This window comes from Rhododendron vialii, chromosome 6a, assembly GCF_030253575.1.
Source record: "Rhododendron vialii isolate Sample 1 chromosome 6a, ASM3025357v1".
NCBI lineage: Eukaryota > Viridiplantae > Streptophyta > Magnoliopsida > Ericales > Ericaceae > Rhododendron > Rhododendron vialii.
Genome location: NC_080562.1, coordinates 13,542,953 through 13,615,041, shown reverse-complemented (window position 1 = coordinate 13,615,041; position 72,089 = coordinate 13,542,953). Strand labels below are relative to the sequence as shown.

Below are 72,089 nucleotides of genomic sequence, written 5' to 3'. Positions count from 1 at the left end.
ATTTTTTGAGCTTTATTTGTTTAAATCTAAGCATGTTGAGGCTCTCAGGATGTTTTTGGGCTTTGCCCATAGGTGTTCGCGCTTGGCCCGTTTCAGGTGTTCGGGTCTCGGCCCTTTTTCCAATCTTTAGTTGGATTCCCTCCCCTCTTTCCACTTGATGTACTCTATCAAATTTCTTTAATAAATTTTTTCCGTTTCAAAAAAAAAAAAAGGAACCATGTGTGCACGAAGGAGGTGGAGTAAACTTCCTCCAATTCTGGAACACAGATTTACATAATATTATAACACAAACATGTTAAATAATATATCGTGCTGTTAAATAATTAACAAGTCCATTAAATCCAAGAACTAGAATTGAACTATCATGTTCTCTCATCTATAACATAACGCATAAATTAAACATATGAGGAAGCACACTCAAATTTATTGCCATAATCTTTCTTGATCCGAGAATTTTACCAATAATATCTGCAAACCCTAATAGAAAAGGTTTCTCTCTTGACCTCTTTTCTAGCAATTTAGTGTCTTAATTTGATGGTAGACTATGTGCTCTTTTATAGGTAAAATAAAGAGAGGACTTGTTTTCTAATAAAATGATTATTCTACTTTCAATTAAAGTACGATTCTAGGAAACGACTCCATCAATTTGACTAATCACATAATTTCTTAGGAAAAAAGATGACTCATAATCTCGTCAATATATAATTACCATATGTGCCGATTTTGTAATGTGCACCAATAATAGAAATACTCTTACATTCTCCCACTTGGACCATACGATACTTGTATCACGTTCAACGAAATTAACTTTAGGGGCGCATTAAACCACATCAACCATTATCATACTTTGGTTACTCTCATAATACCATTATTAAACAACTCACTAATGCAAGGCATAGCCTTTCTACATTTAATATACAACATAGTCCATTCCATATACTATAACACTAGCGAACTGCCTAACACGGTTAGTTAGTGAGAAGCATATATATTCAAAAGGTCCAACGATCATGTCTTTTAGAAAAGACTATTTTTATACTCTTTCATTCAATCTCATACATGTACGTACCTAGCATTATTGTATTGTAATGTGGCAAATTAAAGTAGTACTTCAATTTGGTGTAAAAAAATTAAAAAATTATATGTAAAATATATTTTTGGGGGATTTAAAAATGTACGGAAAACCGCAGGAAACATTTACTTTATTTGGATCCCATGGAAAAGAAGGGAAAATAATTTTTTCTTGTTTGATTTGAGAGGAAAAAAAAAGAAAATAACAAAACAAAGAAGAATTTTTCTCCCTATTTTCCTTTTCTTTTCTTTAAGGTTTTTTTTTTTTTTTTTTGATAATTTTCTCTGAGTTCGAAATAAGCCCTTAAATTGGGACGGAGGGGATATGAGTTTTGTACGTAGTAAACATGGGAGTGTGGTTGACTTTTCCAATCCAATAAGTCTACACTTACCAACCCTTTTCCCCGATTTCTTTCCCGACGCTGACGTGGCGGTGGCCCCCACGTCAGCAGGTACAAAAAAAAAAAGATTCCCGCTGAAATCCTAATTTTCCCCCAAACCAGACCATTTCCCTCAAACGAGAGTTGTTAATCCCATTCCGTACCGGCCGATACGTACTGGATTTGGGTGAAACCGGTACTTTGGATCTCTAATACTGTCTCGGCTACAATACCGGTTCCTACCAGCGAGTACCGAAAAATTCGGCCAATCTCGAACGAGATGGAGGGACCGGCTATTTCGTCCGATACCGTTTGGCATGACTCTGACTGGGATTTACAAACCCCTCTGGCCCTCTCATTCAAATCGCCACCAAAGAGAGAATAAGACGAAGGGAGGGAGGGAGGGAGGGAGAGAGAGATGTACAATATATTCATACATGGGTTTGCCGTGAGAGAGAGAGGAGAAGCAGCAGCAGCAGCAAAGGAGGGGAGGGAAGTGGGAACTGCTGGTAAAAAGTTACTCCTCTAAAAAGGTTGAAACCCTAAAATGGACAAGGACCAAACTACCCTTTTGTTTACTACAACTTACACGTGGAGCAAAAAGAGTGGGGAGATGAGTCAGTAAAGGATTTTGTTTCCTTTATATTTATGCGAGCTTAAAATTTCTTTTTTAAATAAATTATGAACTTTCAAATTTTGATATTTATGGAGCTTATATAATGAGAGTGTAATTTGTGTTGTCTAAATGAAAGTTTATGTTATAAAAAATGGGAAGACATGGGAAAAATATAAATTTATAACTATATATAGTGGTAATAGCGCTAAATCCGAAACGGTACCCGATATTTGACCGGTACCGGTACGTACCATACCAGTAGGAAAATCGGTACCCTGACCGGTACGGTATTCAGAACATTGCCCCAAACCCCCCGTCTGGAAAACCAACGAAGAGAGAGAAGAGGAGGAGGAGAAGGACCACCGGCGACACCCACCACCACTGGTGACTCCCACCACCACTGTCTACCACAACCACCATCGGCTGCACCTCCGGCGACCAACCCTTCGCGAAAATCGCGACACCACGAGCACCGACGACAAATCCCATCGCCAAGGTCTCTCGCTCTCTTTTTCATGCTTCTCTTCCTTTGTCTAATTTCTCTTTCCTGTATCGTCACACAAATCGAAATCCAATAGGGATTTGATACCCTCTCCACCCACATGGGTTTAGCTCATTTGCACAATAGGGGAAACCAGCCCAATTACCTAGGTATTAATCCGGTAATTATATAAACTTGGCATTTCAATTTCAGGTTTAAGGGAAAGAATGAAAACTTTATGTGATTGTGTAACTTGGTTGTGGTGGCACTTAATTTGCTTAATGATTCACCTCTGTATGCTTCCTTTGCAATTTTTAGTTCTTCCTAATTAGTTCTTGTCGGAGTTGGACAATTTTTGCTTTCTACTAATTTCTGTTTTTGGTATCATTGTCCTATAGTTTGATTTGAGAAATGCATGATTATTAATGTAATGCAAGGTTGGACAATTGCAGTTTGTTTTTGTTCCTATTAAACTGGTGGCCCCTGGACAATTGCATGATTATGGTGATGGGTGGTTTAATTCGATAATTGTGAAAACTATGTTGTAACATTGGTAAAATGAGTAGGGAACACAGCGGGAAAGTGTTCTTAGTTATTAGGTAAGTTTGGTTTCCATTTACTGTCTTAGTTCACAAGAAAATCATCCGAATCTTACTACAAATCTTTATTGATCTGTGCTTTTCATTTTATTTAGAAATTGAAACAACTTCGGAAAACGACAATGAAACATCCATATGGTGCTCGAGTGTTATGTTTTCCTATAAAAGTATTCTTTTTGATTGTTTCGTCATTATAGTTTCTCACTCAAATACACTGATTTGGCATATATCGTGATTGGTTGAACTACAGACTCAGCTAAGGGACTGAAAGACACAAGTTCACAGCATGAAGGGGCACTAAAGACAACTGCGCTACATGGAGAAAGTTCTGACCCCGAGGTAGACTTCGTAGACAGTTTTGTAGGTATTACAATGTTCAGTCAATTAATCTGCAGTCACTTTTTTATTAGCATTTGGCAAATCGTTGCGTCATTGTTCATAATGAATCAAATGACCATTGTCTTTTCAAGTATTAGAGGGCTAGACATTTCGGATTACAAATTATCCATCCCATGCCTTACTTTTGCTTTTCATGGGGCTGCAGAATGTATGTTTTTTTGGATATTCGATGAAGACTTTGACAGATGAAGATCTAAGATCCATGATAGCATCAACTCTTACTTGCCGCATTGATCATCAATAGGTCTTTCTACCAAACTAAGTGAAGGTGTGAACCAAGGAAGGATAACATACTACAAGTGGTGAAGAACCGAGGCAATGGTCAAGCAATTAAGTCCCAAGTTGTGCTCAGCATCATGGAGAATTGAAGATCCATTAGAATGGTCTGTACGCAACTCAAACAAAGATGCTAAATCATTTGGTGGCAAAGAAGAGTAGAATCCTTTGATAGCAAATAAAATGGAGATGTAATTACTAGGTCTATTTGTCCTACAATTGAAATACTGGAATGTAATCTATTTTTGTTTTGCAAATGAGGTTTAAACCATTAGAGAGGAGAATGTACTCTTATTTATTTGCACGTGAATGATAATTAATATGAGAATGACCCTACTTATTTATTTGACTTGTGAATGGTGATTTAGAATGGGAAATGCCCGGCGTGGGCTTGTGTGTAACTTGATGCTATTCTTGTTGTTATTCTAGTTGTATTGACTGAGACACGAGACATCGGGTTAGGACCAAAAATAGGGGAGACTCTGCCGAAATTTTTTCAAAACCTACCTTTGGTTAACCTAGGGAACCAAACTTACGTATTTCCATCAGACCATTGCAACTACATACTTTCAAATGCTAGGACCAAATTCAGAATAAATAATTTTAGGTTACATAAATAGATGATGTACACAAATTAAGTCAATATGGAAGAACTACATACTTTCAAAATTAGGACACAAAGTCTTGTCCGACACGCTTGCAATACGGATCAAGAGTTCCATTGCATACCAGAGATTCCATTTCATACAACATTAGCAAAATATATTTTAGATGATTACATGAAACAAAAACTGAAATGCATACATTATAAATTACTTTCCAACAAAATACAAGAAACTTTCTACATCAACAAGCAAGTCTTCTACTCTTTGCTGTTATCCTTTGCATTCAACATATCTGTAAAAGAGATTTTTCCTTCTTTCCAACCCTGCCCTTGGCTTTCCATTAAACTTGATTGCCCTCCTCCCCAAACTTGACTACTCACGATACTTGATTGTCCTCTCCAAACTTCACTATTGAATAAATTTGGCATGTTGTTTTGTGAAGTTGGGAAAAAGTTGCTAATAAATTGGTCAAAGCTTGCTCCGGTTCCGCCTTGTGCCATATTTGGGAGGATGGCTCCGCCTTGTGCCATACTTGGAGAAAATGGGAGGATAGCTCCGCCTTGTGCCATAGTTGGTTGCATATTATGAAGCATCATGTTGGGCCACATAAATTGCCCCATATAGCATGGGTAACTCTGGCAAAAAGTAATCAAGTTTAACATGAAACACAATAAAGGTATTATAGTACAAACTTAGCAAAAAGAAAAGTTTCTTACATTTACATTTCCAACACTCTCTTGTGTCCCAAACAATGACGGCCAAGTCATGCATCATTTTCACAACAAAATCAAAATTTTCACAACAAAATCAAAATTTTCATCAAAATTCCCATTGTTCATCACTACAAGTCTACACGAGTCCCACAAAAAACAGCCATCAAAGACATAAATGACATAGATCAAAGTTCTTCAAACACTTAACCAAAATGACAAAAAGTATAATCTCAAATCCAAGGACTGAAAAGCAGTTTTGTAAAGTCAGAAATTAAAAATTTGCAACAAAAAATCATCGATTTATCAATAAGGACCTTGATTTAGCGAATGTGAAATTATCAATATTCTGTCCAAAAGGACAACGGAATCCTAAAACAGTACTAATTCATTGAATTAGAAGAGAAGTTCAACAAGAATGATAACAAGCATTAAAAAAATGGAGACTTGTAGATGTACACAAATGGTGCTCGTGTGTCGGTGCTTGTGGTGTCGCAATTTTTGCGAAGGGTTGATCGCCGGTGGTGGAGCCGGTGGTCGTGGTGGTAGACGGTGGTGGTGGGTGTCGCCGATGGTCCTCCTCCTCCTCTTTCTCTCTGTTCGTTGGTTTTTCAGATGGGTGGGTTTGGGGCTTTGGGGGAAATGGTCCTGGGGGGGGGGGGGAGGAAATTAGAATTTCAGCGGGTTTTTTTTTCCTGGGCAGCTGCTGACGTGGGGCCCACCGCCACGTCAGCGTTGGGAAAGAAATCGGGGAAAAGGGTCAGTAAAAGTGTAGACTTATTGTTTCCAATTAATCGACAATGGCGATAACAGATGGACAGTCACCACCTCAAAAACCTAGATTCCAGCTGTATCTCTTCTCCTCTTCCTCATCTCTCTTCAACAGAGTCCCACATTGACGCTTAAATCTTCACTCTTCTTTTCCTCTCTCTAAAAAATTCACCGCACCATGGTCGTGCAATGGAGACAAGTGCTGTGTCTGTTGCCGCTAATCCCCATCGTCGTTCTGGTCATATTCGAGGACAGGGTTTCAATCCCGTCCTGCGCGGTTGTCCCCGCCTTGGGGCAACAATACGTGGAAGACGATCACCCGGACGATCTCAAGGTCATGATGGTTGCGAACCTGCTCCTTTTGGGCTCCGAAGCCGGCTACACCAACATCCTCTTCAGGGACTATTACTTGTCCAGGTTTTTCGCGGTATATGCTCTTTCAAATTATTTTTTTCCCTCCTAATACTCTGGGTCTTGGGTTTTGCAAATTCATGAATGTGGTACTTCCTTGCTTTTACAGTTAGTTATATAATTTCACCCACTTGTAAGTGCAAATGTTAAGAATTGAATCACTGTGCGTTTCAGCTATATTATTGAATCACTAGGCACAAATGTTAAATGGTATTTTAGTTGATGTATGCTAGGAGAGTGACTTGCCTTGAAATCCGCGAAAGTATGGGCTTTAGTCCTTAGTTTAGCAGAAACGCCCCCCCAAGAACAGGAAACAGTTATCGGAATCCATCTCATCTTGCTGATGAAGTATAAGAAAGGAACACTGTGCTTCGTTCATGCCCCATATGTCAAGTACCGGTTGGACAAGGAATGAAAGCTGAATACTGTATTGTCCGTTTCAGCATGACATGAACTTGAAAAAATATCCCCGCAGTATCGTGGCCGATGTATAAGACATTGGTTTGGGTGTGGGATTTGTGTCCAACAATCGTAACCACTTTAAAGACTTTACCACAAGTTTGTTGTATAAGTACAATAGATAAAGTGTTTCTAATACGTTCCCATGCCAATACCCAACTTTTGGATGCATTCACATTCGTAATTTTTGAGTTTAGGAAGGTCTACCGCTTGGACATAAAAACCTAATACTCCTACCCTAGACCACGTAACGTGGATTTACTTAGCCCACTGACTTACTGTAAATTGGGTTATTTAAGCACCAGCAAGTTATGCTCATTTGGCTGAAGTGGCTAAAATGGATAAGCTTTAAGAGAGTCCACATGCTGACATTTGGGGTACAGTTGCAACTGATACAACTCAGTCAAGATAGGAGTCCAATTCTGTTTCAATAAAACTGTGGTGAGTGTGATCAGAGTTTCTCGCTTTATCTAAACCTTAACTAGCACGTTCAGATGAGGTCAATGTATATTGCAATGGTTTGCCGATTGATTTTTACTGCCTAGACATTTCCATCTCATTTTTTGTTAGTTTTCCTAAAGAAACAATTATTTAGTTAATTATTGATGGCTACAAAATACAAATATGTTATATTCAAGTGTACTCTTGTTTCAGGAAGTCTGATTGCTTCTCTTATACGAGAAAGGAAAGATAGATTTCAACATGTCCCTAAGCACACTTGGATAGCTAGTTCAAATTTCAAGAGCGTAAGATTTGTAGTAGCATAATCTCCCTTGGATTGATTAGGTAGATAATCGTTATCCAACTGATATATTATCTGCAATTCTCCATCATATATTTTCGTTAAAGGTTATCTTGATCATCGCACTGACAAAGAATGGACCAATTAAGTATGCACACTGGGTATTAGTTCAACTAAAAGTTAATTGAGAAAACCATGAGGGAAAGAAACAGAAGGTTATCTTCAAAGCACAACTATCTGGCAGATGATCTCCTCAATCCATTGATCATCCGACCTAGGCGCTTGTTGTGTAGTATTTCAACTTCATAAGTTGATTGCTCATTGTAGGTACTTGTACCCGACATGGCTTGACTCACGATCACCTAGCAGATGACTTTGCATCATAAAGAAAGATCCTCCTCAGCACTTCATTGGCCTTAGTCCCTTATCGGTTAGCATCTCATTGCAGTGTTCTAATGGTGGCCTCGGCGGCTGCCTAGGCGCTACGCGGCGACCTGCTGCCACGATTACCCCCCTTAGGTGTTTCATTAGGCGGTCAGGGAGACTTGGCAGAGCTTTGCGGATCTCGGCGGCTAGGCAGAGCTAAGTGTTGGAATTTTTAAAAATTAAGGGGCTATGATGTAATTTTTGTATCATATATTACTTCCAGAGTTCCCAGTCTGCTTGATCGAAAGTCGAAACTCAAAAGCCCTAAAGCCAGTCGTCGCATTCTAGACTCCAGTTGAGAAGCCTTTCGTTGCCGTTCGACTCTGGTTCTCTCTCTCTCTCTCTCTCTCTCTCTCTCTCTCTCTCTCTCTCTCATGGCGTTTAAAAGTAGCAATGCTTTCGTTTACATGTGTTCTCATTTCTATTTTCTAAGTCTCTTTGTACTTGGATGAAATTGTTATTCTCTGTGGATGACACTATTTGATTGAGGAGCTCTTTAATTTAATTAAAAGAAATATTTAAAAAAATGCCAAATTGCTCGGCGGTGCTGATGCTTGGCGGTGGGTTGCCGCCCGATTAGCGTCGAGTGCCATTTAGAACACTACTCGTTGGCCCTCATTGCTTTGCTGGTCTCAGCATGACAACACCTCCCTTGTGTCAGCGCCCCGAGAGCCTCATCCTGATGCCTCATCAAGGCTTCATTCATCTCCAAGCCCGCACCCGGAGCTACATTGCTTACTTAGTTGAGAATAGGGCATAGGTCCATCCCCTGCATACCCCACGGTCTGTGCCTCGGCCATTTGGGACGCCCGACCAATCAAGGGCTTTGTGCGGAATCGCCAGGCACTTGCGAATTGTGGCTAGAGTAGAGAGCATCGTCAAACCACTCACCATTCAAGGTGCCCCTACTCTAACCAGTCTAGCTGGAAGTGGTTGCGAGATAGCAATCTCCATAGAGACAAAACCTTAAAAAGAACTCAACCCTCCCCCATGCATCAAACGCTCATCTCTCCCTCCCTCTCTCTCTCTCTGTTCTCTACTGAATTATTGAAACTATTGACTTAACTTTGGATTCAAAGCTAGACTCAAGAAGGTGAAAACCTGGTTTCACGTGGAGTCCTCACAGATTGGGGAAGTAGGCTCTGTGATGTGCTACAGTCTAGGAATCCGATTTATCCAAATAGGAGTCCAATATGTATCTCAAGAACTTGGACAACAACTTGGCGATGTACACATGGCAGCCTTCGGTACCAAAGCCTAAGAAGGGAAAAATCAAGCAGATGATTGGTCACTCTCGGGCCTGCGTGCCAAGTAGAAATTTGATTGATGAGTAAGCTTTCAAAAAACTGTATAGTCTCTGGATTTTAAGGGAAAAAGTTGATTAATGAGCCGTTGTGACGGTAGATCTCGACTGCTTGTTTTTTGTTCATCTGCTGTAGTTTTTGTTCTAATGTTTTAATCACTAGGAAATAAAACACAGAAAAGCAATTGATTTAAACAAGCAATCCTCAATTATTCAAAAAAAAAAAAAAGAGCAATCCATATCTATCGTTGCAACAACTCAATTATCCAAACTAGCAATTGATCTAAACAAGCAATCCTCAATTATCATCAATCAAAAAACAATCAAGATCTACAGTCACAACGGCTCATTAATCAACTTCCTGCCTCAAAATCTTTTAGAATAGCTTACTCACCAATCAAATTTCTTCTCGGCACGCAGGCCCAGAGTGACCAATTCATTGGCTTGTTTTTCCCTTTCGTACTGGACATTGCCCTGTGTACATCGCCAAGTTCTTGAGCAAATTGGAAATCTTTTGGCTGGATAAGTTGGATCCATAGACTGTAAAGAACCGCAACATGACCCCATCATTTTTAGCACTGTCCTTGCTCTCATTGGGCCCAAAACCCACTTCGTTGTCCTTGCAAATGTTGATATCATCCACGATCGATGCACCAATAGAGGTAGTATTCTCTATGGCACAAGCTACGGAGCCTACTGCCCCAACTATGTGGGGACTTCACGCGAAACTACGTTTCACCTTCTTGAACCCAGCTTTGAATCCAAAATTCATGAGTCAACCTTTTTCATAATTCAGTAAACGAATAATGCAAGAGAGATACCTCATCCTGGGGTCGCTGATAACTTTGTCTTCGCCGCGAATTTGACCAAGACGTCAGACCTATTCAACACCAACACCGAGGAGGAGAACCTTAAGAAGGACTTAACCCTCCCCCATGCATCAAAGGCTCATCTCTCTCTCTCTCTCTCTCTCTCTCTCTCTCTCTCTCTCTCTCTCTCTCTCTCTCTCTGTGAAGTGTCCTCACTCAGTTGGTCTTTCTCTCCAGTCTCCGCCTGTGGTGGTCCCGCGCCACCCTAGTGCCTACTATCTTCACCATCATCCTATTTTTTGGCATTATGGATCGCATTATCCACACTTGCGACAAAATATTGATTGAGAATTGGTATTCATATACCATAGTTTCTATTTTGCCTCTTTAGAATTGGTGTATCACGGAATCAGGTCAAAAAACTACTACAATAGATTTAATAGAGAGGAAAAAGGGCCAATCCATATGTAAGAATTGTCGGTCCAATGACAGTTGATGATTACACAATTATATTGTTTTTGAACTTGAATGATAGTAAAAACTGATCGGCGATTAGAATCATATACCAAGATAAAGATACAAAGATACTCAATTTAAAAAGTTTTTTGTGTATGACTAACACCATAGTTGTTGGAAAGCGGAGGGTTATTTGGTGTTTGTGTATTTTTGGAAGAGGGAAGAGTACTTGAGACAAGAGTGGGGAAGGAAACACTTGTATTCAACTTGAGCTCAAACTTTTTAGCATTGTACGAAATGACTAGAACCCATCCTTATTTATAGGACTCCATGGAAGGTTTTAGATATCTTTTTACAAAATGATATCTAGGTAGTTTCTCGATATTACACTTGTGAGTTTTACTTACAACAAATATCTAGATATTTCCCAACGATATTCTAGAACTCTTCTAGAACCAAGATATTTTTACTCCTCCAATAATATCTTCTATATGGGCTTCTTTATTGGGCTTGTCTTGGACTTTATTTTTCTTCGGCCAAAATACCAAATCAAGTTTATGCTCCAACAAGAGTGCCAGTTTTGAAGTTCACATGTTTCCACGCTTGCGGAATCTTTTCTTGTTTTGAGGCATTTTCCATCCTCGTCATTGTTCATGATCTGAGTAATTCTTTCATACACTTGGTGTCTTTTCTTATTTGTTGTATTTTTCATCTTTTTTTGATGTTCATGATTTGAACTATCATGTTACTTATATTTTGAACCAGAAATCATTTGAAATCTTGAAGCCTGATATGCTGCTCATATTAGGAGATGTTTCTGCTAGAGGATCAAAGTTGACAAGAAGTAAGTGGCCATCTGTCCTCCAGCAGTTTCGCAGGTTGTTAGGTCCTTTTCTTGGCCTTCCATTTCACGTTATTCTTGGGGATAGGGATATTGGAGACTGTAGTGATCTAAATGTTGTATCTGTTAATTGGATAGCTAGCAATTTGCCCGGATTGGACTCAGCCGGTTGTGGCGTGTTTGAAATTGGTAACATTAGCTTCGTCTCACTTAATGCTATGGCATTGCTCTGTGGCCACAACAGTTTACGTTTCAGCGTTGAAAAAGTAATAGAGAGAGAAAGCATAGATTTGCGAATGGACGGAGAACAGCAAACAGAAGTGTTAGATGGGTCTAGTGGATTCAGATTAAAGTCCGGAGACCTTGGGTGGAGAGAAAATGTCATTTCATCTGGGTCTGGTCCTGTGCTCCTACTTCACTTTCCGCTGCACTGTACAGAAAACTGCAATTTTTGGGGTACGAGTGCCGACTGTGGAACTTCTAAGCATTCATGCTCAAGTTCAACAGTACCAGAGTGTAGGTATGTGGAATATATCATCTCTCAATCCACCATACATGGTAGTTTCTTTAGTTAAGTCAAATAAACTGGCATGGGTGGTTACGGGTTATTAAGTAATGCAAAATTGCCTTCCACCTATCTATCTCCTCTTCCTAATACCTCTAGGGCCTGTTTGTGAGCAGATTAGTACTGATGATATATAGTCCAATAGTATATGTACTCTTAAACAAATAATGATCAAGTAATAGCACCACACCAGCTGAGGTATTGTAAATCCTTTGTGTGTGTGTGTGTGTGTGTGTGTGTGTGGGAATCCATTTCCTATGGATATTGAATCCTGACAGCAAAAGGTTTCAACTGAATGTAGGATATGTGGTTCCTTGGATTTATAGTCCAATCCGATGGTAAAATCCGGACTAACGAACAGGCCCTTAGGTCTGGATGATGAAAACAAGAAGAAGTTGAGGACTAAGATCATCCTTTCACTAATATTTCTCTTAAATGATTTCTAGAATAAAAAGGTTTCATTTGAGCTCGTTCAACTCGATTCATCAGGCAGTCTTTCATTCATGCCAATCATCTTACAATTAGGGTTGACCTTGGATCATTTATAGTGTTTGTGAATGATCTAGTGAGAGGAAAACCAAGTGTTTGTCCTTGTACTTCTAGATTTCAATTAGCTATCTTGTTAAATAATCTCCTTTTGCATGGAATGCTGATTCTTACTCAATATTGGACTTTGACAGGGGATCTGTTGGGGCTGGACCCTACGATTTATTGCACACTCTCTCTCCAAATGCAACCGAGTACATTTTTCAAGCACTTAAGCCAAGGTATTTTTGGTTTGCCTTTCACTTTCTGGAGGCACTAGTTGACCCATAGCTTGTGCATACTGAGGCTTCCTGTCTTCCCATCCATGTCATGTGTTACTTTTTGTTAATTATGTATTTAAAGGTTAGTTATCTTGCTGGATATACGTCTCTTTGATGTTTCTTTCCCTGTCCTTTTCCATCAAAAAGGAAAAGCCTGTGGCCGACGTACTAACAATGTAATTCTCTCATACATAGGATTTGTTCATTATCTTGTATGACTGCAACAGCATACACTGCTTCTTCTTCTTTTTTTCTGGGAAATGATACATTTATGATATGCCTTTATTTCAGTGTTTCCATTAGTTGCAACTTTTTTTTTTCCACTATGTAAAAGAGCATGCTAATTCCCTGTGACATTGTCGTTTCAAATAATTCTCTTCATGATAGAGTTTTGCATGAGTCCCGCAACTATTGGTGGAGCCTTGGAGACTATGAAGCACGGAAAGTATATGGGAGTCAAAGATACTCCTCTGATACTTGCAGCTACATATCCAAAGGATCCACAATATAAATATTGATTTTTTCTTGGGTTTTGAAGTATCAGATACTCTAAGTCACGTATCCGAACTTCTATGAAACTAGGATTGTGGCATTTCTTGGAGAAGTATAATTGTTAAGAGTAAAGAGAAGTATAGATTTCTAATGCTACTTAGTTATGAAGAGAGATATAGTGGAAAGGAAATAGTATCATTTATATGATAGTGTTTTATTAGTATCCTCATTATGCCATACATGTGTTCTATGAAATTTAATTTCAACAAGCAAACAAGTAAACTTCTATACAATAACATTGCGAGGAAAAATACCAAGGTTTCTCACGATTACTGTGATTATGCATCATATCCGTAGCCTGTATTGGTATCTAAGCTTAGCTTGGAGGGAATGATAAACTTACTATCATGCCTAGACTAGTTATAATTTTTTTTCCTTCTTGCAAAGACTGATTTTTACTTTGTCTGCAGGATGATTTTCAGTGCACATAGTCATAAATTCTGTGATCGAACTCACTTGGATGGGACCCGTGAGGTAACTGTTCCAGCCATGTCATGGGATGCTAGGAATGACCCTGCTTTTGTCGTTGCCACTTTCAAAAGGAATGGCAGGATTGCAATTGTCCGCCATTGCTCTCTTGCCAAGGAATCCAATGTACTAATTGCTTATTTGTCTCTTCTTCTTGTGTTTTCATCCACTATACTTCTCACGAAGTCATCACATGTAATATCTTCGGGAAGTTGATACTTACGACCTCCACACATTTTCATGTGAGTTGCGTATTAACTTTATGTGATTTCCTAACGTTTGTGCTTGAGCATCAACATCACTGATTTGCTCTGTTTGGTACATGGATTTGAAGCAAAACAAAAGCCAAAAAATTAAAAGAAATAACTGCAGGGAGGAACAAACGAGGAGAGGTGGGAGAAATTTTAGCTTTTTATATTAGTTATCATGTCTTTTCATGCTTATGGTTTTTTGTATGCCTTTTCTATAGCGAAGAGGATATGAAGGAAGCTCTGTATAGCTAAATTTGGCATTGTATTTGGAAGATCTAAAACTCAGCATCAAACTACAACAGCAATCGGATGCTTCCCATCTCTAAGAAGCGGGTGAGGATCCCCTTCAATCATAATCAAATCCACTTCATTTAACTCTACTGAGGTGCTGAACAAGGATTCCGCACAAAATTCATCCTTCCTCTTGCTTCTGACTTCAAACTCACACTAAGGAAATCATACGAACTGTTTCATCGGACGCCCATTTCTCAGCTTGGTTTGCCCTGCAGACAACCATACGAGAAGCTTACAATACATATACCCATGACTTTTAACTCCAACTGTCCAACAGCAGCTGAAAATTGTCTTCTCCCCGGTTTTTTCATACATTTTACTCCTGCATGTCAATATTGAGGTACATTTTAGTTTTGTATTTGAGTTACCATATCGCTTTAATGTCCTGTTTTGAAGTGGACCATTTTTTTGTTAAAAAAGAGAGCACCATTTTAGTTTCAATAATGATTGAAATTGAATTTTAGTGCTGCAGAGTCTATATCTGGTATTGTTCTCGTCATCTTTGTTTTTATCGCTTTTTTGCTTTTTCATGAAAATTGGAAATGCGAATATTTTTTGTGCTTCTGGATAAAGTGCTTTGGGGGTTTTTTTTTTTTTTTTTGTGGATGTAAAAAATTCCAAAATACTTTTATCAATGAGGCACATGACTGCTTTCTTTTAAAACTTTATAGCAATAAAGAAGTACGATTTTGGTAAGGATTTTAGAGAAACTTAACCTGTGTTATGGTCACCAGAGCTGATCTTTGCGAGGCAATCCCTATGATTTCTGCTGGATAACCAGCCCACAAGATACTCTGGTATTCGGATCCTCGAATGAAATATTTGATCCGGACTAAAAAAAAGTGAGCGGATTTATAATCTTATACAGTGAGTTAGCGAGGGGATGCATGATCCGACGGTTCGGAGGTGCACAACACGGTGCTCTGCATCTCACCGTACAGCACCAAACACGAAGTCTCTGAACTCCATGTTGAATTAAGTACTTATTCGTTGTGATTTAGCTACTGAGGATTTCAGAACCATTCGGTTCATCCATTACATATCCGTGGAATTGGAGTCTTCTGAAATGGATAAGTAGCTAATCTCATCTATCTATTTATATCTATCCATCCATCTATCTATCTATACTATATACTATAAGAATGTAGTTACCTAAAAAAAACTCTCTCCTACGTAAAATTTTCTCAATTTTTCCTCTTTTTATTCATTATTCCATATTATTTACAAAATGCAAAATATATACAGTAGTTTATTTTGTAAGTTCAATCAATAAGATAGCAAATATAAGAAACTATCTTCTTTTTTCCATCTTTGTTTTTTTTTTTTTTAATTGTTGTGGAATATTCCTAATTTTTTAGTGAGAAAATGGAGTACTAAATTTCAAGAGTTATACATGCCGATTTGTTGATGTACAAGACAACATGAAAAAGGTTCTCATGGTTTTTTTGTTTTTTCATTACCGTTCATCGAACAGGTAAGATGCTAGTTAAAAAGCTATATACATGTAATATGCAATGGATGCAAATAAATAATTTACACCGTTTTAAGAACTAGATGTCCGAGCCAACTTGAGCGCACTTCGACTAATTTTAGAATCCTGAAGCTAACAACAGGATAAACTCTTCAGTGACCTCAAGGTTTGAAATGTTTAGCCTCCGTGAAATTCGAACATATGACCTCATGAATGCCGACAATTATTACTTTCTCATTCCCACTTAGCCAAATCTCTTGGGGTCAAATAATTTACACTTGTTACTTACATATGAAGAGAAACCTACACATAACATATGAACTTCTTAGCTTGGACCCAACCACACCTAAAGATGGTGGTGCCCCAAGCCTTTCTCCACCACACATTGTTGTGAGATCCTCATATTTAGTCTCGGATCCCACAAAAATGTGTGGTTGATGAGAGACCTGAAGCACCACATAACGGTACCCATGGGCATTGAATAATTTTTTCATGAGCTGAGCTTGTAAAAGCCTAAAACTGGGCTTGGTCAGTCTGTGTTTGTTGTTGTTGGATTGTCCATTACGACCATCTGACTGATCATAACATGGGATTCAAGTACAAATCTTTATCTTCTCTCTTTCTTCAGGAAAAAAAAATTACCACAATTGCGGGTCTGCAGAATGAAGATTTAAGTATTAATTTCCGTTAGACTGGAAAAAAAAATAAAAAAGAAAGATAAAGAAGTATCAAGAGAATTGATTTTCACATTTTTTTTTTGATATCCACACTCTATTTTTTGTCTCTTAACAAAAAAAATACATATACTTTCAACACTAAAATCTAAAAACAAAAAAAAATACATACACTTTCAATACTAAAATCTAAAAAAAGAAGTGTGGATATCAAAAAAAGGAAGTGTAAAAATTAATTTCCAATTATCAATTGCATTCGTTAGTTATTAACGGAATCCCAAAAATATCTGGATGCTCATTCATTGAATGAGAATGAGGCAATGAGCAATTCAATAGCCTTTAAGGCATTTTTTCGGATAAAAAATAAAAGAAATGAAAAGAAAAGAGCAATTCAATAAGATGTTGTACTATTACTCATCGGTCTCGCAATTACTGTGTTGGATTACTCATGTAACTCATTGACTTCGGGTTGTTGCTGTGCAATCATGATGCGCACCTCCGAGCCGTCAGATGCACGATTCGACGGCTCGGATCTCATCTCGGCAATTAACGATCGAAAGCAGTTCATTATCGAAATGAGATCCGAACCATCGGATACATGATTCGACGGCACGAAGGTGCATAACACGGTACTGCGCACATCACTGCACAGCACCATCTCCAATTCGGAGTTCAGAATACAATATGACCCATTAAAGTGGTAGGTACCCAGCAAACCAACAGGACTCCTGCGGACCCGGCGGCTCTGCTGCCCGAGGGGCACAGGAGCCCCTACCCACACTCTACAAACGCTGCCGTTTTGATTAAATAAAACATCTCAACCACCAATTTGCAATCTTATGAAACAGAAACGTGATTATGAGAGTCTTAGAGACAAAATTTAATTATGTCTCTTTAGAATAATATGATCAGAATAGTACGATCTTCACACCCGTTCAAACAGATTAAAAATTGGACCACTTAATTTTTTAACTATATTTTTTAATATATAAACGGCCTAAAAAAATTAGTGCTCAAATTTTTACTCCGTTTGAATCAGTGCAAACGGTGCAAAGTTCTTGTTATTCTTATCATATTATTCTAAAGGGTCGTAATTCATTTTTATCTTTAGGGCTCTCATATTAAGTATATATTCTTTATTAGAACCCTATGGAGTATAAGTGTAATTATAAGAGCCCTAGAGATAAAAATAAATTACGACTCTTTAGAATAATATGATAAGAATAACAAGATCTTTGCACCGATTCAATCGGAGTGAAAATTTGAGCACTAATTTTTTGAGACCGTTTATATATTAAAAAATATGGTTAAAAAATTAAGTGGTCCAATTTTTAATCTGTTTGAACGGGTGTGAAGATCTTACTATTCTGATCATATTATTCTAAAGAGATATAGTCAAATTTTGTCTCTAAAACTCTCATAATCACGTTTCTGCTCCATAAGATTGCAAATTAGTGGTTAAAATTTTTTATTTAATCAAAACGACAGCGTTTGCAGAGTGGGGGCAGGGGCTCCTGTGCCCCTCGGGCAGCAGAGCCCCCGGATCCGACTCCTGCATCTCATAATATCTAGTGAAACTGAATAAAAGAAACAAAAAACATGAACAGAAAGTAAAGAGCACCTGAATACAATTAGGGTCGATTTAGATTGAAAAATGGAATAGTAACTTATTTCTCGTTTTTATTTGAAAAAAAATCGCATTTTTTTAGTTTTGCATCAAACTTTTGTGACTTATTGATTCGTCTCGGCGAGAGGAATTGAAAAAGTATAAAATTTTGATCGAAACTCATACTTTTTTTAAAAAAAAGACACAAATAAGTAAAAAGAAAAGTTGTATTTTTGACTTATTTTCGTCTTTATTCAAAAAATTATGAGTTTTGATCAAAAAAAATTTATTTTTCCAATTCTTCTCGTCGAATTAAATCAATAAGTCACAAAAGTTTGATGCAAAACAAATAAATACAAAAAAAATTAAATATAGACAAAATTAAATTGGGTAACTTTTCAATCCAAACTAGGCCTTACACAGAGAGGGAATAAGTTGGTGTGTGAAAGCAACTTCTATAGGAAAATGCTACTCGCCACTGAGAGCATCCATAATGGTAATAATCAATAATCAAATTTTGTCCAATCGCAAACAAGTTTCAATCACGTACTCAACTGCAACAAATTATTCGTCTCGATGAGACAATTCCAATGTGGGATGATTTTTTCACTGTGTTCGGTTGCTAGTTTAGTTTTAGTTTTAGTTTTGTTTCCAATCATTACCCTATATCTCCAATTATTAATTTCATTTCTCTATCTATCTCTCTCCAATCATTACCCCTCTCTCTAATCATTACCATATTTCTCTTTTCACTCACTACCAAAACTAAACTAAACTAAACTACCAACCAAACAAAATGAGTTTTGAGTTTGGTTATTGAGTTTTGATTATTGGTAAAAGTTGTTAAGTTTAATTATGGAATGGGTGGAATTTGATTATTTACTAAAAGACTTATAACTTTGCTTATTATAATGTAAGGTATTTTTTGAATATTGTTGTTAAATTTACTTATTCACACACATTTGTTTATTACAATAGAGATGCTCTAACATTTGTTGTCTTTCAATTCAAGCACATCGGTCAATGGACCGGATTCAATTTAAATTTAACAGAACTCAATCTCATTCCATTGAAAGTTTTGAACCCGCCTGAATTGAAATTTCACAAATCTGTTATGGTCAACCGAATCCAAAAAAATATATTAGATATCTGATCTGATCCCATTCATTTTTATCCTATTCAGTAATTAAGCATAAAAGCCCAAAATTTCATTACACGATATCTTGGAAATCACATATCGGATCACATACGTAAACCTATCGGATATATCCAATTCCTATCAGATATTCGATCAAATTTTGGTAGTCGGATCGTATTGAATGGCTTTGGATTCAAATTTAATCCGGTCCGTTGACATCCCTGAGTTCAAGAAATGGCATTGATGTTGGGGCTTCCAATCGAATTGGAAAGTATATCCCGTATATTATGGCCCGAGTCCTGCTAATGGTACCGATCATTAGCCAACCGAAATCGTACCGACAACTGCGCCAGGCCGTCTCCGGCAACCGAACGGTCAATCCGAGCTGTCCAAAAATTCTATAAAAAAAAAACCAAAAGGGCCCTCGTGAGAATTAATGGCATCCGATATATGTAGGGTGGTTGGATCAAACACCCTATTTTCCATGTATATATTATACCGTTCGATTGTCGGAGACGGCCCGGCGCGGCCGTCGGTACGATTTCGGTGGGGTTTTGGTCGGTACCATTAGACTTTCTGATTATGACCCTCTTTGGCATAATTTTTTCTGACTTTCTAACACGATTTTTTTGTTTGTTTTCTCTTAAGTTTTATTAGATTCGAATTAAATTCTTAGATCATATCATTCGTCTCAATGAAAGAAAATCAAAAAGTATAAATATATAGACTAAAGTTGAAAAAAAATCATACTATAAAATAGTAAAAAAAAAAACCTAAAAATAATCTATACGGGAACGAGTCAAAGCCACAATGAGAAAGTCAACCATCGGCTACATATGGTTATCTATCTAGATATTCAATTTGTTCCAAATTTTGATTGTAGCTTTAAATTTTGCTCCAGATTGTAGATTTTTCATCTTTAGCTTTAGCATATAAATATGTTTATTTTTATTTTTATTTTTATCAAAAGTGAGAAGATTGTATTGATAAATGCTCTGCGACATTTATAAAACGGAGATCATTACAAAGAACTTGAACAAAGCCAAACTAATCGTCTAACAAATACAAAACGAGTAAATCACAAGGTAATCGATATCTCTCAACCTAACCTAGACATGGCCTGATACAACGACACTTTTAAATTGCCTAACATCTAATTAGGAGTCTCAAACGAGAAAAAATGAAAAAGTTAAGGACAAAAGATACCAAATACCCAGACGATCAGATGCACTTCAACAAATTATGAACGCACCATTGAAACTCTCAAGAACTACAGATCTGCCAAGCCGCCACGAGTTGCCCTGCCAAAGACATCGTGTAGGGATAGAACGCTGAAGCATAGATATCGTTGTGAATCAACTTCAATCGAGAGAACCCAATCTGTAGACAAAATTTGTCCAAAGACGAAACTAATAATTCTCGTAAAATGAGAGACAAAACTCTCACATATCAGACGACAAGTCATTAATCTAGAGAGACGGAAGAAAGAAAGAAAGAGAAAAAAACAAAGAGAGTGAGAATAGTACCATGGCCTTCCCTCCCCCCGCCGCACATGGGTATGGAACCCACGGGGGGAGGGGAAGGGTGAAGACGAGTTGTGGTGGCTAAGGTGGAGAGAAAGGGAGATATAAATATGTTTATCACAACTCTGAAATTATGATTAAACTGCCATAAAATTTGGCACTGTTTACTGTAAAAAGATATTAAAAAATATAAGCTTTCTTAAAGCTTAAAAGTTTATAATCTGATTCAAAAAGCACCAAAAGCTACTCATACCCAACTTTGAGATTTTGAGAATATCATTTGTTTTTTTTTGCTATGCAAAATCTGTAGAATCCGAGACTATTATCTGAAATTCTTGATGAATACTGCTAACGAATTCTTAAAAGTTAGAATACAAAATTTACAAAATAATTTTTAATTTCGTAAACACGCACGAATCATAAATTCAGAAGAAATTTAGAAAAGAAATGATGTTTTCGGAAGGATAAAGACCGGAACCCTTCAAGTACATAGCATTTAACCAACTGGGGCTAGCTCAGTTGGCCAGAATTTATGCATCTCACTGGGAGGTTAGGAGTTCGAATGTAAAGACCCGGTATTTTTTAATAAATAATAATTATTATTATCAAAACAAAAATACTATTTTTGTTAATTTATTTAATGCGAAAAATTATTTATGTCGTCACACCAAAATTTTATTGTGCGCGCAAGTGCCCGATAAATTAATTCTTTATTGTGTGCGTATGTGTACACTGGATCATTTTATCCAAACCTTAACCCAACTAAATTCTAAACTAGAATCCTAACCAAACTATTACTAAACCCATACTCCACCCTCACCATCACCTCACATCTCCTTTTTCCCCAAAATCAGCCGAACCTCCACCCTCTCCTCTGCCATTTGCAGCAGCCCATTTATTTTCCCTACACTGCATACTCTTTTTCCCTACAAAAGTAAACCCCATTTCCTTTCCCATTTATTTTTGGCAGAAAACAAGAGACAGAGAGAGAATACATCACCTTATTTACAACCTTATCTCCTCCACCACCCTCTCGGCCTCCCATCCTCACCGCCCGACACCTTCTCCTTCCACCACCTCCGGCGCCACCAGCCCATCCCAGTCACGAAACCCACCTTTTAATCAAATCCTTTCGAGCTCTGAATCAGCCCCATTCTGGCTCCGAAACACAGCTTCGTTTTCTCTCCGAATGGGCCCGAAAAGTCTGCTCGTTCCGGCCCCGGTACTAGCTGCAAAACAGTCCGGAAAACAGCCACAAAAACAGCCGAGTTCTGCCGCTGCCGAAATCCCTCCGAAAATCGTATCACCGGACGAGAGGTAGTTCGGGACTCACCTCCCTAAGTATATATTGTGTTTCTATTATGATTTTTAGCGTTACGGTGTGATATTAATCGAATCCGACGTTGCCGGTCGAAGTCCGGCGGAAGCCCACTGATTTCCGTTGAAAACAGTACTGGAATTTGAAATGGAAAATAGAATAATTACAGTTTAACCCCTCGTGATTTAAGAGCTTATAAATCTAACTCTTAAATGGTAAAAGTTAATATTAAGGCCCCGAAGTTAATTAGTTTTCATTCCGATGCCGCCGGTCGAACCGGCCGAAACCCACTGTTTTTCCAGAAAATGGTAGCCACTGGATTTGAAAATTTCTTAGAATATTTGCTGTTTAGTCCCTCAAATAGATTAGCTCATAAATCTAACCCTTGAGTATTAAAGGCTAAGATTATAAGTCCCGAGGTGATTAAGAGTAAATCGTAGACTTTAGTTTCAAAAAAGAAAAGAGAAAATAAAAGGAATAACTTAATTTGTTTTAATCGCATAATTAGTGTTGTCGCACGATTAAATAGTTTTAGCATGTTGGTATGTTTAGTTGGATTATTGAATTGCATGATTAGATTTAACGTATGATAAATTATTCGCGTGTTTAGCCTCATCGCATGATTTGTTTTTATTGCGAATTTAATTGTTGTTATAGACCATGAGCATGTTTCGAAAAATGTTGAACTGTGTGAAATGTTGTTATACTGATAGATTGGACAAATAGGATTCTGGGATGGTTGCGATGTGCGGATTTATCATCTTAGACATTGAAATATGGTTAAAAGGAAAAATTGAATAAAGTGAGAGACTGTGATTGGGATTCTGGACAAGGAATCCGGGGATTTGAATTGTTGAAGGTTGATTGGTGGTGATCTGTTGAAAATATGGATTTACGAACCCTAGGTACGGCATGGTGGTGGTCGGCTCTCGGATGTTGGGACGGGACATAAGGGTGGCATTGTGCTTGCGTCACAACCCGGGCTAGACGGCGCTTGAGCGTTGCCGGTGAAGTTCAACCCGGGCTAGACGGCGCTTGAGCGTTGCCGGTGAAGTTTTATCCAAACTTATGGTTGCGGATGGGATACCCGGGTATATAACTTAGGTATCTTTCATTCGGATCTGGAAAAGGGGAGTCGGACCACACCAGTGTTTGTGCCAGAGGTTATGGGTAGGAACGGATCTGTGGATAAGATCCGAGATTTCACTTAGGTTGAAGAATAGTAATAAAATGATTAATTGTTCTCTCTTTATGTTATGTCAATGCACTTCAATTATATTTTCTTGCTGCTTGTAAGTTATGGGTTCGGGTGGGTTTTGGCTACTGAGTGTCATCGCTCATGGTACTATGTTGCCCTGGTAACTCAAATGCCAGGTACCGAAGATGGGACAGAAGTGTCGTACGATTCGATCGAGTTAAATCCTACTGAGGAAGAAGCTGAAAACCTTGGTTTCCGTGCGCATAGTCGCTCTGATTAATTTAAGTCTACTTTATTTTGGAAGCTTCTAAGTGTATTTGGATATTGTAATATTTTGATTTATTCGAAACGGTTGTAAAATAATGACATTTGCTTTTGAAATGGTGACGCAGTAAATCTATGAATTTCTTTTGTGGAAATAATCTTTTCAGTATTATTTTTAATGTCTCCGAATTTTCGGGGCGTTACAAATGGTATCAGAGCTCTAGGTTCAAACCCTCGGCCTTGGGTAGATTGGGTAGAACATTTTCCAATAGTGTTGTCCGGGGTAGTTATACGCTTAATCTACCTATTGTCTTAGCTACTATATGATATTTTATTTTATTATAAGAGAGCAAATAAATATGTTTTGTCGCCCGAAGCAACTCATCAAAGTACTGAAGTCAACAACTCCAAGAAAGAGATAGAAGAACTCGCCTTATTGTATATGTAAGCCAATCAACGCGGTCAAAAAGTTCTCTTTCGAAAACGATGTGGTAGGCCTTGACAATCGTGGGAGAAGCGATCGAGGTCGTCGAAGAGGCTACCTATGAAATTACGTACCTGTTGAAAGATGATTTTTCCTTCCTCGTCTAGGCTGCGATCAAAGATAAGTTGGAAAGGGTAGGGTTGTTGTGTGAACGTACCGTGAGAAAACTTAAGTCTTGCATGTTTGACTAGCAGTAAGGGCTAACTGTAGTAAGCATGCGTGTCTGGCCCATGTGGCACTCTATGCATAGATACTTTCAATAGTTTTTGTTCATTTTATGTGTGTTTAAAAAAAAAAGGGAGGGTTTTGTTTACAAAAAAAAAAAAAGATAAGGAAAAGGAATTATTTGCATGTCATTGTGTAGAAAAAAAAAATTCAATTTTTTTTATTCTTGCAATTTCAAAATCCTTTGCTACGAATCCGTAGTAGAAACCCTTTAACAACTTCGCATGAACACTACTGTCGACGCCGCCCACGTTATCAACATGTTAACTCCAACCTCGAGGTCAACGCAACACGAAGTTCAATGAGATATCGAGTAACATGGAGGTTATGCAACTTCTACAAGCGATTGCCAGATCGACTATTTTGACACCCCAACCTCCAGCGTCGTACACCCCTCGAGAAAGTAGATAGATCAACGAATAAAATCATGATGTTGTCAGAGATTCAAAATCATCACCCAGCTATATACTATGCAAACTACATCCAATGAAGGCACCATCATAGTTCAAACAGATCATGAAGAGCTCAAGGTCGTGAATATCTGAGAAAGCAACAACCATTCTCTTGCAATGAGGTTCTATTTTTTTTTTTAAGGGGGATAGACGAGCTATTAACGAATATTCATCTAAGTCACCATTCTCATTCAATCGATTGTATCCTAACTGTCTGCTACCTTCAATTTCTCTTGGCTCTTCTTAAAATCACCTTCATTATGGTTCTCCATTGTTAGAGCTGCAACTTCAACTAAAGCTCAAATCGTTGAACTCCTTGTCTATTCCAAGCACCTAACTCTCGTGACATTTTCTTTTGTGAGTTGGGTATTCCTAAAGATCATATTGTTCCAACCTTTCTTAATTTGATTTGAAGTCAACAAATTACTCAATTATGAGTATAACCTTTCTGATCCATTGAATACTGCATGTTTAGAGCAATTCTCGTTTATTTTGATCAGCGCACTATCAGCTATCCACAACCTTCAATTCTTTTGATATCACAATAAGTGTAAAGACCCGTAAATTTCCGTTATATGTTTTAATAATTTATAAATGAATAAGTGTTGGATTATTGAGAATATTAAAGTTGGGGGTCAAAGTGTGAGAAGTTAAAAGCCATGGGTGTTCGTGTGATTAGTGCATGTGTGTGCCGTGTATACCAGGAGAAATATTTTTCTTCTTTTTCCATTTTCATCTCTCGGCTCTCTCTCCATTTTTCCTCCAAGTCTCTCAAAAACTCATCCAATCACTCAAAACCCACAACAATCACTCTCAACTCCATCATCAATTTGCGTATTTGGGCTCGTATTGCGCTAAATAGAGCCCGATTTGGTGTATTGTTGCTTGATTTGGACTCCGGAAGTTAGGGTTTGCACAATCTTCTTGATTTCGATTTGGATACTTGAGGTAGGAAATTCTACCTCTCTTTATATGTTATTTGGGTTCTCTTATGTCTTATTTGAGTATTTTCATGCTTTGTTTGAGCTGGTATTGGTTGTTGTTTGGTCTGGATCAAAATCTGTTATCTGATGAAAAATCGCCAAATTCCGGATTCCTACCGGTAGGCCCGTTCTTTCTACCGGTAGAACATTGCTGTGTTGCCAGAAAATTAGCTTCCTACCGGTAGAACTTTTCTCCTACCGGTAGATTGTCTCAAATCTTCTTCGTGCATAAATGATGACCTTTCTGATCAGTTTTTGTACCGGTAGAACTTTATCCCTACCGGTAGAACCTCAGAAATTTCTTTTCATTTCCTACCGGTACCTTTTTTTTTCTACCGGTAGAAATCTTGGAAGGCAAATTGTTGTTCACATTGTTTCCGGATTATACCGGTAGTCCACAGTTCCCTACCGGTAGGCCACCTATCAATTGTCAAGGCCTGTTGTGCCGTTGTACTTCTTTTTCTTTCTCTTTACCTTTGACTATTCAATGGGCTAATGTAGTCTTATTATATTTATATATATATTCTTACACAATAAGAAATCATACGGCCAGGCTTGCCTTTATTTGTAAAGAAAAATGTATACATGTACATTGAAATTGTTCCAAAATTCGTAGAACGATGGAGGGTTGAATATAAGCTTTTGCACGACAATTATACGAACGATACGCTTGAACTTGTGAATGACGCGCGAACATTCAGGGCCCATCGACGGGTGGGTGCCTGGCAGGGGATATCAGGGTCCCATAATTAGCCTGGCAGGAGCTAATGCTCAAAATAATCACTCAAGGCCCAACCTTCAAGGTGGGTGCTTGGCAGGGGATATCGGGGTCCCAAAATTAGCCCGGCAGGAGCTTTGGCTCAGACACACAAACGACACGACATGTTGAGACATAAATCGAAAGGGTATGGTTTATGGGTTGAATAAAAGAAAAATTGGAGATTTTGGGACACTTGTTCATGAAAGTTGTGCTTCCTCCGTTGTCTTGTGATCTTTTATCATTTGTTCATTCGTCTCGCTCATTTGCATATAGAGTTTGCGTAGACTTTTCTACTGGGCTAGTGTAGCTCAAGCCTTATATTATTTTCAGGTGCTAACCCGGAACCCTAGCTTGCATTGCTTGGCGTGCTTGGAGTGTGGTCATTATTTTTGAAAGCTAACCGAAGGAGTTACTTATTCATCGTTGTAAATTTATTTTGAAAGATGTATTCGTAACTTAAATTGTAATTCTTTTGATTTGGAATATTGTAACCCTTAATCCTCTTTCGACATTTGATACTTATGTTGATTTGGGGCCGTTGAGCCTATATTGTAATATTTTGGAAACTTTGTGAATTTGGAAGCTTAACTAAGGAAATGAGAACACAGTGATCTTTTGGGTACCGTACGGATATTTGTGAGTATTTTTATTATGTAAATCATTTATAATTATGTTTAAAATCGAGGACGTGACAACTTGGTATCAGAGCATAGGTTTAGAACACCTAGAGACCGTGGGGAGACGTTTTGTCTCATGGGTTCAAAATGTCGCGCCTTCTAACATAACTTGTGCATGCTTGTGTGACTAACATTCATGTGATTACGTGGCATTGCATTTTTCATTATCGTAGAGTGGTGTAGAGCTATTAACCCGTGTTAGGAAGTTGAGGGCTTCGACCTCATAGTGATAATGTTGTGGTTAATGGTTTCTTTTCTTATATCGTGTAGCAAGATGCCTCCGAAGACCCGTGTCAGACGAGTTGGGGCTGGAACCCGGGGTGGTCGAGGCCGTGGTCGTGGCCGTGGGGTACCTCTTGAGGACGAGGTTAGTCAGCATGGGGAGAACCCAGGTGGGAACCCGGGGGCTGGGATCGGTCGAGGTGCAGGAGTACCTCAAGCTCAAAATCAGTTTGCTAGGGATCTCGTCGCAGCACTTACGGCTGCAAATCTTCTAAACCAAGCACCTAGGGAGAATGTTGAGGATCGAGCTATCGTGGCGATGCGAGAGTTTAGCCGTAGAAACCCTCCAGTGTTCGATGGAACCAGTAGCGACCCTTTGGTGGCTGACCATTGGCTAGCCCAAATCCGTAAGCTTTTTAGAGCTCTCAATATCACCGAAGATAACATTAGGGTAGGTATCGTGGCGGTGCAACTAGTTGGGGAGGCCGGTGAATGGTGGGAATCCGTTCTTGAAAGTAGGAAAGATGCAAGGAGAGCGGCAAGGACCGCGGCTCAAGTAGATGAGCCAGACATTGAGAATTTGACATGGGCTGAATTTGAGGCGTTATTTGAGGAGCGGTATTTTCCAGAAACTAGCCGTGACCAATTGAGGGACCAATTCGAAAAGTTAGAGCAAGGAAGCATGACCGTGTCGGAGTACGCACAAAAATTCCAATCTTTATCTCGCTTTGCGCCAGAGTTGGTGGCGACGGAAGAGAGGAAATGTAGACGCTTTGAGAAAGGACTGCACAACACCGTAAGGAGGATGGTAATGGTACAACGCAAAACAAAATACGCCGAGGTAGTTGAGTGTGCGAGGAGCATTGAGATACCGAAAGAGGCGCAACGTAATAGAGGGGTTTGGGAACCACGACAACCAACCGTGAACACGAGTTCTTCATCGGGGAGCTTTGGAAGCCAAGGGAGGAAAAGGGCAAGGGAACCATCTCAGACACCGCAGGGTAGTTCGTCGAACTTTAGGCCGCCTTCTTCTTTGGGGGCTCGGGGTGTTCTGTCTAAGCCTTTGCCTGTGTGTTTTAAGTGTAATCAACCTGGACACGTTCGTGCTCAGTGTCCACGCCTCGGGGAAACTTGTTATATTTGTGGTAAAACGGATCATTTCGCAAGGAGTTGTCCTCAAGGGTCGGGAGCGCGCAGTGAGTCAGGTTCTGTGCAGCAGCCGGGAACGGGGCGTAATGTGGGCCAGCCGTTTAGGGGTACTCAGAGGCAGCAGCAGCCTTACTTTCGTCAGACTACGTCAGCTCAGAGTTCCGGGGTTGATAAGGGAGCGAGTTCTTCCGCGCCTGCTCAGGGTTCTGGTCAGAGAGGGGGTTTTATGCAGGGTCAGGGTACCCAGGGGCGAGTTTTCAACATCACTTCTGCTATCCCACCTACCACTTCTCAGGTTCCGGAAACTTCTGTTGTGAGGGGTACTTTTCTTTTGTTCAACTCATTTGCTAAAGTACTCTTTGATTCTGGAGCATCGCATTCTTTCATTGCTGCATCATTTGTGTGTACTTTGGAATTGGAATCGGAAACTATTAGTCCTCCTTTGTTTGTCGAAACACCTCTAGGGGGTAGAACACCTCTTGACCGTATTTGTCGAGATTGTGAGTTGGTTATCCGTGATTGTCGTTTCATGTTCGACTTCATCGTTTTAGGAATGTCGGGGTTTGATCTTATCTTGGGGATGGATTGGCTATCCACGTTTCATGCTACTATCGATTGTCTCAAGCGTCGAGTTCGTATTTGTCCTCCCGAAGGTCCTTGCTTCGAATTCTTTGGGGAGCGTCGGGAACCATTGGAACCTTATTTATGTGGGCCTCGTGAGCTAGGGTCGGTTTATTCATTGTTGGCGAGTTTGACGTTAGATGAGGATGCCTTCATGCGTGGGGAGTTACCCTTAGTGGTTTGCGACTTTCCGGATGTATTCCCGGAAGAGTTACCTGGTTTACCTCCCGAGCGAGAGATTGAGTTCACCATTGATCTACTTCCCGGTACCGCTCCTATCTCCGTACCTCCATATCGTTTCGCACCCGCCGAATTGAGAGAGCTAAAGACTCAGTTACAAGAACTGGAGAACCTAGGATTCATTCGTCCAAGTACGTCTCCGTGGGGAGCACCGGCTCTTTTTGCGCAAAAGAAGGATGGTTCACTCCGTTTGTGTATTGACTACCGTAAGCTAAACCGAGTCACCATTAAGAACAAGTATCCCATGCCTAGAATCGATGATTTGTTCGACCAACTTCGGGGTGCCACTTGTTTTTCTAAAATCGACTTGAGGTCCGGTTATCACCAATTGAGGGTTCGTAGAGAGGACATCCCTAAAACCGCTTTCCGCACTCGTTATGGCCATTATGAGTTCGTTGTTATGCCTTTCGGACTAACGAACGCTCCAGCTACATTCATGGACTTGATGAATCGTATTTTCCGTGCTTATCTTGATCGCTTCGTCGTCGTCTTTGTGGATGATATTTTGATCTATTCGCCTACGGAGGAGGAACACCAAGCCCATCTCACCATCGTTCTTGAACTCTTGAGAGAGCACCAGCTATACGCTAAACTTAGTAAGTGTGAGTTTTGGTTATCCGAAGTTAAATTCTTAGGCCACGTGGTTTCGAAGGGTGGAGTGTCTGTTGATCCCGGAAAGATAGAGTCGATTATGAATTGGCAGCGACCAAAGAACGTATTCGAGATTCGAAGCTTCTTGGGTTTGGCTGGGTACTACCGCCGTTTCGTTTTAGACTTCTCTCGTTTAGCGGCACCAATGACTAGATTGACACGTAAGGGGACCCGATTCGTTTGGAGTGACTCGTGTGAGACAGCCTTTGAGGAGTTAAAGAAGCGATTGACTACCGCGCCGGTTTTGATTGTGCCCGACCGTGGAGTTGGCTACTCTGTGTATTGTGACGCGTCTAAGGAAGGGTTGGGATGCGTGTTGATGCAGGCGGGACGAGTGGTAGCGTATGGGTCACGACAGTTGAAAACACATGAGCGGAATTACCCGACACACGATCTAGAACTTGCAGCCGTCGTATTTGCTTTGAAAAGTTGGCGTCATTACTTGTATGGTGAGAAGTTTGAAGTCTTTTCCGATCATAAAAGTTTGAAATACTTATTCTCTCAAAAGGAACTTAACCTTCGTCAACGCCGTTGGATGGAGCATTTGGAGGATTATGACTTTGAATTACAATACCACCCGGGGAAAGCGAACGTTGTGGCTGACGCATTGAGTAGAAAACCGACACATCTAGCGAGCCTAGCGATTCATGAGTGGAAAGCAATGAACGACTTGGGCTCCTACGCCATGCACTTTGAGGAAGTTCGGGAAGGGGTCACGTTATGCAACTTGACGGTACAATCGACTTTATCGACGAGAGTGATTGAGGCCCAGCAACATGATGAGGAAGCAGAGGAACTCCGTACTAGATTCCTTAGTGGAAACGCTCAAGAAGGGTGGATGATTCACGCCGACCGAAGCTTGCGCTATCAAGGAAAGTTGTTCGTACCCATTTCGTGTCGGGAAGAAATCTTACGAGAGTTTCATCATTCTCCGTTAGCCGTTCACCCGGGAGGAACGAAAATGTATCATGATTTGCGTAGACAATTTTGGTGGTCCGGAATGAAGAGGGACGTTGTGATTTTCGTGTCCAAGTGTCTCACGTGCCAACAAGTGAAAGCCGAACATCAACGACCCGCGGGGGAATTGCAACCATTACCAGTGGCCGAGTGGAAGTGGGAGCATGTGACCATGGATTTCGTTACAGGTTTACCGAGATCGCCAAGGGGGCATGATGCTATTTGGGTAGTTGTGGACCGTTTGACTAAAACCGCTCATTTCTTACCCATTCAGGTCACCGATTCCGTTGATGCGCTTAGTCGTTTGTATATTCGAGAGATCATTCGACTTCATGGGATTCCCGTGTCCATCGTGTCCGATCGAGATCCGAGATTTACCGCACGTTTTTGGCAGAGTTTACAAGCTGCTTTGGGCACTAATCTTCTATTTAGTACCGCGTATCATCCTCAAATCGATGGGCAATCCGAGAGAACGATTCAGATTTTGGAAGACATGCTTCGGGCTTGTGTGATGGATTTCCGGGGTAGTTGGGAGGACCACTTGCCATTAGTTGAGTTCGCGTACAACAATAGCTATCAATCTAGTATCGAAATGGCACCGTATGAGGCTTTGTATGGAAGACCGTGTCGATCGCCTGTGTGTTGGACCGAATTGGGAGAGGCTACGTTTGTAGGACCGGACATGATTAAGGAGACCTCCGAGAGCTTGAAAGTAATTCGTCAACGCCTTAAAGAAGCTCAAGAGAGAACGACCGAACAAGTTAAGGTGATTCGCCAAAGATTGCTGACCGCGCAAAGCCGACAAAAGAAATATGCCGATCGTCGTCGTCGCCCGTTGTCATTTGAAGAGGGGGATCATGTATTCCTCAAAGTATCGCCGCGTAGAGGTTTATCTCGTTTTGGGAAAAAGGGAAAGCTTTCGCCGCGTTATATCGGGCCGTTCGACATTATTGAGAAGATCGGGGAGGTTGCATATCGTTTGGCCCTGCCACCGAGATTATCGGGCATACATGATGTGTTTCACGTGTCTATGTTGAGGAAGTACGAACCGGATCCGTCGCATGTGTTGGAATGGTCCGAACTCGAGTTAGAGGCCGATGTGTCTTATGGGGAAGAACCGGTCCGTATCTTAGATTCGCGCGATCAAGTGTTGAGGGGTAAGACGATACCGTTAGTACGAGTCTTATGGAGAAGTCAGGGTAGCGAGGATCAAACTTGGGAACGAGAAGATGAGGTTAGAGAGAAGTATCCGCACTTGTTTCAGGCATAAATACCGACGTGAGTATCCGAGATTGAAGTATTTTAATGTTTAACATGTTGCATAATATTGGTGATTGAGACATTGCATGTATAAGTGGTGCATGACTTAGTGAGCACGTTTATTTGAATTTCGAGGACGAAATTTTCTTTAAGGAGGGTAGGATGTAAAGACCCGTAAATTTCCGTTATATGTTTTAATAATTTATAAATGAATAAGTGTTGGATTATTGAGAATATTAAAGTTGGGGGTCAAAGTGTGAGAAGTTAAAAGCCATGGGTGTTCGTGTGATTAGTGCATGTGTGTGCCGTGTATACCAGGAGAAATATTTTTCTTCTTTTTCCATTTTCATCTCTCGGCTCTCTCTCCATTTTTCCTCCAAGTCTCTCAAAAACTCATCCAATCACTCAAAACCCACAACAATCACTCTCAACTCCATCATCAATTTGCGTATTTGGGCTCGTATTGCGCTAAATAGAGCCCGATTTGGTGTATTGTTGCTTGATTTGGACTCCGGAAGTTAGGGTTTGCACAATCTTCTTGATTTCGATTTGGATACTTGAGGTAGGAAATTCTACCTCTCTTTATATGTTATTTGGGTTCTCTTATGTCTTATTTGAGTATTTTCATGCTTTGTTTGAGCTGGTATTGGTTGTTGTTTGGTCTGGATCAAAATCTGTTATCTGATGAAAAATCGCCAAATTCCGGATTCCTACCGGTAGGCCCGTTCTTTCTACCGGTAGAACATTGCTGTGTTGCCAGAAAATTAGCTTCCTACCGGTAGAACTTTTCTCCTACCGGTAGATTGTCTCAAATCTTCTTCGTGCATAAATGATGACCTTTCTGATCAGTTTTTGTACCGGTAGAACTTTATCCCTACCGGTAGAACCTCAGAAATTTCTTTTCATTTCCTACCGGTACCTTTTTTTTTCTACCGGTAGAAATCTTGGAAGGCAAATTGTTGTTCACATTGTTTCCGGATTATACCGGTAGTCCACAGTTCCCTACCGGTAGGCCACCTATCAATTGTCAAGGCCTGTTGTGCCGTTGTACTTCTTTTTCTTTCTCTTTACCTTTGACTATTCAATGGGCTAATGTAGTCTTATTATATTTATATATATATTCTTACACAATAAGAAATCATACGGCCAGGCTTGCCTTTATTTGTAAAGAAAAATGTATACATGTACATTGAAATTGTTCCAAAATTCGTAGAACGATGGAGGGTTGAATATAAGCTTTTGCACGACAATTATACGAACGATACGCTTGAACTTGTGAATGACGCGCGAACATTCAGGGCCCATCGACGGGTGGGTGCCTGGCAGGGGATATCAGGGTCCCATAATTAGCCTGGCAGGAGCTAATGCTCAAAATAATCACTCAAGGCCCAACCTTCAAGGTGGGTGCTTGGCAGGGGATATCGGGGTCCCAAAATTAGCCCGGCAGGAGCTTTGGCTCAGACACACAAACGACACGACATGTTGAGACATAAATCGAAAGGGTATGGTTTATGGGTTGAATAAAAGAAAAATTGGAGATTTTGGGACACTTGTTCATGAAAGTTGTGCTTCCTCCGTTGTCTTGTGATCTTTTATCATTTGTTCATTCGTCTCGCTCATTTGCATATAGAGTTTGCGTAGACTTTTCTACTGGGCTAGTGTAGCTCAAGCCTTATATTATTTTCAGGTGCTAACCCGGAACCCTAGCTTGCATTGCTTGGCGTGCTTGGAGTGTGGTCATTATTTTTGAAAGCTAACCGAAGGAGTTACTTATTCATCGTTGTAAATTTATTTTGAAAGATGTATTCGTAACTTAAATTGTAATTCTTTTGATTTGGAATATTGTAACCCTTAATCCTCTTTCGACATTTGATACTTATGTTGATTTGGGGCCGTTGAGCCTATATTGTAATATTTTGGAAACTTTGTGAATTTGGAAGCTTAACTAAGGAAATGAGAACACAGTGATCTTTTGGGTACCGTACGGATATTTGTGAGTATTTTTATTATGTAAATCATTTATAATTATGTTTAAAATCGAGGACGTGACAATAAGATATGTGTCCGACCTTTCAAAACTCTAAAATTCCATAACCTAGTTCGGTTTCAATATTGGAGATGTCAAGTCCTTGAACATGTTGTTGTTATACTCCACTTTCCTTGAGCTTTGTATAATGTCTTGAGCTAGTAAGATCCAATCATCGTTCTATTAATGACTTTTTCTATTTTTGGATTCGAAAGTCATCGTTTACTCTTCACTCGTGTTGATTATTTTTTCCTTTCTTTTAAATAACTAGAGTTAGATGCTTGTTTTGAAACACATTTGGCCAATGTGGTGCAAAATAAATATCTAGTTCAGTTTCATCATTGAACCTTGTAATCCTTTAGCACCTATTGCAGTTGATCTATATTCTTAAGAGGACCCGCCTTGTTTATTCCATAGCAATGCTTGAAAGCCCAAGTACGTGTTTGTTTCACTCACATAATAAATCTTTAATCAGAACTATTACAATGATGAAACTCTTCTTCCAAATCATTGAGTTTACTTCGTCTAACTTGATCCTTATTCTCATCATGTTCCAACTCCAACTCAAAAACTACTCATACTTCTGACTCTTGGAGGAGGATTTATTGTACTTTTATTTGGTGCTTTAACCTTCGAATATTTGATTCATGCTTAAAAACCTCTTGAAATTTTTTGTAATCTCATCATTTTTTTTTTTTGTGGAGAAAAGTACCACCCATCTTTTAGGAGACATGGACCAAACTTTCAAGAATTGATCAAGGAAGACGATTGCTGACGACTCAACTTATACAAGAGTTACGCCAACAAGAAAATGAAATCGTAGACTTTCAATGTACTTTTCGTTCAAGTCGCTCCGTGAGATCATCCAATTTGGCAAGAAAGGAAAGTTATCGCCTCACTACATTATTCCGTTCGAGATCTTGAAGCGAATTGGAGAGGTAGACTATCGCCTAGCTTTACCGCCGCAGATTGCCAAAGTTCACAATGTCTTCCCCGTTTCTATGCTACGGAAATACATGGCTCATCCCACTCGCGTACTCAATTGAGAGGAAGTCACACTGGACGAGGAAACGATCTATAAAGAGCAACCGGTGAAATTTAGGATAATAGAGGAAAAGTTACCCGAGGACGAACAATCAATTAGTCAAGATCCTATAGAGACACCGAGCATTAGAGGAATCAACTAGGGGACGAGAAGACATGATTCATGCCAACTACTGACGATTGCATTCACTACGGAGTACGCTTTAATTTCGAGGACGAAATTATTTTAAGGGGGATAGATTGTAAAGACCCGGTATTTTTTAATAAATAATAATTATTATTATCAAAACAAAAATACTATTTTTGTTAATTTATTTAATGCGAAAAATTATTTATGTCGTCACACCAAAATTTTATTGTGCGCGCAAGTGCCCGATAAATTAATTCTTTATTGTGTGCGTATGTGTACACTGGATCATTTTATCCAAACCTTAACCCAACTAAATTCTAAACTAGAATCCTAACCAAACTATTACTAAACCCATACTCCACCCTCACCATCACCTCACATCTCCTTTTTCCCCAAAATCAGCCGAACCTCCACCCTCTCCTCTGCCATTTGCAGCAGCCCATTTATTTTCCCTACACTGCATACTCTTTTTCCCTACAAAAGTAAACCCCATTTCCTTTCCCATTTATTTTTGGCAGAAAACAAGAGACAGAGAGAGAATACATCACCTTATTTACAACCTTATCTCCTCCACCACCCTCTCGGCCTCCCATCCTCACCGCCCGACACCTTCTCCTTCCACCACCTCCGGCGCCACCAGCCCATCCCAGTCACGAAACCCACCTTTTAATCAAATCCTTTCGAGCTCTGAATCAGCCCCATTCTGGCTCCGAAACACAGCTTCGTTTTCTCTCCGAATGGGCCCGAAAAGTCTGCTCGTTCCGGCCCCGGTACTAGCTGCAAAACAGTCCGGAAAACAGCCACAAAAACAGCCGAGTTCTGCCGCTGCCGAAATCCCTCCGAAAATCGTATCACCGGACGAGAGGTAGTTCGGGACTCACCTCCCTAAGTATATATTGTGTTTCTATTATGATTTTTAGCGTTACGGTGTGATATTAATCGAATCCGACGTTGCCGGTCGAAGTCCGGCGGAAGCCCACTGATTTCCGTTGAAAACAGTACTGGAATTTGAAATGGAAAATAGAATAATTACAGTTTAACCCCTCGTGATTTAAGAGCTTATAAATCTAACTCTTAAATGGTAAAAGTTAATATTAAGGCCCCGAAGTTAATTAGTTTTCATTCCGATGCCGCCGGTCGAACCGGCCGAAACCCACTGTTTTTCCAGAAAATGGTAGCCACTGGATTTGAAAATTTCTTAGAATATTTGCTGTTTAGTCCCTCAAATAGATTAGCTCATAAATCTAACCCTTGAGTATTAAAGGCTAAGATTATAAGTCCCGAGGTGATTAAGAGTAAATCGTAGACTTTAGTTTCAAAAAAGAAAAGAGAAAATAAAAGGAATAACTTAATTTGTTTTAATCGCATAATTAGTGTTGTCGCACGATTAAATAGTTTTAGCATGTTGGTATGTTTAGTTGGATTATTGAATTGCATGATTAGATTTAACGTATGATAAATTATTCGCGTGTTTAGCCTCATCGCATGATTTGTTTTTATTGCGAATTTAATTGTTGTTATAGACCATGAGCATGTTTCGAAAAATGTTGAACTGTGTGAAATGTTGTTATACTGATAGATTGGACAAATAGGATTCTGGGATGGTTGCGATGTGCGGATTTATCATCTTAGACATTGAAATATGGTTAAAAGGAAAAATTGAATAAAGTGAGAGACTGTGATTGGGATTCTGGACAAGGAATCCGGGGATTTGAATTGTTGAAGGTTGATTGGTGGTGATCTGTTGAAAATATGGATTTACGAACCCTAGGTACGGCATGGTGGTGGTCGGCTCTCGGATGTTGGGACGGGACATAAGGGTGGCATTGTGCTTGCGTCACAACCCGGGCTAGACGGCGCTTGAGCGTTGCCGGTGAAGTTCAACCCGGGCTAGACGGCGCTTGAGCGTTGCCGGTGAAGTTTTATCCAAACTTATGGTTGCGGATGGGATACCCGGGTATATAACTTAGGTATCTTTCATTCGGATCTGGAAAAGGGGAGTCGGACCACACCAGTGTTTGTGCCAGAGGTTATGGGTAGGAACGGATCTGTGGATAAGATCCGAGATTTCACTTAGGTTGAAGAATAGTAATAAAATGATTAATTGTTCTCTCTTTATGTTATGTCAATGCACTTCAATTATATTTTCTTGCTGCTTGTAAGTTATGGGTTCGGGTGGGTTTTGGCTACTGAGTGTCATCGCTCATGGTACTATGTTGCCCTGGTAACTCAAATGCCAGGTACCGAAGATGGGACAGAAGTGTCGTACGATTCGATCGAGTTAAATCCTACTGAGGAAGAAGCTGAAAACCTTGGTTTCCGTGCGCATAGTCGCTCTGATTAATTTAAGTCTACTTTATTTTGGAAGCTTCTAAGTGTATTTGGATATTGTAATATTTTGATTTATTCGAAACGGTTGTAAAATAATGACATTTGCTTTTGAAATGGTGACGCAGTAAATCTATGAATTTCTTTTGTGGAAATAATCTTTTCAGTATTATTTTTAATGTCTCCGAATTTTCGGGGCGTTACATCGAATCTCTCCATCTGCGTGTGAGTGTTCTTCCCTTAAAAGGCTTTTACTTTCTTTCTTTGTTTCTACCCTATAATAGGCTTATTTCTTGTATTGATTGAGTTGTTGAGTTTGGTTATTTCGTGGACTCTCATAATTGATGTGCCAAATTTGTATACTGTATTTCATATCTGATGTAAAAATGATCTCTTCTATTGATTAGAAGAAATTAAGAAAAAAAAAACATAGTATTTTCACTTTCTAATTGATTAATTCCAGCAATACAATCTTGTAGCGGAGATTATATACTGTAGTAGATTGATATGTCGGTTTCTTTTAATAAGACAAAATTGAAAATGAAAAATCATTTTGTGAAGATGCGGTAGAGGGGTTAGTATTTGTGGATTTTATTGGACCGGTGATATCGATGTCCATTGGATTTTTTTTTTTTTTTCAAAACGATAACAGATGATATTATAGAACTAAGAAACAGTACATCAAGAGGAAATTTCATCCCTAAATAAGAGATCAAAAAACCTAAATAGGAGGGGAACAGACGGAACATTACAGAAAATAACCAAAAACACCCATGCAGAAAATCCCACACAGGGACACCAAAGAAAAGAACCATAAAAAAGAAAAAAAACAGTAAAGGAACCGGATGGAGTTCGTCGTATCGGAGCAGACTTCATCCACCAACTGAGATCTCCCATGCTGGCTGGGGAGGACGCCTCCAGTGACCACGATCTACAAGGCACCACCTCCAAAAGTCATCAGACTACATGGCAGAAGAGGCGGAGGAAGGGCAACAAATGGTGGTTTAGGAAGGAGGAGGATGGCGTGAAGGGAGAATGAGATAAAACCTCAAAGATCTAGGATCGGGAGATGGAAAAATCCTATGAGGGAGAGAAATCTCTCCCCTCCCGTCACCCATTTGGATGTAAAACCCTTGGGGGAGGGGAAGGAGGAGGAAGTTGGGGGCGGTAGCTTCTTTAGGGAGAGAGAGAGAGAGAGAGAGAGAGAGAGGGGAATCCTATCTCTGGTGTTTGGCCAGGCAGTTTTATGTGCCTATATTGGATCATTTCAAGTACAGTAATGCTACACGCATAGCAAATGTGCACAGATTTTGTGCACAATTTTTTTGTGGGGCCCACTACGGGTCTCACACAAATAATCCGAGTCGTTCATTAAATGTAAAACAATTTTTTTCAAGGGCCTCCGCAAAAAATCAGCTCAATCCGATATCTATAAGTGTTTGATTCAATCATTTAACTTTTCATTATCCTGAGATTCGAATGAAAAGTTAAATGATTGAATCAAGCATCTATGAGTATCGGATTGAGCTGATTTATTGCGAGGGCTCTTGAAAAAATGTTTTACATTTAATGAACGGCTCGGATTATTTGTGTGGGACCCGTAGTGGGCCCCACAAAAAATCTGTGTACAAAATCTGTGCACATTTGCTGTGCGTGTAGCATTACTGTTTCAAGTATATGCATTAAAGGATTGATTTTGTGACATTTGCGGATTTAAGATTAAAATATCTCTTAGTTCAAGTGATTAATAAATTTTCAAGCCTATCACCATGGCAAACATCACTATATCTCTGTTATGTTGTTTAAAAAACACACGCGGTTTAAGACAAGTTTAGAGAGAGGAAAAACACCTATTTTACAATTGAAAATTTTAAGGTTGCGTTTGGTAACATTTAAGATTCATCGTTTTCTATTTGTAAATTAAAAATTATTATTGTTCTACAAGTGATTTAGTGACACGAACTAACCATTAGTTTAACGCTCAGATAATTCTAACCTAATTTTTTCGATTTGCAGAATCATCGCATCAGTGCACCAATGTTGGATCATTATTTTGACCTAATCTCAAAAGTGCAGGGGTGCTTGTCACCCTGATTTGTATAAAACGATGTCTTTATTATTATTTTTTTCTCTCTCTCTTTTTCTTCATGTTTGTTTTTTGCATAATATTCAGACTTTCTTAGTACTTTATCTGTTTACTGTTACATTATCTTGGTATATAATAATACAGATGAGATTACTTGCTCTGTGTTTTCTGACTTTTAAATGACCGACAAATTAATGGTAGTTTAATTGACTATAGCAGTATAGAAGGTAGAGAGAGACTACGACGATGAGTTTTGGGCTTAACTCAGAGCCTAATCCTAGTCCAACCAGGTTGCTTGCAGTGATTGGCTTATTTTATCTAAACAATTTTTCATAAAGCTTCATAGGAAATATTTTATGAAAAATTGTTTTGAATCAAGCACTTACCGATATTCTTTTGAGCTGATTTTTTGTATTTATCTTTAAAAACATGTTTTAAACAAGTTGAACGACTCCGATTATTAAGCAAGTTGAACAACTCCGATTATTAGCGTAGGATTCCGAACTATAAGATCCGTATTTATGGTTCTTACTTGAAGCTCACTGTATGTATGTATATATATATATATATATATATAATATAATATAAACAAGGTTATAGCAAATCTGTGAAGATCATTTTCCACTAAAATTTCCGAAGTGCTACGTACAAACACAACAATTCAAACACAACATCTCATATACATGTGTGATCCACACATATTAATACGTGTGAGCTCCACATGTATGTGAGAGATTGTGTTTGATATTTTGTTTGTATTGTTATGTTCCAAGCATTTTTGTTAACATGTAGCTAATTTTTTTTTTAACGGCACAAAAAATATTGGACATATCGCTGTTTGTTCGTGACCCGTTCCTTTCAAAACACATACTCCTTCATTACTAGTCTCACTCTGGTAGACGTATATATGGGACCCCTTTTTTAGGAAAAAATGTGGAGTATTCTATGTATTTACCCCACAGCATGATGTTTTAAATTTTAATGCACCATTGTCATCTTTAGATAAGATGATGATAAATTTCGTAAAGAAAAGGAAAGTCCAAACCAAGATAATGATAGCAGAACTTTTTCGTGGTTTCTTTTGCTCTTTTTATTGGACCATTTGGACATCAAACAAATACTAATAAATGAAGAATATACTTCTCCATCGATCCTTAGGTCATTCATAATGGTATAATAAAAAATTAATTATTTTTAAAGTTAATAATGTTGGTGTAAAAGATAACTCATAATGGTATAATCAAACTTAACAACATCCTTAGAAATAATCAAATTTTGGGTTTTGGATAATCAAAACTGGCAACATTTTTCAATAATCAAAATTTGTCGACCACACACCACATAAGTTAACTAGTTTCAAAATTTGTATACACGCGTATTTCAACAGGTATTTTCTTCTTCTCTTCTTCGCCTACTCTATATTTTCTTCACTTCACACACAAATTGTTTCTCTTTCTTTTCTTCCAAAAGTGAAGCTCATATCTCTTGATCATCTACAATTCAACCCATCGTCGGCGGATTAAGATATTTCTCTCTTCTTTCTCGAATCTATTTTATTCTCTCTCTTTTTCCAAAATTAATGGAGGGAATGGATATATTTTTGCCAAAAAAAAAAAAACGCAATCGAAGGAAGTGAATGGCGGGAAACAGAAGGGGGAGAGAAAAAGTGAAATTGTAGTAGATCCCTTATTTTGGTTATGGACTTGGAGTGACCATTGTGAATCTGAATATTGTTAAACTTAAGGGAAATTTTTATAAATGGTCCCTCTAGTTTGCATGAATTTTCATTTTCGTCCTTCCAGTATCAATTGTGTTACTTTTAGTCCTATAATTTGCATTCTGTCTCAATTTCGTCCCTCTCACTTACGGCGTTAATGAAACAAACGGAATTGGAGGACAAAATTGTCATTTCTCCTCACAGATGGACTAAATTGAGATTTCATGCAAACTAGAGAGACTATTTCTATAATTTTGTTTTTTACTTTTGTTTTTGTAAATAAATTTAAAATACATCATATATAATATATTTCTCATCTCATTTTATATTGAATAATAAAAAATATGTTGAAATTTTGTAAAGTTTTTATTATATACATCACAAACAATATGAGAAAATTCGAAAAACAACCCTTATGTTAATTGTCTTGGTCTTGTATTTTTTTTTTTTCAATTGAATTTTCACTATCATTATTTTTTTTGTCACATGATTAAAAAGAAAAAGTTGTTCAGTAGTATTTAGAAATCTTGCAATTGTGTTTAATTAAGCAATGAAACACTATTAAATATTAAAAGATCAAATACATTAAAATATGGGTATAAGTGTATTTATTTTGGGACTTACTCATAAGATCACTCATATAACAAATAAACACGGATTTTAAACATTTTTTTATTGGGTGAAAAAATAAGAAGAATATAAGAACATGATACAAAGACATTAGCTAAGGGGTTGATTTGTGCATTTTCTAATATTTTTGTAATGTGTAATGAAATATAAATTTTTCAATATAGTTTGATTACCCAATAAAAAATAATTCCGTTGTCAAATACATTACTTATGGTTAAAATTTTAAAAATAATCCCTCTGGTTTGCATAAAATTTCAATTTGGTCCCTCTGTGAGAGAAAATGACAATTTTGCCCTTCAATTCCGTTTGTTTCATGGACGGCGTCAGGGAGAAGGACGAAATTGAGATGGAATAAAAACTATAGGGTTAAAATTGATACAATTAATAGTAGAGGGACGAAAATGAAAACTCGTGCAAACTAGAGGGACCATTTTTAAAAATTTCCCTAAACTTAATAACCTCTTAAATGAACAATCAAAAGCTAATGTATCAAATTTTGGTTATCTATTTTTGATCATACAACAGTGGATGTGTCAAATTTTGGTTATCTATTTTTGATCATACAACAGTGGATGACCTTATAGATGGAAGTGATTTGCCATCAGATAATTTTTTCCATTATCATATCACACAGTCGAAAAGTTGTAGTTATCCTTGTTAGTAGGAGAATAAACTATCCAATGGTGGTGTAAAACCTCACTTTTCCACCACCGTTCATTCTGGACCCCACCGAGCATCTATTGTTGTAATCTGAACTGTTCATATTTTAAAATTCGTAGTCTAGTATTACCATGCAAAAAATCAGCTTGATCGAAAGTCGATAGATATATCAAAATTTGAATTTTGGTTTATAAAATGGACGATTTGATTCTATCAATAATAATAAAGATAAACTATCCATTTTGCAAAACAAAATTCAATATTTGATACTCCTATCGATGTCCGATCAAATTCATTTCTTGCATGGATGCAATACCATGTGAGGTTTACAAGTCGAACAGCTCAGATTAACAATTAACACACGGTAGGATTGAAAAAGACGGCAGTGGAAAACCCCACTTTTCAAACCGCCGGTGAAAAGAATTTATTCTCTGTTAGTAGTATCTTTTTATTCCTATTAATTCACATAATTACCATCCAAAAACACTTTTCTTTTGGAGCATACGTTTCGAGTGAGGCTCTGCCAAACCTTGGATTTTCAAAGTTTATGCCAAGTTTAGCACAAGTTTTTGCAAAGCCAAATCTTTCAACTCTACAAGACATTTAATTAGTGTCGTAGCCAGTCAAATAAAATAGTGGCCAGACTATATGCCGTGTGCAAAAAAAAGAAAGAGAAGAGACTGCAATTTGAACCTAAAATTGATTTTTGTGACAGCAATGCATTAGATATGGACCAATTTATTGCATTATGCAATAGCGGTCCATCAAGCCCAATTTAAAATTATAAAAACATCACTGAGAAGCAATGTTACTAACACAATTTCATAACATATTTTTGGATAACTGTGTAGAAATTGTTTGATGCACATGAATTCAATGTTGTGTCTAACATCTATCTATCTATCTATCTATAGTACTATACTATAAGCAAATGTGTTTTGCTTTTAAAATCATCCAAATTTTCCTTTCTAATTTTCTAGATATTTTATTTTTATTTTTGTTTAAGAGAGAGAGTGTGTGTGTGTGTGTTTTTTTTTTGTCAAAAGTTGAGAGGTAATATTCATCAAAAGATCTCCATGGGGAAATGTTGGAAATCTCCAGATCAGACACTCCAACAGAAAGAGCGTATAAACTCAGATGCGCCGCCTTACAGAATGAGAAGAAACCCCTCATAGGAGGACAAACCCCCCGAAGGAGGACATTATTAAAACAAATATCAAAATAAAAGAAGCACCACCGAGACATCCGCCACTACTCTTTCGCAACCACCTTGATAGACTCGTAACCACCATATCTGCTTCACAAAATAGGAACACATTGTTGGGAGGTGGTTGCCAAGCAAACGCGGGAGACGGTGTTAGGTCACAGATCTAAGAAGATAAAGGCTCAGAAAGGTGTTGGACAACATCTTACCCGCAACCATTGAAACCGAAGCCCTAGAACATCGCCGAAAAATGATTTGGTTGAAAAGTTCTCAATGGACGCCCGAACTTCAGTTGCAGGATTAAGAGAGAAAACGGTTCGACGGTGGGGGGGGAGGGGGGGGAAGAGAACAGAGGGGAAGGATCCATCCCCTCTCGCCGCCACTCCAGCCACCTGAGAAGCGGGGAAGGGGAAGGAAGGGAAGGGTTATAGGCGGCTAGGGTGTGGAGATTTTTAGAGAGTTATTGAGAGAAGGAAACGTGGGAGGAGGGGGAGAGATGTGGGTGTTGAATATGGAGGAAAAATTGTTCTATACCAATGGGACATCGTCATTTGGTATTTCAAATTCATTTTTCACACACATATGTTTTCAGTTCATAGAATGATCGGACCAATGAGTGTGCATCGAACACGAGACCGAAAAAATATTAAATTATCTTTTAACCAACTAGCGTTGTGCCCGTTCGATGCACGGGACCGAAAAAACTAATGTGATTTTTTTATCTCATGCATCGTACAGATACAAATGCTATTATACTAAAGTTGTGGTGGTAGGCTTTTTGAAGAGATAAATACTCCCTCGGTCCTAATTTAGTTGTCTTTTTTGGTAGTTCGTGTCACTTTTCAATTGATTATATCTTGTAATTTATAATGTTTTAGGTGATTTCAAAAATATTGTATTATAGAACAAATCGATATCTATCAAACAAATTCTCTATTGAATATACAATTCATTACCAATTTAAAAATATAACTAATTTTTTTATCCAGTTAGAATAAAACTGAGACAAGTAAATTAGGACGGAGGAAGTATTTCGTAACATTAACATAATTAAAGGGGTTGTGCCAATACAGTTCTACTACGGAACTGACGGGAGGTACTGAAAGGCACGCAAGATCCACTCCGGATCACGGACAAATGATCTGAACTGTTTAATAATTTTAAAAATGAAACGAGCGGACTTGTGAAAAATCAGTTCACTCTGATATGTATAAGTACTTGATCAAATCTTTCATTTTTTTATTTAGATTCCGAATTCATGAAAAAATAAAAGATTGAATCAAGCACCTATAATTGAATTGAACTGATTTTTGCGCACTCAATTTTCTTAAAAAATTATTAAACAGCTCGTATTATTCTTGTTGAGCCCGAGATGGTCTCCACGGCTGTCGGTATCCTTCGCTTTTTCGTGGGCCAATAGCCGTAAAGACCAAACACACCGTGTTGGTTTCAAGGAAGGGGACCCACAATAGCCGTCCCCAAAAATCCAAGGCGGTGGTGGGACTCCAAGTAACCATGGTTGATTTGTTGGTTATGCCACGGTCTAATCATGGTTAAATTTAACGTACGCCCCTATTAACGCCGTGAATAAGTTTTTCTGTGTTTTTTTGAAATGACGCCGTGAATAAGTGGAGCGGCAGTTTGCTATGGGAAAAGCGAGGAAGGAGAGAGCGACGTGTCAGCTGCCGTAAGCCACGTGGTGTCACCAGTTGAATACTCTGGAAAAACTATTACATTCGGAGAAAGTCTACCGCCACCGCACCAAAATGAAGTGGCCGGCCAACGCATGATATGTGGGGCTTACTTTGGACTCCGAACGGATGATCCGATCATTCGATAATTTAAAAAAAATTGAGTGGTCTTCGCGAAACATCAGCTCAATCTGTTATGTATATGTACTCGGATCAAACTTCTCATTTTTCTGAACACTGCAAAACGAATCTTTCCATTTTTTCTGATTTTTCAAAGATGAGAAGTTTGATCCGAGCACCTACACATATCAAATTGAACTGATATTTTGTATGCCCACTTAATTTTTTTTACATTGTTGAACGGTTCAAATCATCCATGCAGGATTTGAAGTAGATCTCACACGCGGTGTAATAGCCGGCCACCGCGTTTTTGGTGCGGTGGCTGTAGCACTGCTAGTCTGTTCAACCAAAAAAAAAGAAGAAAAGAATACTCTGGAAATGGTACTATTGCCCTTGCACCCAACCACTTGTACTATATCCGTAACGTAGCTGGTGGACGCATAGTTTTTGCCTTTGTTAGGTAGGTTTCCAGGGTGTTTTTTATTTTGTTTGTTCTACCGCGTGTACTATTGTCAGCTCCCTTCAATTTTCTTCATTCAACTCAACTCCTAGAAAATGCGAATCGCAGTTCGGACGATTAATTAAAAAGAGATTAATTATAGCCACCGCGAGGGGAATAGTGGACTTTTCCGTCACTGCCATTGTGGGGGGTATAATTTAAACTGTTCATTTTATATTGCTTATAAAGTAATAATTTATTTATGCAAAAATATCAATATTTGATTAAGCTAGTTTTTTGCATCGTTATATTATTTTATGGGCCCGCAGAGATTTAATAGTTCAGATCAATAATACAATCACAAAATGTGCTGTGATATTCGTACATTAAAATCTGTATTGAATTCATTAAAATTTAATTTTTCTGATATTCTGAGAATATTGTTCACTGGCCAACTGTAATTAGCATAATCGTGCAGAAACTAGTTTTGAAACAATTCGCACTAAATCGATTATGTTAAATAAAAAAAATTATGTTCACTTTTTTTTAAAAATTTTTGAAGAATTATTTTTCATTTATATCAATCGAAAGAATAAGAAAATTAAAGAAATATATAGACCATTTTTAAAAGGTTTAGACAACTAACTTCTTATAAGTTTTAGTCTTTAAATTTCTTCTGTTTACATCTTTTAAAAAAATCTCTCGTATAGACGAATAATTAATTAAGTTATGCATGACCTTTTTTTTTTTAATAAGCTTTCCTCATATGTTTATTCTTGATTTCCTACTCAGGTCTTTTTTGCATTATCATTGTTTATTTGTTTATTGACAAATAAGGACGATAACTAAGCAGGTCCTAAACTCAAATTCTTTAGACTTTGTCTACAAACTAATCAAAATAGTTCATTTTGTAAATCTCGCAAAGTTAAATATCTTCTAGAAAATACAGTAATTCATTTAACCAAAGAAAGACAAATGAAATAAATCATCCATAGTAGAAAATCCTCTATAGTAGAGGGTTTAAGCTTGAAATTATGTTAGTCATTTATATACAAAATAAAATTCAGGTTTTTGTTGATAAAATTAATTTTTTCTTGCACAGAAACTTTTTTAAGACCTTTGAAAGAAACAATTTGACTTATCTATGGCTAAAAAAATATGTGTGTTTGTTTGTTTTTTGTCTTTGGAAATAGACCGTCATTTAAAATGTCAATAAGGACATAGTTTCATCATATTATGAGAGATCGATATCATAAACACGTCCTTTATATTTGGCACTTTGATGAACAAAACCTCTCATATTGAAGAGAGTTTTAAAAGTTTTAATTCTTTTGATTTGGAATTGGGCATTTTGGTTCACCAACAATTATTTCTGACCTAATTGTAACTTCACATCTCTGGGTGGATTTATCCAAATTCCTTTGCCAAACTTAAAACCCCGGGGTAACTAACCTAACCCTAAGAGCATCCACACTAACCTAGCTACTCCCTCCTCTACACTAGAGTAGCTAACCAAACCCAAGAAATCTCCCCAAAAATCAGCGTTATCAGTCTTGTAGAGACCCAGATAATTTTAATTATTGAAATATTTATTAAATGGCTAATTGAGAAAATATGATTTATTTGGTGGATAATTAGATTGATGATTGAAGTGAAAGAATTGAAGCTTGAGGGAGTGTGCGTGTGATATAAAGATATATGGGTATAAATATAGTGGGTGTGTGATGTAGGAGATCATTTCATCTCCTTATCTTTCTACCTCTCACTTCTTCTTCTCTCTCTCTCTCTCTCTCTCTCTACACTAAATTCTATCTCTCTCTTGTCTCACTCAAAACTCCACTCTATCTCTCAAGAACTTCAATAATCAACCTCTATTCGACCTTTCATTTGTGCTCTTGAGCTTGGGTTTCGCCGGGTAAAGCTTGGAGGAGAGTTTTCTTTGATTTTAAAGCTTGTGGAGGCTAGGCCTCGTTCGAATCGCTTGGATCTTGGTCATTGTTGCAAAATAGGGACTTTTTTTTACCTCTTTTATGTGTTTATATGTTGATAAGGTGTAGGATTCAAGCTTTGATCGTTCTCCTTTGTCTCTTTGAAACTTGTCAAAAAGTGCAGCAAATCGTCCAAATTCGCCTAGGGATCAATCCCCATGCAAGGGGGATCGATCCCCCATTTTGTTCTCTGGACCAACAAGCCCAGGGATCGATCCCTAGTCATGGGGGGATCGATCCCCCTTTCCTCTGGACAGCTTTGATGCTGTTTTGTACACCTTCGACCGAATTAACTCTTGATCGCTTCTAAACCATATCGGACACTTCCTAACCTATCTCAAGCGTGTTCAATTGACTCCTTACGATTCATTGATGTTATTCTTGATCCGTTGGCCTTCTGTTAGGAAGGAACGAATAAGAATTTACTTGATTACAATCACTTTAAAATGAAACTTATTGATTGCTTGATTACTGGAGAGTATTTGTGGCATGTTGGTGGCATTGTTGGCATAACGTGTGATGTTTCATGTATGATTGTGATCATGAGAAAGTCCTAGTTTGCATATTGAGTAAGAAAGTAGTTGTTTGGGTCGGAAGTTGGTATAGGGAGTCTCGTAACGCAATGACTGATAATACGGAGACTCAAGTAGGTCTCGTAACGCAAGGGGTGGTAATACGGTGATCCAAGTGGTTAGGGTTCTTCGTAACGCAAGAGGTGGCAATACAGTAACCCTCGTGGTGTTATACTATAACGCAAGGGGTGAAAATACAAACGGTGGAGATTAACGATAGTGAGTCATGTCGAAACCGTAGAGTTGCTTGAGTCTTATGAACAATGTGGCTAATTGTTGATAGTGGCATGTCGTGAATGATTGACATCCCTTTGAGTTGATTGCTATCCATCGATTGAGTTATACCTTCATGTCTTCTTCTCTCTGCACTAAACATCATATTTGCTTATTGAATTGGTAAAGATTTTCCTATTGGGCTAGTGTAGCTCAACCTATCATTCTTTTCAGGTTCCAATGCCGGACAATAGCTTGTATGCCTCGTATGTTGGGATGTGAAGACATTTTGGAAGCTAACTTCATTAGTTACTTAATCATCTTTGTAATTGACTTTCTTTTGATAAAGTCGTAACTATTCATTCAAGAATTTCCTTTTGACTAAACCGTTTGTAAGTTATCAACTTGTTCGTATTCATACTTAAGCTTATTTTGGGGCCGATGTGCCAATGTTGTATAATTCTAAACTTAAGGACTTGAATTGTAAATTAAACAAGTGGAAACTCTTTTGGATATTATTTATGATATGTGAGGATCTTTTGTTGAAATGAAATATTTATTTATGTTAAAAATTGAGGGGCATGACAAATTGGTATCAAAGCGTCTAGGTTTGAATACTTTGAGACCATGGGGAGACTTTAGTCTCATGGGTTCAAAATGTCACATCTTTTTGCATGTCATATGTGTGCTTGTGTGAATTGACATTACTTGGCTTGTGTGGTATTGCATTTCAATATAGTAGAGTGGCGTAGAGTTGTTTTGACCCGTGTTGGGATAGTTGGGGGCTTAGACCTCATGAAATGATGTTGTTATTAATGAATCTTTTTTTCTTATAACTTGTAGTAAAATGCCTCCGAGAACGCGTGCTAGAGCAGGTAAGGCCGAAAGTCGGGGTGGTCGTAGTCGTAGTCGTGGTCGAGGATGAGGCTGAACACAGTCAGAGAAAGGAAGTACCGGTCATTCAAAATCCTTTCGCTAGGGACTTCGTTGCGGCTCTTGCGGTTGCAAACCTTCTAAACCCAGTTCCTAGGGAAAGTGCGGATAGTCGTGCATTGTCAGCTATGAGGGAGTTCAATCGTAGGAATCCACCAACGTTCGATGGGTCAAACAGTAACCCTCTTGCGGCAGACCATTGGCTAGCCCAGATTTGAAAACTTTTTAAGGCTCTTAAGATCACAGAGGATGACTTGCGAGTCAATATCGTAGCCGTTCAGCTTACCGAGGAAGCTAACGAGTGGTGGGAGTCGATTTTGGAATCAAGGAAGGATGAGAGGAGAGCGGCAAAGACCGCGGCTCAAGCAAATGAGTCAGATGTAGAGAACTTGACTTGGGCTAAATTTTAGGTGCTCTTCAAGGAGCAATATTTTACGAAAACAAGTGGTGACCAATTGAGAGAGGAGTTTGAGAAGTTAGAGTAAGGGAATATGACTGTGTCGGAGTACGCTTTGAAGTTCCAATCTTTGTCTCGTTTTGCGCTGGAATTTATGGCTATCGAGGAAAGGAAGTGTAGGTGGTTTGAAAGGGGCTTGCATGACACAGTGAAAAGAATGGTGATGGCACAACGCAAAGGGAGGTTTGCCGATATAACAACCCTAATTTTTGGAAAATAAAAATTTCGTTAAATATTTCAATTTTTTTTAATTACATGAAAATTGCTTTTAAAATTCCTTTTTAATTTCTAATAATCCGTCATAATTAGATTTGAGACTTATAAAAATTATATATTTTCGTCCCGGATAATTTAGTCCTTTCCTAGAGACAAGTATGCTTGTAGAAGCACTTGTATTTTTTCCTAACAAGTTAAATAAAATCTTTAAATTATATTTCTTGGCTAGAAATTCTACTTGGCAAGTAGAATTAGTTTTCAACAGATTATTTAGAGAAACTTAAGTACCCATTCAACCTAGTTACATTCTCCTAACCCTAGATAAACCTAATGAACCTTTTTATACATTGGTTGAACCTTTTCAACCTTGGACTAGGAAATCATTTCACTTTCATGACTAATCATTTCAAAACTTTATTACTCATCATTACTTCTTCTAAGAATATCTTTTCTCATCATCACCTCTTTACCCATTGAATAATAGTTTGTAGGGTAATTTTTATCCTTTGAGTAATAGAAATAAGACTTCCTATTGTCTAGAAAATAGTGCTACTATGGACTTGTCTAATCAAGACTAAGACCAAGTTTGTTCTTTTAAACAAGGCAAAGGCTATGATGCTCCCAAGTGGTATGGGAGCATCATACTCCCAATGAATTACAGACAATACTTACCATTCACTAAGGCAACACTTACCATTGTATAAGACAGAACTTACCACACAAGTGTGGTAAGTTCTGCCTTATACAATGGTAAGTGTTGCCTTAGTGAATGGTAAGTATTGTCTGTTCTGTGGTAAGTAATCCTCCGTTTTTTTGGTCAAAACCGCCTCATTTTTAACAAAACCACCCTATTTTTAGTTTTTGGTTTTGATCTAAGGGCTGTGATTTATCTATTTTCAATCCAAGGGCTGTAATTCATTGGGAGTATGATGCTCCCATACCACTTGGGAGCATCACAGAAGTTTTGTTTAAACAACCATGTTTATGTATTGTCACATCAAGAAGGCCATGATTCATCATCATATCTTTTTCTTCCATAAGTAATAACCTTGAACCTATTATTGACCTATAAGTAGCCTTTTCTAGATTTTCTCTAGGTATGAATATATATATAGACACATGGGGAGAGAGAGAGAGAGAGAGAGAGAGAGAGAGAGAGAGTGTGTGTGTGAGGTGTGTGGATGTGTTTTGGTACACTCCGACAAGCTACCTCTTAGTCAACTTCACACTCAAGCCTAGGACTATTTGACAACTCATTCCTAGACTACTTCAAGCACACAATCTAGCCCTTAATCATCCTAGTTTTGACTACAAACTAGACCTAGGATTGACTAAACCTAGGAAGACTGTTCCTTAGCCTAGCTATCATTTCCTTCTTATTTGCAAGACTTGCCAACCTAGGTTATAATTACCTAGGATTTGCCTTTAAGCCTTGGGAAATCTCCCTGATTGATTAGCCTTACACCTAGGATGGATTGACAAGGCTTGGGCATGTTTAAAGGTGAGATTTGACAACACAATGAAACAAAAAAAAGAGAGAAAGAGAGAGAAGGGGGGCCAGCCATGAGAGAGGAGAGGGAGCCAAGTTTTTGCTATAAATACCCCCCCCCCCCCCCCCCCCCCCCCCTCATGCCATTCAACTCACACCTTCCATCTTTCAACTTCTCTCTCTAGAAATCCTTGTGTTCTTACTTTGTTCTTCTTTTTCTTGAGTTATCCTTGAAGTTCTTTAAGAAACTCATCTAGACCGCCACATAACCACCACTCAACCACCCCTCGATCCAAAAAAGTTTAGTAATTTAGTCAAGAACTAGTTTTGAGAGAAAACCCTTCTCTTTCGAAACTACCGGAAGCTTACCATAGGAAGTCACTCCGTCCAATAGTCAACTTACTTTTCCATAGCCGCCCTACCACCAAGAAGAACGGTAGAATACTTCTAACCGCTTTCTCTAAGTATAAATAAAAATGTATACATTGTTTGTATTGTTTAAAATGTATGAGAACTTGAAAAGTGTTTTACTAAAGGTTTGAAAAGAAATATGATTTATTGAATAACTCGACTTTATTTTCCGAAAAAACATATGTTATTTTGAACTTTTCAAAAAGGAAGAGAGAACGGATTTTGGAAACATAGACTTGAATGGAAATATTCGTATTTTGATCTTAAGAATAATTATGAGCATGTATAGATGATTACTTGGATTACTCTTTTGATGTGTGATAAAGCATAAGTGGAATCCACTCCAAAGGTGTCTGTCCATGTGACACTATACTTTATATTGTGTGCTAAATGTTTGAGCGTGATTACGTAATAATATGAGCATGATAAGTAATATAGAGTTGGATGATCTTGTTACTTTAGTTTCAAGATTACAATGAATGATTTACGTTTATTTATGTGAAAAGTCCTACCGCGGAGTCTTTGCATGAAAACGAGACACAAAAATTGAGAAAGTAGAAACATGATACCTACGGTGTGTTAAAGACAATGTGTGGTTTTGAAACCGCAATGTGGCCGGACTTACCCATTGTATGGTGTGTGTGTTTGTGTGTGCCAATGGGAACCCGGGACAGCGGAACCATTGTGAGGATACTCGGGAGACCGAAACGGTGGAACCGAGGTTAGGTGTGTAGAATGATTTTCGAAAACCCAATGGGAACTCAGGATGGCGGAACCATTGCGGGGATACACGGGAACCCGGAGCGGCGGAACCGATGGATGAATTGTGGTTTGGTTATCCGTGGAGAGAAGCCAACGCAATTGTTTTAATGATTTTCGAAAACCCAAATGGGAACTCGGACTGGCAGAACCATTGTGGGATACTCAGGAACCCGGAGCGGCGGAACCGAGGATTTTGAATTGTGGATTTGTTATCCGTGGAGAGGAGCCAATGCCAAATTCCATGTTTTTGTGTGCCAATGGGAATCCGAAATGGTGGAACCATTGTGAGGATACTTAAGAACCCGCAGCGGCGGAGCCATTGTGAGAATACTCGGGAACCCGGAGTGGGGAAACCGAGGTTGGGTGTGTAAAAATAATTTTGGAAATGTTGATTTGGTATATGAAAAATGGTGACACGGTATACGACAAGTCGCGTAGGAGAAACTCAGAAAATCATGAACACCAACGTTAGAATAGTGAATGCGGATGTGTCATTGTTAATTGTTTTGTGAAATATGCATGTACTATGTGAAAATCGTTAATTTTATGATATATTGTTTGTAAGTTAAGGATTAGTGGATATGGATTATTCTGTTGAGCTCCTGTAGCTCATGGTGTTGCCTTTGGTGACCCTGACATATTATACTGGGGGCGACGCTGGTATAATATGTCAGACTTTGTAGATGATCAGGGTGAGCTATAGACCTTGGAGGCTTTCGAAGCCGAAGAGCTGGCAAGAATGGAGGAGCAAGTAGAGTTGTAGTTAGAAATCTTAGTTTCCCTTCCCTTGTGTAATAAAAGTACTCTCATGGGAGTTATGATGTAATAATGAGCTAGACTCTATTTAAGTTTTCAATAAAAATGTTTATTTAACGTTCTCAAAATTAGGGGTGTTACAGCCGATGTCGTTGAGTGTGCAAGGAGCATCGAGATACCTAAGGCTTGAGAATCGAGACAACCGATAGGGGGCATGAGTTCTTCTTTTGGGAGTTTCGGTAGTCAGGGGAGGAAGAGACAAAGGGATCAAATGTCAGCTTCGTAGGGTCCGTCAAACTTCAAGCCTCCATCTTCTTTGTTTGAGACTTGGGGAGTTTTTAATAGGTCCTCAATTGTGTGTCACGAGTGTGGTCAAGCGAGACACATTCATTCTCAGTATCCACGGCTTTTGGGTACGTGTTTTACTTGTGGGAAGACCAGTCATTTTACAAGGAATTACCCGCGTGAAGAAGGGGCACGTAGTGTGTAACACCCGGACTTTTTATAAACAAATAAGAAAATAATGGGTTAATTTTTAGTAGCCCGCTTACCTATAGAATTTAGAAAGTATATTGATTCATGACTCAAGGTTTATAAAAATTAAAGTATTTTTCTATTTATGTGTCAATTTTTATTAAACTCTACAAATTCGCTACAATCCTGTTAACAATATCATGACATGGAAATGTCTCCGTGAGACAGAAAGCCGTAAGATTCAAAGAATAATCTAAGAAGATAATCCTAGATTTTGTGGGATAATATCTAAGGGATATATATATATATATATATATATATATATATATATATATATATATATATATAGATTTTGTGGGATAATATCTAAGGGATATATATATATATATATATATATTTATATATACCTAAATTTTATAGGATTTACTCTAGATACTAGTAGATAATGATTAGATTATATTAGATAATTCTAGATTCCAATGGATTCTATAGGATTTACTCTAGATACTAGTAGATAATGATTAGATTATATTAGATAATTCTAGATTCCAATGGATTCTATGGGAGATAATTCTAGAAAATATGGTTAGATTTTATGAAATATAATGTTAGATTTCATCTTGATATTCCTAGATATTGTAGAGATACTTTAGATATTCCTCTCACACAATAAGAGTACATGGGATACACTTAGATTTTATTAAAGAGAATACAAGATTTTATTAGATAATTGTAAATACTAATCCTCAAGTATAAATAGGCATGCATACCCTCCCTTCTTCACGGACACACACCAACACAAAACAAAAGGAATAAAAGAAAGAGTCATGAGGGAGGACAAGGAAAAGAGAGGAATTAACTATAGGAGTAATAGAGAGAAGAAAGAAGGAAGAAAAGAAGAAAAAGAGGGGAGTTCTCACTCTTTCTCATCCCACTATCACACACACACCACATTTGCGCACACGACACTAGAAAAGAAAGGAAGAAAAAGGAGGAAATAAAGGGAAGAAAGGAAAAAGGGGAAGAGAAGGAAAATAAAAAAAAATCTAAAATACTATGAGTGTCACGGCAGCCAAGCTGCCATCACCATTCCCATCTTCTACTCTTCTCTTTACATTTTGACCCCAATTCTTCTTCTCTTTTCTTGGCCAAACAACAAAGCCGTCGCCGCCACCACGTCACGGTACTTGCACGCACGAGAGCTACTCTTGTTTCTCTTGGAACACCACAACCCATACTTTGCTACCGCCACCACCTAACCTGACACCACCACCTTTCACCTCGCACCGCTACCGGTTCACCAACCACCAAACATTGACGCCACTCAGGCACGCCCATTCTAGGCAGAATGTAATAGTAGTATAAGATGGTAAAATATATAATAATAATAATAATAATAATAATAATAATAAGGTATAGGACTAGGAATTAAGATTGGTCATCGATCAATTAACGTGGGTGTATAATTATTTGGTCCAACAGGTTCCGGAATTAATAAATAGATATTCGCATGGTAGTTTGTGCTTCTCGGACGAGGTGAGTTACGAATATACTCTGGTTGCATAATATTCTTTCAAAATTATTTTGTGAATATTGTTGTTGTTTTTTTAAAAATGTTATGTTGAATCAGTCTAGATATGTTATATATAAATTGTGCAAAATAGATTTAAAAAAGAAGAAGCATGAGATTAATCTAAAAAGAAAAAATGAATTAAACCTATTGATGTGATATTTGGGCAAAGAGCTCTGATGAGCTGTGTGTAACTTGGCGCCTATCGATTGTGGGTAAGGATACATTCGGGTATCCCTTGGATTTGATCATTTCCTTTGTTTTGTGCATGCTAGGGTAACTCTTCGGGCTACCGGATATACTGCCCATGATGGATCTCTTTCGGTTTAACAGTTTTGAGTTTGGAAACTGTTGTTGGATGCTGGATTTTATGATTTGCAGATTTAAAACTTGCGTTGTTGAAAAGTATATAATTATTGAGTTTGAAAACTTATATTGATCGTTGAAAAGTTCATGATTATGCCTTGTTTTATTTGATTATTCCCATGCTATTATGTAATCTCTGTATATTGTATTTCTCACTGAAATGATTTTGTGGCCACCCATTTCAGATCGCCACAAGTTAAGCCAGTTATTTCAATGATGGAGATTTTATTCAAGTTGCTAGCAGACATTGGGTGATTAGAAATTCGCGGAAAAAAAAAAAAGATTCAATAGTGTCAAATGTTGTACCTTTAACGCCGTTAGGTGGAGTTTGTAATCGGTATGCACTGTAGTTGGCTCTGGTTGTATTATCTATTTTTTAATTTAATAACCAAAGAATTTTAGTAATTTTATTTTACAATTGTGAGATACCATAGGCCTGGGGTGATTCTAGAATCACTGGCCATGTCACAGATCTAACCCCTTCAGGTTTGGGTTGTGACATAGTGAGTCCGGTTCAGTGCAGCAGCCGAGGGGTGGTCAGGATTCTAGTCGGCAATCGTTTTTGGGTACTAAGAGGCAACAATAGCCTTACTTCCGTCAGACCACGTTAGCTCAGGGATCTTAGGCTAAGAGAGGAGCGAGTTCATTTACACCTACTCAGGGTTCCGGTCAGCGGGGTGGACATGTTCAGAGTCAGATGACCCAAGGAATGGCTTTTGCTATCACTTTGGCTATTCCGCTTCCACCACCTCTTGTTACTTCTCAAACCCCGGAGACTTTGGTTGTGAGGGATACATTCGTATTGTTTAACTCTTTTGCTAGAGTATTATTTGATTCTGGAGCATCGCATTCATTCATTGATGCAACTTTTGCTTGCGCTTTGGAATTGGAAATCGAAAGTATCGATCATTCATTGTTCGTTGAGACACCCATAGGGGGTAGATCACCATTAGATCGTATTTTCCGGAATTGTGAGCTTATCATTTGAGATCGTCGTTTTACCTTTGACTTTATTGTGTTGAATATGTCAGGGTTCGATCTCATTTTGAGAATGGATTGGTTGTCTACGTTTCACTTTACCATAGATTGCCTTAAGCGCCGAGTCCGTATCTGTCCGCCTAAGGGTGCTTGTTTTGAGTTTTCGGCAAGCGTCGGGAACCGATAGAGCCGTATTTATGGGGGTCTCGGGAGCAAGAGTCGGTATATGCCTTATTAGCGAGTTTGGCCTTAGATGATGATGTATCTGCGCGTGGGGAGTTACCTCTCGTTGTTTGCGACTCTTCAGACGTGTTTCCGAAGGAGTTATCCGGTTTGCCACCCGAGAGAGAAATCGAATTTTCTATTGATTTGCTTCTTGGTACTGCTTCTATTTCTGTACCTCCTTCTGTCGAGTTGAGAGAATTGAAGACTCAATTACAAGAATTGGAGAGTGAGAGAGGGAGAACTGAGTTTGTGTGTATGAGAGAGAGAGAGAGAGGAGTGGCCTGCAAATGTTTGGACCGGAATCGATTAAAGCAGTGAAGAAACAATTTTTTTTATAGGCATTAAAGAAATAATATTTTTAATGAGATAGTTTTAATATAGAGAGTCTGATGCAGTAAACATTTTAAAAGTAAGTAACTAAAGTAATAAAGTGAATTTTTGCTGTCTAATTTGGTTTAAAATTTAAAAATATTGGTACGGATGCTCTAACAAGAACGAGGGGTTTTCAACATCGATCCATTTAATTTTTAACTAGCGAGAAAATCCTGCTTGGCTTGACGGGAGCCAAATATTGGGATTATTTTGTACAGTCTGTTAACGGCTAAAACGCTTCCGTCAATGGAGCCCACACTCACGCACACCACACAGCCATGGATGGGATTTAATGCCGATTGAGTGCCACACCATCCGCTATAAATACGACACGGGGTGTTTCACAACCCCTTGACTATTTTGGCAAAAAACCTAGCTCCAGACCCTTCCCTCTCTGTTCCGTTTCTGTTTTCCTCTCCGATTCCTCTCTCTCTCTCTCTCTCTCTCACACACACACACACACATCAAACCCAAAACCCACCTCTTCCTCACTCACGTCTACCTTCTTTTCTTCCACCGTTACCGTTTGTTTACCGTGAATTCTCGCCGCCGTTGCCTTCTTCTCGCCCTGTCCGTTGCATGCTCTGCTTATTTGGCTTCACACACCCTTTGTTTCATTAGGATCTACTCCAATCAAGCCATTTGCGTTAGTTTGATAGATAGGTAATTTTGTTTTCCTTTTTTGGTGTGTTTTGCATACTCCTTTGTTTATTAGATTTTGTTCAGTATCTGGTTTACGGTCTCTTATTGGTTTATATATTGATATTGCGTCGTCGATTTTGTTCGATATTATGTCAATTCGTGTTGATAGTTCCGTAATATGACTATTTACCCTTTTATGTACTCAAAAACCATGATATAAATGTTCTAGGTTACGGTTCGACACATATTAATTGTAGGAAATGGCTTTTCTGCAGTCTGTATTTGGATTGTAGAGAGAATCTGTGAAATCTTAGCCATCCAATTTTTATTTTTTTTAATGGTTAGATTTTGTTTGGAAGAATCGTTCCCGTGAAGATTATTTTTAAAATTTGAGCAATTGATTGCTGAGATGAACGGGCGAGATGAGAACATGTGCATCTCAGTTCAATTGCAGAGAAGCCGGATCCTAATTATTATTTGCATGCCTTTTCTGTTCTGGTGACCTTTTTTTCCCCCTTCTATTGGATTCTTGAATTATTTGTTATGATTGCGGTATGCAAAATCAAATTTTCCAGAATAGTTTTCGGAAAATGTTTTCGAAAAGGAAACATCCATTATTGTATACCTTAAAGTATTTCTTCAGTGGAAATGATTTTCCTATTTTGAAAATCTTTCTTGATTATATTTCTTAAAGGAGTGTATTTTCTAGTTTGAAAATCGGCAATCACATCCCCTTCTAATTGGGGTTAATGCTAATTCTGAAACAGTAACCAAACATAGCTATATATATGTGATGGGTTTGCCCTCTTCTATGATGTTTCAGGGACTTGTGTTTTATATAGTTGATTGAGTTAAATTACTGTTTATGGATGTAGTGCAATGGCACAATTTCGCAACCACGAAATCGAATACATGGTTGAAGACTATTATGACATGACCGATTTCGATGATAACTCCTTTGATGAGGACACCGATTCACCTAAGAACGGTCCTGATGAGTCTCTCGACTCCGATTTCGAGGATGACTTCGATCTGGTATGTTTATTATTATGTCATATTCGGTCATCAGAATAGTATTAATGTATAGGTATCGAGTCTTGAATTCTTTTGATTAAAGAATGTTATTAGTAGTATAATATTGTGGTTCCTAATTGACTTTTTTGGTTTACAGACGAAGCCTAAGACTGACACTTCAGCTTTGGAAGCAAGAAATGGTAAAGATATTCAGGGAATTCCTTGGGAGAGGCTCAATTTCACCAGAGACAAGTACCGTGAGACAAGATTAAATCAGTACAAGAATTATGAGAACCTCTCACGTTGTCGAGAGGAGCTCAAAAAGGTACTTCTTGCCTCAAAATTTGGGGATTTCTTTGACCAAAAGGTGGCTTCCAATTGGTTTAATAAATTGTTGTTTGCTTTAGATGACCTTGAATCTTTTTGGTTTTGGGGTGAAGTTGTGTTATAAAACGGGGTTGAGACCTGGGGGAGCAAGGATTTAAACTGGTGTCACAAAATTAGGAGAAATCAACCACTAAAATTCTTATATTTTAGTACCTGAGAAAGATGCACACATATTCTAAGATTAATCATCCGATGGTACGGAAAGAAAAAGTACGTATGATTGAAGGCGGTTTATCATCCGTCAACATAAAATAAAATCGTTCAACGATCTACTAAATGGAACTCGATGATTTTTCGAAGCGCAAAAACAAGATGGATTTGTGTATGGTTTTTAGGGAGAGATGAAATGTGGCACAAAGAGAGAGCACTCAGGAATGTGGGAAAGGAATAATGGTGCCTTCTCTTTTTAAGGCCCCAAAGCAAAAATTGCACTAGATTCCCTTATTTAATTACATTATATAGATTTAAAGTAGGGTTTAAGGTAAAAAAATCACACTGGACGCCCTTAGAATAATGAAGTTTAAAGTTGATATTTCTTTAAGAACAAAAATTGTATGGGGAGTGCCCCACCTCCATTGGTGGCTTCGGCGGTCTGCCACTGCTTGAGATGAAAACTTGAGATATTAATGTACTGTTCGCAAGCGTTGTTGGCTTCAATTTCATATTTCTCAGTTTAGTGTTCTACTGTTCTCTCCTTTAGCTTGCTTTATTTATAGTTAATAAAGGTTTGGTATAGGGTTACGTGAACATCCTTTGCAGTAGATAGAATTAAACAGCTTTGTGTTCTATGCTGGGAACATGATCCTTAAGTTCTTCCTCATCCATGAAAGTTGCACTTATTGTGCCATCACATATACACGTGTACGCATACCTATACTGTTGGCGAGGAATGAGACAGGAAGTGGAAGAAAAAGAAATCTAGCAATACTAGGTTGGTGGCTTCATCTTGTTGATTCAAAAGAACCTGATGTATTTACACGTGGTCCTGAAGGGTGTGATCCATGAACAATGGGCAGAAGATAAAATATTTCTACTAAATTAATGCACTGGATGCCTTGTTACAAAAGGACGTCCCTTGCCTGCTTATTCCTGTAAATCCTGTATAATTTTTCTTCTGCTATTGACCATTCTTGCTGCTAATGTTGTGGCAGGAGTGCAAGCAGGTGGAGGAGGGCCACAACTTCTATGACTTCCAGTTCAATACAAGGCTTGTCAAATCAACAATTGTTCATTTTCAGGTGCAGACTCTATCCACTGATTCTAAAGCTTCAGTTTTTATCGGGATCATTTGGAAGTTATTGAGGAATCTCTTATGTAGTTTCTGTTAGTATTTATTCTCGTTTTTTAAATTAGAATTTCTGAGAGATTACTTCACAATTTTGTACCTAGATTGACCGAGAGAACTCTGCAACTAAATTTAAACACGTATAGTCTTAATGTTCTATCATGTTTTATCCCCTTTTCAAAGAACATTGATTGGGATTCACGGGTGTAATTATTTGTGCCACTAAACTAGCACCACTATTAATCCCTATCAAGTGTCACTCTTTAAGATATCTGTGCAGCCACTCCATGGATTTATTGATGCATTTTTTATTGGTACGATCACTTTTTTGCGATTTTGGTTTTGGTGTCAAACAATAGCCCTGTATTATTCTTGTTACGTTATTGATGGCAATAGCTAACCTTAATCTAGAACTGTAGATGCATCGTCCCATAATTCTTGTGGAGGTATTTGGTACATAAATCGCTGTCTTTATGTTAAGCCTGGGGGGATTTTAGGATTCGTTCATAACAATGATGTGAATGGCCCCCAAATTTTGAGCATTGGTCCAGATCAAATCGTGTTCTAGTATTTAAGCTGGTGGATCTGCCTTACTTCAGCTTGATATACCTCGCTATTGTTGCTTTTCTCACATCAGCAGTGATTCTTTGCAGGCTAACATAGATATTGCTGTAGAGTTCGGCTGTTGCCAGCATTATTTTGTTGCTTCCTTTGTGAGAAAGACTTAAAGAGTGGTGAATTTTACCTGATGTATATGGAAGCAACAAAAACTGTGTTAGCACTAGTCCTCTTCATATGTCAGCTCGTATTAGAATTAAGTGTTTTTCATTGTTTTTGCTTGTGCCCGGTTCAATTAGCATTGGGCCGGGTTTTGTATTTACTGAATCCTTTTTGTGCAGATTATTAACAAATGACAAGTTCGCATCCATTTTAATAATATTACAAGACCTGTATATGGAAGGTAAAATCATGAATAAACTCGGTTTCCTGTTCGAACAGCTGCTTAATTTTTATGCTAAGTTATGGATGAGGAAGCATTGTGGTGAGCATATAACCTGGCTTTATTTCTGCTAGGGGCGTTGATGTATTCTCCAATGTTCAATATGATCTTTGCTTGGCAAGATGTTGTATATGCGATGAAACATGAAGAGTTGTTACTCCTATGCGCGACGATCACTGCCAAGTCAGATATACATGATAAATTATTTCCATTACATATGCCTATTTAGTTGTGGTATTTGATGATTTCTTTTGCCTATAGTGTTAGAAGACTGTGTGGGATATAGTTGTCATAACATGGAGCACGAGAAGAGTCCGTTGTGCTGCATTTACAGTTTTATAGTGTTTCAGTGGCTTTTTCTTTGGTTAGTGGTACACCTTTGTGGGACACAATGAAGTTTGAACTATAAGCATAATATCAACCAGAAATCAACAGAACTCGGCAATAGTTTCCTGTTTGATCACTCATTCTGTCTTGCTGATGCAAAAGCGGATCTGTTAATGTAATTGTCACTCCCCTTTAATGGCAGTTAATTTCGCAAAAGTTGTTTGACTGGTCCTGATTATTTGTTGGCAACTTAGTCAAAAGACCCTTTGAATATGTATGTATACCCGCATCTTGAGGTTCGTGCTTCACAGAGTGGTTTAGTCTCTTAGAGAGTTGGACAGTTATGGAGCAATCTAGAAAGCTTCCATATACCCTATCTTCATGATCAACATGGTAGCTCTGTCTTCCTAGACAGTTGTATGGAACTGCACCAACTGCTTGCTGTAACAGAAGGAATTTGCTAGAATCCTGAGACCATGGAACAGTTGCATAATCACAATCCTGTAAACATTTTGATGTCTTAGTAGAACATTCTATGGATATCTAATGCTCCAGACAATCTCGAGTGACTGCTATTATTTTGTTACTTATCCCTTCATATCGCAGTGATGCTAAAATTTGTCCTTATGCCGTGGATGTAAATTCATTGAGCTTTGAATCTGGAAATTTGTACCTTTGGTGATACACAACGGTTGCTTTGTTTCTCTGCCTTTGCAATTTTAATCTTATTATGTACTTGTTATGGACTTATGATTTTGCTTTTCAACATAATCTTGTGGTATGTGGGACTACTATCTCACATTTATTTCAGTGCAGCAGGGTGGCAGTTAAATTTGAGCAGCTGGCGCGATAAGGATATGATTTTCATATGGTATGATAGGGAAATATCTGAGCATTTAAGAGGCCTCTATAGAAATACCTGCACTTAGTATCTATAGGTTTTTGTCATCAGGGGCTAATTATGACTTCTCTATTTTCCTGTTGTGTTATCATCTTAATAATTTGATGAGTGCGTTGCAGCACTCCTAAGTGGTTTCTCTCATTTGTCTGATTTTGTTGCAAGGGTATTCTATGTTTCAAAAGTGTCGATTACATTTTCTTTATAGCTTTCGCTCCTAAGCAATTATTACCCATCTTGACACTGCAGACGATTTGAGTGAGATGATGGTAATTTACCCCAGAAGTATCTTTATGTTTCCATGGTGTGGCATGTCTTCCTTGCCTGTTTTGTCAATTCTGATTCTCTGGTATTAAGTTGCATGGCTTTTGCAATGATGGCCTCCTAGGGTTGATTGGACTGGTTACAGTCATTCTCATCATTTTTTTGTTTTTCTTTCCTGGATATTTACTTGCCTTTTCCTTTTCTTTTTGTTTTGCATTTCTATGTTGTGTTTCACATATTTGAAGTTTCGGAAGGCAGAGGTTTGATACTTCCTACTATCTAACTTTGATCATTTTGATTGACGAGTACAGTAAAGGAAAAGTAAAAAGGACACCTATCGTCACATTTTTTTAACTTCAGATCTTTTTCTTAAACACCCTGTTCGTTTCGTGTCCTTGAATTTTTTAGATAATAGGTTATGTGCCTTACACATCTTGAGCTGAATTTGGGCTGTTTAACCCAGTTCTCTTTTCTATTCTAGTATTGACAGATATCAGGATCTATGCATTTTGGTGCTGCATTTCCCCCAATGGATGACTGTCATTTCTTTTGAGTGCTTTGCTTAATGAGTTAGCTTGTCAGAATTTCCCTTTTTTGAGTTGCCATGATTCTCTCACTCTCAGTGGGTCACTTTCCTCTAGCTGTTTAGGTTTTTGCTTTTCACCTTTTTTCTGTGAGGAAAATTTGATAGCAAATCTTCTCTTTACATGGATGGGTTTAATAAGCAAACCGTGTTAGGGACCTGCACAGTCATGGGATTTATCTTCCAGTGGCATGTCTGTTATCATATAATGTTTGTCTTGTGATAATACATTTGGCAGGCACACAGAGTTAGCAACTTGTCCAGCTGTTTATTAGTTTTGGCATGATTTGTGAAGGTGTCATCAACTGTTGTGAAGTAATTATTATCAAATGGTGCTGCAATTAGTAACGTTAGAACATAACAACTGGCACTCTATTGCATAGTTCTGAATACCGTTTCGGACAGGGTACCGGTTTTCCTATTGGTACGGTATGTACTGGTACCGGTCAGGTACCGGGTACCGTTTCGGATTTACCGCAACTACAATATATATAATAATTATATGTAATTATAATTCAAAAAAATCCCCCGTATCATACAATTCATCATGAAATATCTCTACTAGAGATTCTCTAGTCCCACATTGCTTAGTTACAAAACTCTTTTCCACTTTAAATGACTTTGCACACTAGTGAACTTGTGAATGAGAACCCAATAAGAGGTCTCGCGCGCTCGGAAAAATGTGCCGTGGCCGAAGGCAATTTGGAAAAACTGATTCGGAAAGCAATTAACCGGGTGCGCGTCACGGGTTATTCGTGCGCAGGGGGGGTGCAAATCCGGGATCTAAGCCTCGCGCACGTACTATGGTTAAGCCCGTGTTTTGCTAAAATTTTTAAAAACGTTTTTTTATTTTTTTGGGCCTGAAAAGTTTTTTTTTTTTTTTGGTTTTTTTGGGACCAGAAAAAGTATAAAAAAAAAAAAAAAACTGCAAAATTTCGGCCGGAAAGGCCGGTATCCCGATACCGGCCGGTATTTCCCGAAAAGTCTGGTACCGGCCGGTATTGAGACCGGAACGAATTTGGGGGGTTAGGGTACCTGTTCTTCATCAAAACGGTACGTACCGGCCGGTACGGAACGGTATCCATAACTATGCTCTGTTGTACATCTACGTCCTTTTCTGTTGCAAACTGAGGGAATTATTTCTGATATATGTTACAATTTCAGTTGGTTTTTTGGGCGGTTTTGGGAAAACGAAACGTCTTGTACTTGTATAATCACGAATGCAGCTAGGCTAGTGAATTGTTCATTCCTACGATGTATGGTGACAAAGGAAATTATCCCTTGATGAACCATGTGTTTGTTGGTTCAAGGTTTTGTAGAGTTTGAGAAAACAAAAAGGCAATTCTGATCTATTTTGTTAGACTATACTGTCAAGGTCTTTTCATTTTGTTTATTTGCTATTGTAATTCCTAGTCTGGATTGGGCAATTTTTCCACCGTACTGTCATTGTCTTGCTAGTTTGTTTGTTTGCTAAAAGATTGTTAGGTTTGTTACAGAATGTTAGATGCACTATTGCAATGCATATGGTGCTGTTTTGGACATAGTTACTGATGCTTCCATCAAACTGGCTTTTTCTTCCTGCAGTTGCGGAATCTTCTTTGGGCAACCTCAAAACATGATGTGTACCTTATGCAAAATTACTCAGTGATGCATTGGTCCTCACTTCGAAGGAGCGGCAAAGAAGTGCTAAATGTTGCCAAACCTATTGTACCCACACTTGTAAGTAACACCTCTATGTTCTCTAGTCTATTTTAATAGTTCGAAGTATGGAATTAACGTGAGATGCTTCGCAGAAATACCCTGGATCTATGGCTCAGACCCTCTCCAGGGTCCAAATCAGCACCATGGCTGTTAAAGATAATCTACTAGTGGCTGGTGGTTTTCAGGGGGAGCTGATATGCAAGGTGTAGCGCGTAGCATTGGATAACTGGTTCAGTTTCCACTAACCAATAGTTGTGGACTACAATTTTTTTCTTGGATATTTCCAAAAATTCTTGAGTAAAAGTAATAATTTTTTTACTTTTCTGATTTCTCTTGTCGAGACGAACCAATAATACACAAAAGTTTGGCGCAAAACTATCAAGGCAAATGATTTTGGCACTCCACTTTTTTATGATGGCACTCAGAACTTGTCTTTTCGTGTAAAAATTATACATAGCATAGCACACTAAAAGGCAAATTTCGGAGTGCCATTGTAAAAAAGTGGAGTGCCAAAATCATTTTCCAACTAACAAATGGGAAAAAAAAATTGAATGAGGACAAAACAAAAAGTTGTAGTCCACAACTTATTGGTTAGTGGAAACGCGCCGTTCTTTGTTGTTTTCATTATTTTTCTTATGTTTTCTATAATCATGCATGCAATCATTAACTTTTTACTTTTTCTTTCACTTGGGCAGTATTTAAACCAATCTGGGGTTGCCTTCAGCACAAAAATTACCACAGATGAAAATGCTATAACTAATGCAGTAGACATATGCCACAGCCCCACGTAAGTTAAATTCTTAACCATGCAATTGGAAGAAGAGTTATCAGTTTTGTGGTCTTATGCAACCATTCTTTACAGTGGCTCAGTGAGGATCATCACTGCAAATAACGATGCCCAGGTCAGGGTTTTTGACGCTGGAAACTTCATGTGCCTCAATCGTTTCTGCTTCCCCTGGTCTGTTAATGTGAGTAGCCATTGGACCAATGTACTTTTTAACTTCCTAATCTGTTTCTCATGTTTTTTACCAATTTGTTTTTTGTCTAATTTCATTTGCAGAACACCTCAGTCAGTCCCGATGGTAAATTACTCGCGGTCTTGGGGGACAGTTCGGAGTGCTTAGTCGCAGATGCTCAGTCTGGCAAGGTTGGTTGTTTCTCTATTTACTAGTGCTATTTAGTTTCTTCAAGGTTTTCTAGTTGAGTAACACTCAGTATTTGAGAAACATAAGTTAATGTGTGAATAGATTATAATATGAGGGTATATGCACAGGTATTTCCTATATAACTACATGTGCTTATCATTTTGAAACAAAGAACCAACTAAGATGCTTCTATTACAAAAATTGCATCTCAACTTCTGTATTTTCTTTTCTAGCTTGTCCTGATTGACAACAACTCTTTGGCAGGTCCTTGGGAACCTCAAGGGGCACTTGGATTATTCATTTTCTTCAGCTTGGCACCCAGACGGTAGGATTCTGGCAACGGGAAACCAAGACACTACTTGCAGATTGTGGGACATTCGAAACCTGTCCCAGTCTGTATCTGTACTCAAAGGAAGAATGGGTGCAATCAGAGCCATACGGTTCACGTCAGACGGCCGGTTCATGGCTATGGCTGAGCCGGCAGACTTTGTTCACATCTTTGATACAAAATGTGATTACGTCAAGGGACAGGAGATTGATCTTTTTGGTGAGATTGCCGGAATTTCATTCAGTCCAGACTCTGAAGCTCTTTTCATCGGGGTTGCAGATAGGACATACGGCAGCTTGCTAGAGTTCAACAGGAGGCATTACAACTGTTATCTTGACTCCTTACTTTAGGGAGGGTGCAAATGTTGTGCAGATGAATATAGCAATTAGTCAAAATTGTTGGATTTATCATGCCTTTGTCCAATGGGTTGCCGCTTGGGCTGTCTTTTATATCGATATTGGCGGTGAACTGGAGCTGTTTCTGTTTGGGAAATTTGTTTTTGAAAGAGGAAGGGGCAAGGTTTTTTTCTGGTTATGGGAAGGTCTGCGGTTGCTTTTCCACATCTGTACATGGATGGACGTAAATAGTAATGGTTGTTTTGTAAAGCCACTGTCTCGAACATTCTTTGGAGGTGCTCGTTTATTCAAGTTTTATTATACCCTTTGCCTATTTCTATTTACTGTGCTGGTGTTTTTTAAGCCATACGTTAGATGAAATTACATTAGTATCAATCTCACGGTACATGAGTACAACTACACAACTGTTGGAAGGGTTGTACCTTTTGAGAAAGAGTACATGCAGTAGTAGTGGCTTTATCAAGAAAGATAGTGGTGATTTTGATATGTCGAAGAAGTGTGGTTGTGTTATGTTGGTGAGACGGGAAGCAACAGTTAAATCAATTACCAAAAGTCACTTGCCCAGCACCAGGTTACTACAATAGAGCATCATTTTTAGGATGTTGAAACATGATGACATTTTCGTTAGCAAAGGATCGTCAAGTGATATGGCCATTTTTCATTCAGCTCTCGTAGCCACGTCTTATTTTTCTACCGCTTAAGTTAGATTAGATATGTTTCTAATCAAGGCAATACCGATTGCAAAATATATAAGTTGTCTACAGATTATTTTCCATCAAGACAGCAGGAATATAGTCCATGAAAACAAATGGGGTTGGAGAAAGAAAGCAGCATGCGAAACAAACAATATATGGAAGAATACTATGCAATGCCGTGCATGCAGGTGCAGAAGTAAAATGTTTTGACAAAGTATGATGGGGCAGCAGATCTTGACTACTGACAGAGAATTGAGGACCCCAGCAGTGGTGGGTATTGGAATGATCTAGTGAGAGATTGACCCTGTATTTTGAACCAATTTCCTGAGTACTGATGTCTGATGGAGATGCTTCAAGCAAATTCAAAAGTTGGGAAATCTTTGTGGTTCATGAATGTTTTATAGTAGTAGTTGTTTTTTGGGAAAATGACGGCCAAAGACGTGTTTTGATAATTAATACTTGCCAATGATATTTTCAGTATTAACAAATATTCTTAATTTATCCTTGGCGGGTATTAATTATCAAAACACGTCATGGGCCGTCATTTTCCCTTATTTTTTTGAGAGAAGTTCAATCCGCGTGGGAGGAATTCACTTTGGGTCTCTAGATTCAATCCTCCCTCTCTCTCTCTCTCGGACAGTTTTCAATTGTTACTCTCATTTTTCTATTTCTCTCTCCAATTATTACTCCAAAAACATCCTTCAAAAACTCAAGGATCCGGCTTCTCTGCAGTCAACTGCAGAGAAGCGTGTGTGATTCAATCTGAACCGTTCATCTTGGTAATTAATGGTTTAGATTTGCTGAAACTTTTATTGATAAAAGTATATTATTACCGGTAAGAATATGAAAATAAATCTAGACCATTAAAATTGCCATCCAACGGTTATGATCACTTAGATCGCGCCTCTGCAATCTAGTTTTGGACTGCAGACAAGCTAGATTCAAACGTAAACCAAACAAAGTAATGTCTATGAGACCATAATGCTAGTAACTCATAACTGTTCGCCGAAAATGTTTAGTTTTTTTTTTATAAGAAAATGTTATAGTTTGTTGGTGAATGCTATAAATATAGACTCTTAACAAGATTCTTTCTAATGCAAACACAGACTTGATAATTGCCAAACCCGTTTACCGATTTCTTCCTCTCTGAAGTTGGCTGCAATTTGAAAGTTTTATCAGAGCCAAAAGAAAAAGAGAGAGAGACGAGAAATTGAAACTTATACAAGTTCCTTTTTTGGTTCGAGTGACTCAAAAATAAATGCGCCTTCAAATACAAATTGATGTGGCTTTGTTTTTTTTTTTTTTATACAAGAGGTAGGAAAATTACATTCAAAGAGAAACAAAAATGGGACACTACATACATCAATCATGTGAGATCCGAACTAACTAAATCAAGCTTAAAATAGAATGCTCTAAGAAATAGCTCCATACGGGGAAGAGATAAACTAACAACGAAACTAATAATTGATTCTTGCATTCGGTAAGATTTGACCCCTTGCATGCCCTCTCAGTAGTCAGTAGAGAGTGTACAAGGGTGGTAAACTAAGCTGTTGCAGTTTTGATATTTGTTTTGAATAAGAAAATTGATTTTTTTTTCCTTAATCAAAACGCATTAATAAATTCTCTTGAAAATTTATTTGCAAAAGAAATAAGGATCTGGAAAAACACAAATTAAGTACTTGTTAAAATTTTAGTACTACCTTTTTGTTGTTTTGAAAGTGTTTGTTTGGAAGGTGAGATCGAGGACATGAGGGAAAATAATAGTACGGGAGAATGAATCTGCAGTCGTGCATGTGCAAGTAGTGTCTCTGTGGGCAAAAGGCAGATCGATGTTGAACAAAATCAAAAGATTGTAAGGAGTGATATATATATATATATCGCGCGAGGACCCACCCCATGTTGAAAAAACACGACATGAAACTGCTTCTGAAAATGACGACAAATTAAGAACTGCTAGTCTGGAAAATATACATACATATATGATGTAGTACTGATCCTCCCATATATATCTGAAAGTAATACTCCAGTATATAGTAGTAGTAGTACTAAATATGGTTTCCACCTTTCCAACCTTTTTTTGTTACTCTCTTAATTTCCAACCTATTGAGTACTACTAACAAATAGTATATGTGAGAGTTGGTATCCAGCTAATGGACCACATTCTTCCATTTCTTTTCTTTTTTCTTTTTTTGGGTGCAAATTAATTTATTTTTACTGTTACTCGATCTCTCACTTTTCTTCTCTACTACGTACCCTCTGTGGTTTCATGACACAGTGAATTCTTCGTGAGTCTCGTTGAGGCAGGCACAATTGCTTATAGTACCCTTATCTCTCAATATGAAGTTTGAATATGATGAATGACCAGTGACAGTAGTACTGTTTTTACTTTGAGGCAGTTAAGATTGTGGACAGCCCCCCTCGCCCATTGTGGCGCTGATTTGCAAACTAGATCACTAAAATACGCGAAATCATCACACATCCTATTGTAATATAGAAAGTGCGTGCCCGTTGCAATGCATTTTATCCGTTTGGAGTTGTCATTTGGTTTCAGAAACCAAGAGACAAAATACAGATTCTGCCTCTAGTTGTTTAACCATACATACCATAAGGCGCTTCAATTATTCTTTGATTTTGCAACTACGGATTATTCCTAGACATTAAGGCCTTGTTTGGTTATGGGTTTGGAAAAATTTTTGAATTTGGTTTTTGGGTAATGAGTGAGGATAGAAAATATAGGGTAATAATTGGGGATAAGGATAATGAGTGAAGAGAGATATAAAGAGAAATGAGATTAATGATTGGATATAGGGGTAATGAGTAGAGAGGGAAATAAAAATAATGATTGAAAATATAGATAATGAGTGGATTTGGATTTGGAAAAAAATTTCCAAACCGAAAAGGGCTAAGCAGTGTGAAAATATATATATGAACTGAAAGTATTAAGAGGGATCTGGGGATGGGGTACGTATGCATTGACTAGAAACCAAAGAAACATAAAAATAGACTTTTCTGGTACAGAAAAAACTGGCGGCCAGCACCAAGGATTTTCGTTTCTCAATTCAAGTATACGAAATTTGTTTCATCATCTGACATTCTTAATTACAAGCGGGGCTTAACACAGCCAAATTAAGGAATTTACAAGGAGCCTCTCTTTTGTTAAGAAAATAGAATTTCACATTGCTTAAGAGTGGAATGGGTAATCACTTAATGACATTTGAGACCATTCTATTCATTGCCAATTGATTTTGAAATTGATATAAAGTTTCTACATCTTTGACAGAGCTCGAATAGCCATAGAGCATACTCCGATGCTTGGGATAATTTAGCTTTTCATCATTTTTTTGTAAATATAGAAACTAGAAAGAATCATTCGGTTCAAAAAGATTAATTAGGAAAATATAAAGAAAATGAATCAAATTCGAAAGAAGTTCATATAGGATGAC

The 72,089-nt window shown here is 38.2% G+C and overlaps 2 protein-coding genes and 2 long non-coding RNA genes across 26 annotated transcripts; 3 read left to right on the top strand and 1 right to left on the bottom strand.

Annotated features, from left to right (window-relative positions):
* Positions 1–2,487: 2,487 nt before the first annotated feature.
* Positions 2,488–4,120, top strand: LOC131329204 (uncharacterized). Its single transcript, XR_009200689.1, has 2 exons — positions 2,488–3,486; positions 3,791–4,120. It is a non-coding gene; the product is annotated as an uncharacterized LOC131329204 (long non-coding RNA).
* Positions 4,121–5,910: 1,790 nt separating this feature from the next.
* Positions 5,911–14,754, top strand: LOC131329203 (uncharacterized). Of its 15 annotated transcripts, none has more exons than XR_009200687.1 (7): positions 5,926–6,335; positions 11,323–11,358; positions 11,494–11,875; positions 12,601–12,687; positions 13,689–13,988; positions 14,081–14,138; positions 14,216–14,754. XR_009200687.1 is itself a non-coding variant. In XM_058362289.1 (6 exons), exons 1-5 carry the CDS (start codon positions 6,087–6,089, stop codon positions 13,960–13,962), a joined length of 1,026 nt encoding a protein of 341 aa, XP_058218272.1. In that variant the 5' UTR covers positions 5,926–6,086; the 3' UTR covers positions 13,963–13,988; positions 14,216–14,754. The 15 variants fall into 15 exon arrangements, 4 of the variants coding, with proteins under 4 accessions (XP_058218270.1, XP_058218271.1, XP_058218272.1 ...); XR_009200685.1 differs by having other exon boundaries at positions 11,323–11,392; positions 11,498–11,875; XR_009200684.1 differs by having other exon boundaries at positions 11,323–11,400.
* A 43,620-nt stretch (positions 14,755–58,374) lies between these two features.
* LOC131329202 (uncharacterized) lies at positions 58,375–58,604 on the bottom strand. Its single transcript, XR_009200677.1, has 2 exons — positions 58,477–58,604; positions 58,375–58,445 (listed from the first exon to the last, which is right to left on the bottom strand). It is a non-coding gene; the product is annotated as an uncharacterized LOC131329202 (long non-coding RNA).
* Positions 58,549–68,264, top strand: LOC131329201 (uncharacterized WD repeat-containing protein C2A9.03-like). 9 transcript variants are annotated; one of them, XM_058362277.1, is made up of 10 exons: positions 58,549–58,684; positions 59,539–59,698; positions 59,835–60,002; positions 61,216–61,302; positions 66,006–66,140; positions 66,215–66,325; positions 66,818–66,909; positions 66,985–67,090; positions 67,183–67,269; positions 67,532–68,264. In XM_058362277.1, exons 2-10 carry the CDS (start codon positions 59,543–59,545, stop codon positions 67,943–67,945), a joined length of 1,356 nt encoding a protein of 451 aa, XP_058218260.1. In that variant the 5' UTR covers positions 58,549–58,684; positions 59,539–59,542; the 3' UTR covers positions 67,946–68,264. The 9 variants fall into 9 exon arrangements, with proteins under 9 accessions (XP_058218260.1, XP_058218261.1, XP_058218267.1 ...); XM_058362278.1 differs by having other exon boundaries at positions 58,555–58,684; positions 59,487–59,698; XM_058362284.1 differs by lacking the exons at positions 58,549–58,684; positions 59,539–59,698; positions 59,835–60,002; positions 61,216–61,302 and adding exons at positions 62,073–62,310; positions 63,493–63,547.
* Positions 68,265–72,089: the final 3,825 nt, after the last annotated feature.

Excerpts from the sequence above, each read along its gene's own strand:
- LOC131329203 (XM_058362286.1), top strand. The coding sequence starts at position 6,087 with ATGGTCGTGCAATGGAGACAAGTGCTGTGTCTGTTGCCGCTAATCCCC. Across the intron at positions 11,876-12,600 it reads TCAACAGTACCAGAGTGTAG|GGGATCTGTTGGGGCTGGAC; the intron begins GTATGTGGAATA and ends GGACTTTGACAG. Across the intron at positions 12,688-13,688 it reads TTTCAAGCACTTAAGCCAAG|GATGATTTTCAGTGCACATA; the intron begins GTATTTTTGGTT and ends CTTTGTCTGCAG.
- LOC131329201 (XM_058362277.1), top strand. The coding sequence starts at position 59,543 with ATGGCACAATTTCGCAACCACGAAATCGAATACATGGTTGAAGACTAT. Across the intron at positions 60,003-61,215 it reads GTCGAGAGGAGCTCAAAAAG|GAGTGCAAGCAGGTGGAGGA; the intron begins GTACTTCTTGCC and ends ATGTTGTGGCAG. Across the intron at positions 67,091-67,182 it reads GCTTCCCCTGGTCTGTTAAT|AACACCTCAGTCAGTCCCGA; the intron begins GTGAGTAGCCAT and ends TTTCATTTGCAG.